The 72,089-nt window shown below is 38.1% G+C and overlaps 1 protein-coding gene across 1 annotated transcript; it reads left to right on the top strand.

Annotated features, from left to right (window-relative positions):
- Nucleotides 1-23,642: 23,642 nt before the first annotated feature.
- On the top strand, nt 23,643-48,028 carry Hapln1 (hyaluronan and proteoglycan link protein 1). The gene is made up of 4 exons (XM_052159903.1): nt 23,643-23,742; nt 40,734-41,105; nt 44,448-44,750; nt 47,739-48,028. The coding sequence occupies exons 1-4, from the start codon at nt 23,643-23,645 to the stop codon at nt 48,026-48,028; spliced, it is 1,065 nt and encodes a 354-aa protein (XP_052015863.1).
- The last annotated feature ends 24,061 nt before the right edge of the window (nt 48,029-72,089 follow it).

The raw sequence follows: 72,089 nt of genomic DNA, 5'->3' as shown, positions 1-72,089 counted from the left end.
CATTTTTTTTTTGGACAATTTACATTTAATGTATGCATTGAAAGTGCTAGTAGTGAATCCTCTACGCTGCTATTCTTTACGCACCATCAGGTTCCTCCCCTATTTACCCAGATAGCTCCAGTCTTCCTTTGGAATAATCTTAGCACCATTTAAATGTGATATTCCTTTTAATGTATTATTTTGTTATTTTTCCATATTGTGGCTAGTTATGTTTGGTTTTACAACATATAACGCACAGTTAGTTGGCTTCCAGACAATACAATGCTTTTTCATGTAAACTGTATGAATCTTAAAATCAGAAGGGTTTGCTTGGCCTGGGTGCATGCATCAATGTGAGATTTAGCTTTAAATGCATTATAAACACCACTATGCCTTGATAATTTGTGGGTGTACATCAATTATTATTTTAAATATTTGCACAGGGTGGTAAAAGGCTTCACCCACATAGTTTCTATATTGAGTTTTCACATAACTTCTGTCAGTTCAGGTTACAGTAGTACTATTTCCCTTAGACAATGACCATTTCAAAACGCCTGTTGAACTGTCAGCCTTTGAGTAGTTGATTTGCATCTCTGTCAGCATCATAATGTGGTCTTCATTTTGGATGGGTTGTTTATGTGCCTGAGGAAGAACTGGAGATTGACAATTCTTTTCTTTTGCTGGTTTAAAAAAACTTGCTTTCATCTTACCTGTTTTGTTTCAAGTAAGAACTCTGCCTTCATCTCTACTGCTTTATAAAATTATGTCATCGCTATTGCTTCCTTCATATTCTCTCTTCAGATTTTTTTTTAAGTTTCAATTAGTATGTCCTGTGGTTAAATTTTCTTAGTATTTCCTAAGCTCCTTGAATACATGTGTTTATATTTTTCCTCAGTGATGGATTGTTTTTATTTATGTTATATTTTAATCCAGAATTCCTCTTGCCCCCTTAGCTTTTTTCCTTTGAGATAATAATTATATATTTATCACACCACTTAGTGTCTCAGAGCAGAGTTCTCCATTTCCCTTGGATTGCTCACTCCAGTTTCAGTGTCTTAGGTCATTTCAGATGTAAAGTTGCACTTCATTAGTCTTTTACCCTGAGTTGTTTAACCTGCAATTAATCTCAGGAAAATTTTCATCTCAGAAAATATAATTCACTTATTTAAATATTTTATAGAGATCCTTTGTAAATGTCTAGTCTGTGCTTCTTTATAACATGTTCAATAATTTCTTTACTGTCTACATTTGTAATATAGACATAATACGATTTTAATGATCTTATCTACTATTTCTGTATCACTTCTGAAACAGTCTTTTGATTTGCTTCCCGTAATTTTGCCCATTTTCCTAATTATTCACTTAGAAACATTCTACTCATTGCCATAAATTGTGAATCTTGACTTTTTTAGTTCTGGGTCTTTACTAATGCAAAAAATCCTGATAATGTTCAAAGACTTAAAAGTTAGATTTTGTGGGTCTCTTTTCAGCTCATGGTAGGTAGCACCAGAGCTACATTTAACTGTAGTGTTTCTGTTGTCCTGTGTGTAAGAAGAACACTGCAGACACTACAATGAGTGTGTGACTGCTGAAAGCTGGTTCTGAGCAGCCAAGGTTTCCAGGACATGGGGTAAATGGCTCATATACAGCACCATTTTGTCCCCATCGGAGCATCCTAGGGCGACATCCTTCCCTCTGGGTACCACTCTTCTACCCCGTTAATCTCTACTGCTGCTCTATCATCAGTAGCATCCTTATATTTCTGGCATCATCCACTACACTCTAATCTGTCCTGGCTCTGGGCTGGTTTCCCTCCCTCCTCTGTATGGTGACCCTGACTGGACAGCCACATTGATCATCATTGGCTTTGCCTCCCTTGTCACAAGTCAGTTAGAATGCAGTTTTTCTTTTTCTTTTCTTTTCTATTCTTTTCTTTTCTTTCTTTTTTTTTGATACTAAATTTCTTAAGAGCCACTGTTAAAAAGAAATCCATTTTTTCAGAAGCTATTTTGAGCAGTAGGATAAGTCTTGTTTGCCAGGCTTCATCAGAGGTAGTGAACACACGATTCTATTTTCTTAGTTTTATTGTTCTTCATTCAATTTTTCTGATGAATTGTATATGTATGTAACACAATTGTGATAATTAAAACATGTTGCAATTTAATAATACAGTCTTGATACTATCTGATAATATCCGATAATAATTAATAATGTTATGTATCTAAGTATATCTCATAAATTCTTGCAAAAATAGTTTCCAGCTTCATTACCAACAATTATACCCCAATTACAACATTCTTTTCTCTAAAGAATAGGTAATTGGGAATAGACAATATCATAAATCAGGAGACAAAAATGGCCTTTTGTGAAAAGTATATCACTTTCTATACAGAAAAACTTATATTAATAAACCTTAAAATGCTACAATAAAACATACAAGCCCAAAATTAAAAGGCTGTCAATATAAATTACTTGGCTTTCTACTGACTCTACTGTCCAATGTGTTCCTCAATCATTTTTAACAGACTTTCACTTGCTCTTGACAGATGTTTATCCCATGAAAACAGTTGATGAAAATTCCCCTGCTTGCATATTCGACTTTGAGCAACATTTACTCTTCATCCACTTTGAGCAATATTTACTCTTCATAACCTAGAAATGCACCACACTACAAAAGTCCTGCTTCTACACCTGTGGATCCCCGGTGTCTGTGATCTCCGTGGGTGGCTCATTTCCCCCCTTTGGAGTTTTCAAAGCTTGGATTATGAAACAAAACTTGTGGGGAAAAAATGTATCTAGAGATTCTAGATGGTTTTCCCCTTAGGGTATCATATGGACAAAACAAAGAAAAGAGCAGACTATTTTGAGAATTAAAAAAACTATGTTCACTTAACATCCAATGCAAAGTGGTAGGAAAGTGTGTGGAACCTAGGACCAAGTCCCACTGAGATTTCCTACTTCAGTAAGCCGGAACTGCCTCCCCAGCGAGTTACATTCTGGGTGGTCTTTGGAAAAAATCTCTCTTTGAAGGCAACAGTCATAATAGTACTGTAAATGTGAATAACACTTATGTTTTTAATCTTGAAGCTAAGAATGGCTATCAATTAATCACTTTCATTTGTGTAGAATTTCTTACCTCAAATGTTTTTTTTTTAATTTTTTCATCTCAAAATACTTTAATACAAGTTGCTTAAAGTCTTTTGTGGGTGTGTTAGCATGTGTGTGTCAGGTGTGTGTGTGTGTATTTCTGTGAGCAAACATGTATTCATGAGCATGGGGAAACTTGACAATAAGCCTAGATATCAATCTTCTGAAGGTATTTACCATGGTTTTAGAGAAAGAGTCTTCCTTGGCCTGGCACTCACCAAGCAGCCTTAGGTGGCTGGCCAGAGAGTCCCCTGGGATTACATGGTTTCACCTCCCAAATGCTGAGATTGCAAACCAGTTCTCTCTGTCCTCACCTCTACATGGGTTCTAATAATCAAATACACCCCCTTGTGCTTGATAGGCAAGTGTTTTCTTGTCTGAACTATCTTCCCCACTCCACAGACATATTATTTTATTTTTTTAATTAAGTATATTCTTCATTTACATTTCAAATGTTGTCCCCTTTCCTGTCCCGCCCCCCCCTGAAAATCCCTTAAGCCATCTCCCCTTCCCCAATCAACCCACATCCTCTTCCCTGTCCTGGTATTCCTCAAATTTTAAAGATAAATTTTTCGCTCATGTGTATAGGTGAATGCAAAATGTGTGTAGGGATTCCTTGGGAGGCCAGCAGAGGGGGTTGGATCCCTCAGAACTGGTGTTCCAGGCAATAGCAAGCTGCCTCACTGAGTACCAGAAATGAAGCCCAGGCCTTCCAGAAAGGCCACAAGCGTCCTTAACGACTTAGTCGGCACTCTAGCCCATACCCATTTAGGAGGGAACATTTCCCAAATATGTATATAAAATAAATGAGTATAAAATTCCTTATCAAAACCTAATGGGATATAAGGAATCTGGCTCAGCAGTTAAGAACACCAACTGCCCTTCCGAAGGTCCTGAGTTCAAAGCCCAGCAACCCCATGGTGACTCACAAGCATCCGTAACAAGATCTGACGCCCTCTTCTGGTGTGTTTGAAAACAGCTACAGTGTACTTACATATAATAAATAAATCTTTCAGAAAAAAAAAGAATCTAAAAACCTAATGGGGAAAAAAAATAGAAGTGTATGTATTTAGTCTTAAGACTAACTTCTTTAATGAGCTGTGTGTGAATTACTGGTCAGCTTCACATTATAACAACAAAGTATCTGAAGCTATTAATTCATTGAGTTTTTTAGGTGCTGGAGAGAAGGCTCAGTGATTAGAAGGATTGGCTGCTCTTGCGGAGGACCTCAGTCCAGTTCACAGTGTTCACATAGTGTCTCACAGCCATCGCTAACTCTGCTTCTAGGGGATATATATGACATCTTCTGACCGCCAGTGGCAGCACCGCAAATGCAAATGCTACACACACACACACACACACACACACACACACACACAGAGAGAGAGAGAGGGGGGGAGGGAGAGAGAGAGAGAGAGAGAGGCAGAACACCCTTACACTATAGACTTGAACTATGTCTATTTTTCACAATCTTCCCAATCTTGATGGGACATGATGGGACATGAGGGTTTTTTACTTTAAGTTACAAAATAACTGTTCCCATGCATCCCGAGGCTTAAGAATTTTAGTACAGTGCTCCTAAGAAATTATTTTGTTTATAAAATTATTTTATAAACATTTCTACACACAATTTTCATAATTTACAAGCAATTAAAATATTTAAAAGTTTACAATTTTAAAACTTTCTTACCTTATGCTCTAGGATTTCCAGTCTGAAACATGGGAACAGAGTGACTCCAGACCTTCTGTGAGACAACAGATAGAAATGGAGCCAGTATTGGATCTCACATTCATATCCTAAACCAAAAACCAGGGACAGAATAAGATATAACTAGAGTTCCACACTCCCCTCCTAGAGCAAGCATCAGGAGACTTCCACTGGGGGATGGCGAGTTGGGCCAGCAGACAAATGCAGTAGCCACCAACCCTGATATCCTGAGTTCCATCTGGAGATCCTCAAAGCAGAAAGACAGTACTCACTTCTGCAAGGTTTCCTTTCACCTTTTCACATGCACTCATCATATCACACACACATGCACATTCACAACACACATACACACACGTTCATACCACACACATGCACACACTTCAGATACACACATATATAGCACACAAATACACATCACATACCTCATTACACACACATACATACATACACATATACCACATACTTATGCATATATCACACATACATCATATACAAACACCACATATGTATACACAAAACCACATCACATATATATACACACACAGACCACACATACACACCACAGACACACACATGAACCATACACATATACACATAAACATATACTAATACTACACATAAACACACCACATACATAAATACACACCACACATATACACATATTACTACACACACGTACACAACACACACATACATACACACACACACGCACACTCATTAACATATACCAAGCTGGGTGTGATGGCACATTCCTTGAATCCTAGCACTCAGGAGACAGAAACAGGCAGATTCTTGAGTTTGAGTCTACCCTGGTCTACAGAATTTCAGGACTGCCAGGTCTACACAGAGTAAACCTTGTCTTGAAAAGCAATACAACAAAGTAGTAGTAGTAGTAGTAGTAGTAGCAGCAGCAGCAGCAGCAGCAGCAGCAGCAGCAGTAAATATTTAAGCCTCCCATATTCCCCAAGGGTCCACAGCATCTCCTCATACCCCAGCCTGGGGAGACTCTTAGCACATGGGTCTTTGGGAGACACTGTAGAGAAATCAAAATTGAATCTTCTAATACGTTTCTGCTCATGTGTTAATCAGTGTGTGCTCTCCCTACCTTCAGTATTAAACTCACTGCAGGGCTAGCAATAAATGCAGTTCTGGCATTAGAGAACAGACTAATGTGTGTGCATGAGGCCATGGCTTTAATCGCCATGCATGGAATAGTGCATACAGTAAATTCATATCTGGTGATAGGAAATGAATTAACCTTTTGAAAAGGTTTGCTATTATTCAACCTTGTCATCACTTTTGATTTCATTTTCAAGTATGAAATCACAAACTGTTTTCTTGATATTAAAAATCCATTGCAATTTACAGACCACAAAATATTAAGGCATTAAAATTTGGTTTTGTACAGTCTCTATTTCCTTCTTTAAAACCCTGTATTTCTTTTATTTTCTTTATTTAGCAGTAAAAATATAGATTTCAATTCAAGTAGGATTCTGAAAAAATGTGTACACAGTCAATTTTCCACTCCAGGAAAACACTGGACAAGTTAGCAATGTTATTACTCTTCACTATTCACATGACTGTACTCATGATTTTAATTACCACATGGCTCTGTGTGTTGGCATGTGGGCATGTGTGCCTGTGTGAGAGGGTATATTTGCCTGTGTGTATGTCTGTGTGTGTGTATGTGTCTGCTCCTGTGTACAAGTATGTGTGTATGGGTATGTATGTGCATGTGTTCATTGTGTGTGTGTGTGTGTTGTGTGTGCTCCAGTATAAAAGTGCATGTGTGGGGGTATGTGCGTGTGTTCATTGTTTATGTGTATGTGTGTGTGCTCCCAATTTTGTACTAAAGCATATGTACTTGTACGTGAGTCTGTGTGGGTGTGTTCAGTGCATGTGCACAATGCACACACCCCACCTTCAGGGCACTTACACTGTTTACATTGTACCTTAGTTAACTGTACTCAACCCTCCTGCCTAAGAATTGGAAGTGGTTAACTGATAGAATTATCTGACTTACATGAAGTACACTAGGAACTGATAGAATTATCTGACTTACAAATCCCCTAGCAAATCATTCCGGCAAGCTTGTTCTAAACTTGTCTGAGGCTGTGCAAACACAATGACTGTATTTATAAATGTGCGAAAGTGTGGACACCAAACACTGGATTTCAGTTCCGTGCTATGCTGCCCAGATTCCACGCTGTGAGCCAAACTGGGTATTGGTTGGCGGAAGAATACTGCAGGGTCTTGGCCTGGTGTTCTTTCTTTGTTGCTTTATTAGAGGAGATAGTTGAAGATGAAAATGACAGTAGGAAGCTCTTCCTTTTGTTCGAAATTGCCCTTCCTGCATCAGGTTCCAGCATCATAAGTGTCTCACCCGTGAATGTCTCATATTTAAATAGCTTTCCTCAGATATCTATTCTGAAAGAAAAAAGGGGGGAAACATACCCAAAGCTACATTGGCAAATCCTAGCCCAGGAAATTACTCAGAATTGTGGGTTCCCACAAAAGAGGTCAGCATCCACATACTTTTCACGTGCATTTAGTTGCTGGAAAGATTTTGATTGGGCAATTATGTTCGTATTTTGAAGCAAGTTCATTTGCCTCTTAAGAATGAGGCCTTCTTAAAGTGGGGATAGTGCCAGTGCTCTCTGCCAGAGCCATTGTAGGCATTGAAAACTTCAGCTTGGGAAGAAAAGTAAGTAGCGAAGGCAGATCTTGCCCTGCGGTGGAGAAAGCAGATATCTAGAGCGCGAAAGGAAGCAGCCATGGTGAATGCTGCGGTATGTGGTCGCTGCAGGACTCCTGGGCAAAATAACCCTTAATGTGTCCATTAAGACCACAGGGCTTTACATCAAGGCCATATGGAGAAGCCAGAGAAGAGCTGAAGACCAAGTCTGAGAAGTGGGATTTTAATGGGAATGAGTAGCAAGGAGCCAACATTTGACCAGCCTGTTTGCAAAGGCTCTGTAAGCGCAAATGGTTCAGAGCTAAAATGTGTCAAATCCCAAAGTATTTCAAAAGACAAATAGAGTGAAAATTTTCAGAAAGACAGCTAGGGATGGACAGAAAACCAAGTTACTTTATCCCTTTGGTCCATTTTGTGATGTAGGATTTCTTGTTCAGCCTACCTCTGTGAGAAACCAACCTTTTGATCTTCCAGAACAGCAACAACCAGGGACATTTTATAAAAAAAATGCCCATCAAAATTTCAAATATTATAACACTAATAGTAAGAAATGAGCCAACCAATCATCTTCATGCTTGTTTACTTTTTTCATAATAGGGATTAATAGGTGTGATGTACAGAAATATTAAATGTAATGCAACACAGTGAAAGTATTTCAGAGACATCTGCACTAAAGGAGATAGATCAACAGCATAACTGGAATTACTCTGATTAGACCACTTCCATTCTTGGAGCACAGGTGGACATAGATCCAGAGCTTTATGACACCTGGATTCCTCTGAGATTTAACAAGGTCCTTCCTCTTATGGATTGAATTTCACAATGGTGAAAGGTATTTTGGGACTTAGACTCCATTTTATTTACTTGATCCCATGTTGAATCAGTGATTTGCCTACGATGCCAGGCAATGGTTATTTCTTCTCTTTTTAGATGCTACTGAATGGAAATCGGTGCTCTTGCTGAGAGAGCTATTTTTTAAAAGGCCTTAATACACTGTCACTAGGAAATGCAAATTGTGGTCAAGAGGGTCCTGAGTTCCATGATGTTCTCTGCGAGCTGGGTGGCAGGTGCACACTAAGGCCACTCACTGCATCTGGAGAGAATATTTGGCATTTCTTGCAGTTTTTCAAAATGCATGTTGACTAAGCAGGCCTGGCAGCCGAGGGCAGGATGGGAAGCCCTTTCCCTCCTGTATGTTTTTCCATCTGTATGGCTGGTTGCTCACAATTCACAGTTTTAAGCTCGTTTCCTTCTGATTTACAATCCTATTACCCTGTCACAAAGACTGCCAACTTTACCTGTGAATTTATTCCTTTGAGATGTTTTTCTTTAAACACTTGGAATTTAGAGAATGAAACTCTTCCCTTGAAATTCAGGAATGCAAATAAAGACGCTATTCCAGATGTGAATTCTATCCTGTCTTGACCTCACTGAAACTCAAATTTGTTTTTGTTTTGTTTTCTCTCACTTTGATCCCTGCCTGCTCTATTGTAGGGCCCCCATCTCCTGATTTAGTAGTTTAGATAACTTTACTGAGTTTTCCTAAACTCAGTAGTTCTCTATCACGAAAACAGCAGCCCATGTGTGTGTAGACCGGGGAACAGGCATGTGCCTGTGTTGGTACTGAACATGAAATATTATAAATTTAGTCCATGCTGGCACAAGAAGGAGGCAGCTTGCTTGCTCCTTCTCATCGATAGAATTTGCAATATAAAGACAATTAAAAATCCTTCTGAAATAAGAATTAAAATATGCAGATCCCACTGTTTGTGGCTCAGGTGAACTAAAGTAGCAGAAATCTGCCCAACTTCAGAGTGCTTCAGGAGGCGTGATCATGTTTGCCAGACCTATCTTATTACCATGTCTACTCTGTCTCCATTTGGAATAGCTGATTCTTTGCTTTATATATCACATCTTTCTTTTTTTTAAATCATAGAATAAATAAATAAATATATTAAAACACCCAAATTGATAAAAGGGCACACAGTTTAAAGTGAATCTTCACCTCAAGGAGAGGAATTATGAAGTAGAGAATGGGAATGGATGAGACTGGGGATGGAAGAGATGAGGTTCAGGATGGGAGAGGATGAGGGTGTGGATGGGAAGGGATAGGACTGAGAATGGGAGGAGCTGAGGCGGAGGATGGGAAGAGAAGCCGTTGGTAAGATCCTTTCAAGTCTTGCCTTTTCTTTGCCTTTTCTTCCATACCCCTCACCCATTCCTTTTTGACTTCATTTTTTTCTTTCTTTTTTTTTTCCAAGACAGGGTTTCTCTGTGTAGCTCTCTCTGACTGTCCTGGAACTCACTCTGTAGACCAGGCTGGCCTCAACTCAGTAATCTGCCTGCCTCTGCCTCCCAAGTGCTGGGATTAAAGGAGTGTGCCACCACCGCCCGGCTTGTTTTTTAACTCTGATTTTATTTTAGCTCAGTCCTTAATGGTGGTAGAACAATTTCCTATAATCTCCACTTTTCAAGAGTAGAAAAATGAACGAAAATGCTCATATCGGGCTTTTCTATATTAAAGACTGGACATCCTCTCATGAGAGTGAGACTATTGGCAAAGGAGGGAAGGGGCAGAGATAAAGTGTAGGAGACCATAGTAACACACACACACACACACACACACACATGCGTGCGCAGAGAGCAAGAGAGACAGGAAGAGGGAGAGAGAGCGAGAGAGAGAAAAATATATTTTTAACCAATAAACTTTAAAAACTTTTATAGAAATATTTCCAAGAATGTAAACTAGTCATGTGCTCTTAACAGACTTGCCATCATTATTCAGTCTGGAATCAACATTTTGCACTTTATTTTCCATGCCATCCACGTCTCCAGTGTTCCCAGAGACTTTGTAGTAGTATGCAAGTGCAGCTGATTCTCAAGTGTGCAGCTATTGCCAACCTCTGACACTGTTGACCAACAGCTGCTTATAGTAGCTATTCTGTCCTAGTTTAGTTTCTGTTGCTGTGATAAAAAAAAAATCTCCAAACTCATTCTGCAAGGAGAAGGGTCTGTCTGGTTCACAGGTTATAGCCCATCAACCGGGAACGGGTACAATATAGTAATTCAAGTAGGAGGCATGAGGCAGAAAGTGAAGCAGAGACCATGAAAGAATGCCGCTTGCTTGCTACTCCCTTTGACTGACTCAGCTACCGTCCTTACACAGCGCAGGCCCACCAGTCTAGATAGGACACTGCCAACACAGTTAAAATATGTATGTATTTAATATATGCATGTATTAGTCTTGTCATTAATTCAAAGTTAAGTAGCTGTCTAGTGGAGGCAATTTCTCTACTAAAAATACCTCTTCCTAGGAGACTTTGCAATTGCCAAGTTGGCAGTAACTAGCCAGGGTTAGTTAAGTGTAGTTCCTGTTGTCAATACCTTTGCTTTCAGACATTGTGTTCTCATAATTACATTTCCTCTTTTAGATATAAGGAATATATATAAATATATATATGTATATACACATATACATATATATGTATATATATACATATATTTGCTTAATTTAATAATGTAAGAGGAAAGGTGTTTAAAGGTGATCACTAGGCACAAGTGTTGTCTGCCCAGCATTGATGAGAACACGGTTCTTCAGTAGAAGTGCTTATGGAACAACTACCATATTCTATAACAAGTATAGAAAACTAAAACTTGTGCTTGTCCATTGTTCTGTTTTTGTGTCATTCATCTGAATTTTTGGCTATTCATTTATTTTTAATGTGGTGAGCACTCAACTAGAAACCCTCTAACTCCCCCATTATTCCTATTAGCATAGCCATGAGACTTTCCATACAGTCCTCAGGACTATGGCCAATAAACAATGGGAACTATGTAGTGATATATCTAATGATGAGATTGTGAAAGTGAGTTTTGAAGAGATGAGGTTTTTGATGGAGTGTTAGAATAGTAGAAAAAAATGCTCTACATGTTTTTAAGAAAATATTGCCATATTTTATGTAAAACAATTATCATTATAATTATAAAGCTACTTAACTTTGAATTAATGACAAGACTAATACATACATATAATAAATACATATTTTAACTGTGTACAAACATGAAAGTTTATTGTTTATAAAATATGAATGCAACTTATATGGATTTTTTTGCAGTCTACATAGTGATTTTATCTAAGTTGGTTAAATGATTTTACTTGCTTAAAAATTTGGTATTTCATGGAAATCTCTGAAAATTCTTTCAGAGTTAAGAAATCCTCTTAGATATCACTGTAATTTAAAAATCAGGGATCTGAAGAAATGGCTCAGTATGTGACATGGCTGTTGTCTGAGCATGAAGACATGAGTACAGATCTTCAGGGGCCATGGCAAAAGCCCAGGCATGGTAACACATGTCTACAGGGGGATTGTTCTGTTTTAGTTCTGTTCATTTGGATTTGTGGCTTTCCTAGCTCTATGGAGCAAAGACAGGCAAATACTGAGGACTTAGCAGCCAGCAGTCCTACCCAAAACTGCAACCACCATCCCCCAACACTAAGTTGGATAAGCAATTGATGAAGACATCCTAGGGTCGGATTCTGGCTTCCATAGGTACGCACACATGCACAACACAGACATATGAAACTACGACATAAAATTTAAGAATCATCAAGGTGAATTTTCACATCGTATTTTGCATCACACAACGTCCAGCAGTCACTAGGTCTCTTTTAATCGAGCTTTTTTGTAACTAGTGTATTTTCCTGGGCCCCATGCTTTCTGGATACCATCAGAAGCTGCAGCAGGCTATGTTGCTCAGAGACTAATAGAGTGAACTGTGATCAAACTGTGCTGTACCGGGCAATGCTGAGCGGTAGCAGACCAGCATCAAGTCTTTGAAGATGTCTATAATGTGGCAATGAAAAGATGGAGATGGGACAAAGTGGAGAGGGGAGAGTAGTCCCTGCTACCAGAGAACTTTACTAGAGCTTTGTGTTTCACCACTAAGCATAACCAGGCCCTCAGCAAGTCACTGATTGTTTATGTTTTAACTACTCGTCGGAAGGAATAAAAATAGTGCAATCAGAAGGTGCTTCAAGTCTTTCTCCACCTAGCCATGACTGGGTCCCTGCTTAACGTAGATGTGACTTGTCTGGTCATGCTATGTGTCAGCTCATCCTGAATTCCTGCAGAAAGCAACAGTGAGCTCATTGTCAGTTCTGCACTAGGACCATGTAAGCAATGTGTTTCTGTCACATCTGAAATGGCAGCACAGCTTCCAACAGATGATCTGCAGTTGTATTTTCAGAGTCTGTGTAATCACAGTGTTTAAGTGACAGCTGTTTACATTTTGAGCTTTAAGAGATGTTAACACTGCAAATGAAATGGAGTCTTCTAGTTTTGTTACTTGTCAGAAACACTTTCCAAAGGAATTTAGTTTAAGTGGTGTTACACTCAATTTTCCTATTCACATATATCCTACTTCTAAAAGTGTAACAATTGTGACTCAAATTATAAAACCTGTAATGAAGAGGTTTATGTCCATTTTTTGTATGCATGTATATCTTGTGTGGAACTCATTGTTATACAGCGTACATTTTAAAGAATCCTAAAACACCTCAATTGTTATCATATTTTTATACTATAAGGGGATACGTATTTCCCATTTTAAAAAGTAATATAAAAAATAATTAATAAAGGAAGTTGCTCTGTTTTACCTGTTTTTTATTTTGTAAAATCTAAGCTCGTTGTTTCTTTTTATTTTCAGATTTATTTATTTATTTTATCTATGTAAGTGCACTATTGCTCCCTTAAATCATACTAGAAGAGGACATTGGATCCCATTACAGATGGTTGTGAGCCACCATGTGATTTCTGGGAATTGAACTCAGAAGTTCTGCAGGAGCAGTCAATGCTCTTAACTGCTGAGCTGTCTCTCCAGTCCCAGCTCTTAGTTTCTTTAGAATTAAAATAAATGTTTACATTATTGACTAAAGGGACCTCACAATGCATTTTAAATGCTTCCAATATTTCTTCAAATTGTAATTTACTAGCCTGGATGTCATACTCAGTGCTTCCCTATGGCCCAGCTCCTGCCCAGCACAGTGTAGGATAAGAGCAGTCAAACTCTCTGATGTCCATCCACCTCCCCAAGTAGCCATACACAGTGGTGAAGCAGGTGCATATATTACATATATTTAAACTATATATGTATAGTTTAAATTTAAATTTATTTAAATGTAACAAAAATATAAATTTATATTCAATTTAAATTTATAGTTTAAATTCAAACTATGTATAGTATACATAAATATAATATATAAAATAATATACATATATACATAAATTATTTACATACTGACTTATATGCATTATAGGTATTTTAAGCAATCTATAGTATAATCCTTTAAGACTTTTCAGACATACGGAGTGTTATTTATCTTACTCTCTCCTCCTGTATTTATCTCCATCCCCTTCCCTAACTGGAGCCCCTTCATTTGTTCCATTCAGGTCACTCACTGCTGCATTCTCCCTCCCTCCCTCCCTCCCTCCCTCCCTCCCTCCTTCTTGCGCCTCCACCACCCCATCTCCACAATGAACCCTTTTTGCTTTGTTTCTGTACTGCTCTCATCTGAAAGGCTGGAGATAGAAAGCTAAGAGTGAATATGTGATGTTTGTCTTTCTTGGTCTGGGTTGTCACTCAATATGGTTTTTTCTAGTCCATACATTTATCTGCAAAGTTTGTGATTCCAGTTTTCTTCATGGCTGCATAGTATTCCATAGTATAAACGTACCACATTTTCATTATCCATTTCTTGGTTAAATGGCATTTAGGGATAGCTGGAGAATATGGTAGATTTATCTTTAGTTTTTTGAGGATTCTCTACATTGATTTCTGTGTTGCTGAACCAGTTTGCAGTGGCACCAACATTGAAATTGAGGGTTTTCTTTTTCCACACCCACTACAGAATTTGTTAATGGTTGTTTTGGTGATCACAAAATTGTTGAAATTGAGGAACTGTTGAAATGTTTGAAATTGATAAAATCTCAAAATTGTTTTGATCCATTCTTTCCCACTGTTAAGGAAGAACAGTTTTTGTTTTGTTTTGGTTTGGTTTGGTTTTGTTGTATGGTTTTATTTTAGCATAGGAACATGTTTTGTTGGATATTTTATTTATTTACATTTCAAATATTATGCCCTTTCCCAGTCCCCTGACCCCAAGAAACCCCCTCTCCTATACGCCCTTTTAAGAAGAACCAAAGCACCCACACTTTGTTCTGCCTACTTCTTGAGTTTCATGTGGTCTGTGAATTGTATCTTGGCTATCCCAAGCTTTTGGGCTAATATCCACTCCTCAGTGAGTTACCTCACTCAGGATGATATTTTCTAGTTCCATCTACTTGCCTAAGAATTTTATGAATTCATATTTTTAATAGATGAGTAGTACTCCATTGTGTAAATGTACCACATTTTCTGTATCCATTCCTCTGTTAAAGGACATCTGGATTGTTTCCAGCTTCTGGCTATTATAAATAAGGCTGCTATAAACATGGGAGAGTATGTGTCCTTCTTACATGTTGGAACATCTTCTGGATATATGCCCAGGAGTGTGGCTTCTTTCCTGGAAGATTGAAAGTGGGAGCTAGGAAAGTAGGGTGAAGTCTGAGAGAAACTGCCTGAGGTACTGTCTTGAAGGGCCTTTACTTTGGGATATCACTTTCTGAATTCCAACAACTTAAATTGAACCATAAATAAATAAATAAATAAATAAGCAAAAATCTAGGCTTTTCCATCTTCAGCTACCTTGTTTTAAAAAATTTGAATGTCTTACATGTCAAGTAATATTCAAAACTGTGTGAATCTAGTTACTTAAATGCAAAGAAGAAAATACATTAAATCTACAATCAGTACAAGAAAAAAAAAATGAATGCCCAGGGCTGGAAAGATGGCTCCATGGTTAAGAGCACTGACTGGTCTTCCAGAGGTCCTGAGTTCAATTCCCAGCAATCCCATGGTGACTCACAACTATCTGTAATGAGATCCAATACCCAGCGGGGCGTGGTGGCACACGCCTGTAATCCCAGCACTTGGGAGGCAGAGGCAGGCAGATTTCTGAGTTCAAGGCCAGCCTGGTCTACAGAGTGAGTTCCAGGACAGCCAGGGCTACACAGAGAAACCCTGTCTCAGAAAACAAAAACAAAGAGAGAGAGAGAGAGAGAGAGAGAGAGAGAGAGAGAGAGAGAGAGAGAGTGAAGAGAGAGAGAGAGAGATCTGACACCCTCTTCTGATATCTGAAGACAGCTACAGAGTGTACTTAGATATAATAAATTAATAAATCTTTAAAGAAAAAAAAGAGAGAGATCTAATACCCACTTCTGGTATGTCTGAAGAGAGTGATAGTGTACTCACATACATTAAATAAATAAATAAATCTTTTTTTATGAAAAGCAATGCTTATCTTTAAATAAAAATAAAAATTAAAAAAAAAAAAGCCCATTTTTACTTTCATTCCAACAACTTCCTTATTCGATTTGCCCACAGTTTCAGACTTATATTCCAGGTTGAAAACCTCAGAATATATTGAGAATACATAGTTTATTCTACTCCCTCCCTTCACAGTCATCAAATTGCTTAAATAGATACAAAACAGTACACTACACAACATTGTCTTCAGCATAGCTATAAACCCTATCTAAAATCTGAAAGTCATGAAACAAGTCAAAGAATAAAACGCTGACTGATGGTGATGTGAAGATCAGTATTGAAAGCCTTTGAGGATCACTTTAGAAAGAGCTGAAATTTTAAGAGTTTATACCATGTATTAAAATTATATTATATATTATTATATGTGCATTGTATTATATATGTCTATTATCAATTTACTCACATAGCTGTCTAAAAGTTTCAGTTACCCATAGACAGCAAAAGTGTTTCCTTTATTTCTCTGTGTATAGTCATACTGCTGTTCCCACACAAGAGATGAATATGGAAGTAACTATGTTTATGATTATGAATATAAACATCATATTCAGCTCATACTTTTAGTCAGATGCACCTTACTATATTTCTATCAGAGTCATGTATCAGCTACCAGAAAGTCATTCAGGAGTCTGGTTTGTTGAGAAGTATGTCCCTCCAGTCCAACAATTTCCTAAGGCTTGGATGGGCCAATGACCATTTGATTAGAGGTTCCTGAGTTTGGAAAAACTGTCAATATTTTCCAAGAGAGGGCTAGCAACCAGCCAGGCAAGAGTAAAGAAGAATTGCCACTTAAGCATTATTGATACCTTTCCTTCAAAAAAATGCAATTAGATGCTTAGATGGGCAGTCCTAAACTGCAGTGTAAGGAAGAAGAGACTAGAACACAAGCCTCAATGAAGAACAAGGAAGAGGAGGAGGAGGAAAGTTGGCGTAATAGTAATGAGGGAAGGGAAGGGAAATATCTACCTAGAATGTTCTCCTTTCCATTTTTTGCCATCCTTACCAAAGGTTAATAATAATAATAATAATAATAATAGTTGAATTGCTAATGTATAACTTTGGCATTGACATTAACTGTTTCAACTGAACAAAAATAAATGTGACCATGAGCTGATGAGATGTTAAGAGGCTTCTTCCTGGAACATTCAACTAGAACACGCCTGACCAAGGAGTGAAAATTAGTTTTGCCTGTTCCTGATTACACTCATTATATTTTCCTATCTGCCCAAGACAGCTTCAGCTTACAGGCTGCAGTTACATGAAGTTCTTTGTGCTCGGTGGCTTGATTTGGATAATAAATAATCCTGTGATCCATGGTTAGTGGATAGTTCATGGAACACATGCAGCGAAGAAAAGACATAGAGTCAGAAAAGATGAGTAAAAAGTAAGGTGATAAATAGAGAAATACAAGCATAAAAACACACCAATGGACAGAAAACATATGAGAAAAACGTAGAAGTAAACTGATTTCAAAACATGGAAAAGAAAAGGAAAATATTATTCAATGCTCTATAAATAATAGGTTTTTAAGTCACAAGGCTCGTGCGTCCTACTGCTTGTATTTGATTGACATAATTAACTGAGATTTCTGACATTATAAACCAGAGACGAAACCCCATTATGGAAACATGTAGAAAGAAATGACAAAAACTAAGCAATTTCTTTTTACGCATAAGATATGCTTATACATTGTTTAGCAAAAACAGCACAAACTGAGAATCCCTGTAAATACTACATTTAACAGAAGCCACCCCACTAAAGTCTCACCAAGGTGACTGCTCAAATGTGCGCTGAACAGTGATGATAATGGCGGACATGATAGACTGGAGGGGAGATGTCCACAAGTCTAGAGAAAGAGCACAAGCAACTGGGAACAGCTGGGAGCGAGCTGGAGAGATCATCTACCCAGAAAACCACTCGTGGGCATATACCCAGAGGATTCCCCACCATGTAATAAGGATACATGCTCTACTATGTTCATAGCAGCCCTATTTATAATTGCCAGATGCTGGAAAGAACCCAGGTATCCCTCAACAGAAGAGTGGATGCAAAAAATGTGGTATATCTACACAATGGAGTACTATCCAGCCATTAGAAACAATGAATTCATGAAATTCTTAGGCAAATGGATGGAGCTAGAGAACATCATACTAAGTGAGGTAACCCAGACTCAAAAGGTGAATCATGGTATGCACTCACTAATAAGTGGTTATTAACCTAGAAAACTGGAATACCCAAGACATCATCCACACATCAAATGAGGTACAAGAAGAAAGGAGGAGTGGCCCCTTGTTCTGGAAAGACTCAGTGAAGCAGTATTCGGCAAAACCAGAACGGGGAAGTGGGAAGGGGTGGGTGGGAGGACAGGGGGAGAGAAGGGGGCTTACGGGACTTTCGGGGAGTGGGGGCTAGAAAAGGGGAAATCATTTGAAATGTAAATAAATTATATCGAATTAAAAAAATAAAAAGAAAAAAAAGAATATGAGAAAGGAAAGACTACCTTGGTAATTGGAAAGTGACTATTTAATGACATAGTTAAGTATAACTGACATTTTAGAAAAAAAGGAGTAGATAACAGGGGAGAAAGATTATAGTCATTGTTTTCAGACCTCTATTCTATCTCATGTCTGATCCATGATGTTTATGTAAGCACATATCCCATTTTATATAAGGAAAGAACTTTACCTTAGAAGGGGTAACCTTGCTTCCCAATAGTGTTTAATTATCACCAAAACCAAACTGTAAAATTACATGCTTAGCACCTATTTTTTCTATTTTTTACATTTATTCACAAATTTATTATTTGGGGGTTTGTTAGGGGCACATGTACATAAAATGGAGGTCAGGTGACCACTCCCAGAAGTCAGTTCTCTTCTGCTACCACCAGGGGCTAGTAATTGCTCTCAGGTCATCAGGCTTGGCTGCAAATACCATCACCCAATGAGATATCTGCTTGAACATATTTTTAAAGCAATGTTTTTATTAAATGTTTGAGAATTTCATACAATACATTTTGATCATACTCAATACCAGCTCCTCCATAACCTATTGCTCCAATCTCCATTCTCTTGCAATGTTGTGTTTTCACCTTTTTAAAACCAATAAGGTCTAACCGTGCTGTTCAATTACTTTTGAGAGTAGGGCCTTCCTTGGAGTGTGGCCAGTCTACCAGAACTGACACCACTCAAGCAAACTGACTCTTCTTCTCCCAGAATAATAGTATTAGTTTCTCTCCAAGAGCTTGGGCTCTGACTCCTGAAAGAGGCCTTAGTTCCTGCTTTCCTAACCTCTGAGGGTATTCTCAATGAAGCATTCACAAAAGATTCAAAGTCAGCGTATGAGAAAAAAATCTGATGTTTTTCTCTGAGACTGGACTACCTCACTTAAGATAATAATTTCCAGTTTCATCTATTTACTTGTGAATTCATAATTTTATTTTTAGTAGCTGAATAATATTCCATTGTATAACTGTGCCACAGTTTTATTACCCATTCATTGGATATTTAGGATATTTTAGGACATTTAGGATATTTTAGAGCAGCAAGAAACATGGAAGAGCATTACCTTTGTAATAAGACTTCAAGAAAAGTGTTCAACATCATTAAACATCCAGGAAATGTAAATTAATGATACTTATTTACATTTAATTATACCTCAATCACAATAGCCAAGGACTAAAAATAATGACAGTAGATGCTTGCTTGGCTGTGGGTAAAGAGAATGAATATTAGCTGCTGATAGGCATATAAAATGGTACAACCACTAAAGAAATCAGCATGGAAGTTCTTCAAAAACTAGATGTAGATATAACACATGACCCAGCTCTAACACTCTGTGGCATGTGCCCAAGGGACTATATTTTACAACAGAGATACCTGAACAACATTTTTTTTTATTATAACCTTGACTATTTCAATCTGAACTCGTTTGGATACTGGCTACAACATTATATAGTAGAAAGGCTTAGGAGACTTAGTGACAATCGACGTTGGTAAGATGACTCTCCTGATAAAATACTTGTCATGGAATTAGAATGTCCTGAGTTCAGACCCCAGTTAACCATGGCCGAAGTCAAGCAAGACAACACATGTCTGTAATCCCAGCCGTGGGAGGCAGAAAAAGGGAGGACCCTTGAAATAACAGCCTAGCATCTTAATCAGTTCCAGGGTCAGTAGGGAACCCTGTCTCTTGGATGTTAGGCTTTGACTTCCACACATTCTCTGATACACACACACACACACACACACACACACACACGTGCACACGCACACGCACATGCACACATGAATATACATGACACATACAAATACAGAGACATAAAAAATCAAGCATGCTTTTTTATATATAAGATTTATTTATTTTACTTATATGAGTACATTGTAGTTGTCTTCAGACATACCAGAAGAGAGCATCAGATCCCATTACAGATGGCTGTGAGCCACCATGCGGTTGCTGGGAATAGAACTCAGGACCACTAGAAGAGCCGTCAGTGCACTTAGTCACTGAGCCATCTCTCTCCTCAAGCATACTTTTTAAAAAGTCTGTCAACGTGTGAGTTTTGTGGTGAAGTATGTGAGTGCTAAGTCAGGAGCTGTTAATAACAGCTGGGTACCTAAAAGTATCTTTAATATTCTGATGATTTTACTCACACTAAGAATTGGAAATTTCACTTAACATACACTAATATTTAGAGTTGTCATTCAAAACACGAATCAGATTCATTCATTCACTCGTATGACTACCAGTGTCTGAGTTGACTTCATCTGTTAAGGGACCAGCATGCAGACCCTTGGTATAGCACATAGGCTCACAGGGCTCAGTAGGGTATACAGAGCTCTCTCTGTTTGCAATTTGTTATAGTTCTTGAAAACTGTGCCCCTGGAGTTTCCTGATTTCCTGATTAAAATGGTGGTTTTTCTGCTATTGGTTAATATATATATATATATATATATATATATATATATATATATATATATATATATATTGTACATATATAAATATATTATATATATTTATTTTTATAACTTTAAACATGTTTATTTATTTATAGATTCCCATGAACTAAACTATATGTGATCACAGTGATACAAAAATTAATCAAATTTCATTCATTGTGTTTGCTAATTTTACCCTTTTCCTAGAATGTTTCATTTTTAGTTGTTGAAATTGCATTCATTTTGTTAGTGTCTATTTACTTTACAATGCACACTTTTATCTTTCATGACATCTAGGGAAAACAGAGAGCACAGCATTCCTTGGATAATGTATGGCTTTCACTTCATATTTGCATATATACATATATACATATATACATATATATATAATATAAATATAAATATAAAACTTCTTTGCTGTTCCTATTTGAATTGAGTTAATGCCAGTGTAGACACTCTAGAGACCTCCTTTGTGATTGCCACTGTATTATTCAGAACTCACTACATATGAGTCTTTGCTTGGCTCTTTCAAAGATGGTATATATGCCTATGTATGTCTCCTACACACAGAGAGGCACATTCTAATAATAATAGCATTTCAGAACTGGGCTATGAGGAATCTTAGCTCATTTGGAAGACACCTTTACTCATATGTTTGAATACTGAGTCATGGAATTAAAGAACCTACATTCATCCCTATCTATCCGTCTCTCTATCATCTATCAATCTATCCAGCTGTTTCTCTATCTCTAGCTTCTATGTAACTACATCCCTATATATCTATCTAAATCTTACATATATGAATGATTTTTAGATAAGATAATTCAAGGCAACCATGTAATTGAATTAGTAAAATCACACAACTTTAAACATGTTTATTTATTTATAGATTCCCATGAACTAAACTATATGTGATCACAGTGATATAAAAATTAATCAAATTTCAATCATTGTGTTTGCTAATTTTACCCTTTTCCTAGAATGTTTCATTTTTAGTTGTTGAAATTGCATTCATTTTGTTAGTGTCTATTTATTTTACAATGCACACTCTTGCCTTTCATGACACCTAGGGAAAACAGACAGCACAGCATGCCTTGGATAATGTACTTTCACTTCATATTTGTATATTAATCCCGATAATATTAAAAATTACAAAATTGCCTCTCTTCTAATTGCTTGCCTATAGCAAAATCTGGGTTGGAAATATGCAATATCTGTTAGCTGTGGTGTGGAAAAAGTCATTGGTGCAAAAATACATTTCACAAAACCCTCAGAACAAAGCTCTGAAAATAAGATTAATAAATTAAGTAGAATTTCGAAGGGACCATACTTGTTTTCCAAAACAAATGAGCCATGCATTCACCATCTTCTTCCTGGGATATAATGAAGGTACAAACTGCCAGCAGACATGAAAGATTACAGCCATCGAATGGAGACAATGACAGAGTCTCTAAGCAAGAACTGTAGAAAGGTGTGCTTTCAGTCCCCAAGAGATCTGGGGAAGTCCTGGGCAGCTGGTCCTCCCTCAAGGACCTCCAGGAACAGACAGTAAACTCATTAATATAAGTATTCCAGAGAGCCAGGCATTCCTGGAAAAAAACAAATTAGTGTGAGAAGCCAGAACTCTGCAACTTCAGCTTTAAAAATAGCCAGTATTGTTAAGGCGGCTATGTGCATGGGAACAAAAGAAGGTCTGCCTTGATGTTTGCCTCTGTTTTTAGATTAAAACAGAAAGTATACCGAAATTCTAACCTGCAAATACTGCAAAGAATGGGAGGTTTGCATTGCTCCAAATTACCTTTTGGTCCTTCCAATCACAAAGTTTTAGGAGGTACGTTGTTCTGTCCTTTCCTATCAAATCAGTCGAGGATAAAAGACAGGCAAAGGATGGCTCTGCCTCTATCCCTTAGGATCAGAGCTATGCCTCTCTTTCTATTTCAGCTCTTCATTTGCCTAATTGCCCTGTGAGCCTGGCAGGGACATTCCCTGCAGGGCTCTGCTGACTGCAGAGACCCTACCTGACACTCAGTGTTGATGTGTCAGCACTTTAGCTTGGAATGAATGAAAAATCAATCAGTTTGACTGCAGTGGAGTGTCATGCACAATTCTATTATACTTTGTCCAAATTTTCAACTCTTCCTCATAGACCCCAGCAGTGTTTACAATGGTAAGTGTATCTGTAGCAAATGCACTGCTTCTGCTTCATGTTTTATCCTCTTTTCTATTTAAAACAAGCAAATCTAAGTTGCTTAGGAAGCCACATGTGCAATGAACAATGATGCCAAGGCTCATGCAAATACGCCTTATTTGCTCTGGTCTAAAATGCAGTTCCTAATGAGGCTGACTGGATAAACAGATGTGCCAAACTGCTCTTTTGTTAACTTATACTCCCAACTCAAGGGTTAATATTTTAAAAGAGTTTTTGCCCCCTCATTAAAGCTCTGTTTGACTCTGTAAGTCTTCATACCAAAAGCACAGTGTTTTAAATTTTCAGATTTACAGTTCTGCAAAGACAGAGTTAAACACTGTTTGGACTCTGGCTGCCTCTGAGAAAGTGAAATTTTTCAAAGCTCGGCTGTCAGCTCTCAAAGGCTCCTACAGTAACTTTCTGAACAGATTGGGTTAAATATTTTTAGAGACCCATTCCACGATGATAAGGCGGTAATAATTTGTGCAGTGCAACACTCGGAAGGGTTCCAAATTTCTCAAGCCTCTGTGTATGTGATCCTTACAGAAGAGAAGAGCCTGAGCTACAAGGATGAGAAGCTTACTTTTCCTGGTGCTGATTTCAGTCTGCTGGGCTGACCACCTTTCAGACAGCTACACTCCAGATCCAGACAGAGTTATTCACATCCAAGGTAAGTGAACACAAGTTCTCAAATGAGCATCAGATGAGTTTCCAGTTACTTACAGTTGTGATGCTTGGTGACTGTTAATTTCTCGTCTGTTGCAAGAACTTTTTCCTTCTCCTGCTTATGAGTAAGCATGTGTGTGGTGCATGGATGCTAATACATGAGGGAGATATTAGAACTTGGAAACAATCGAAGTTGAACATCTTAAGAACCTCCAACTGCAGCGAATTGGTGTCATTAACTCCAAGCTGCTCAGTGCTGTTGGTATCTTCAAGTAGAATGGGGTGCATGAAGTTGATTTCGATGCAAAGTGAAGGGGAGAGCTAAAAGCACAGCAGAACTTAGGATGTGAGGACATTCTGTCACAATAGTGGCTTTAAGATTGAGAAAAGCAATGCCAATACGAGAACGAGCAAGCCGAGTATGGCTGGGAAATAGCAGCTTACTCTGTTACAGTGTAAAGATTTCGTTCCTATGGCCAGTCCACTAGCCCTGCATGTTTCTGTTGAGCTCAGCTGATCCTCAGCCGAAGAGCTGTAGCAAGGCTAGAGGCTGCAGTATAATGCAGCTCTTTCGTCAGGCTAAGCTTCTGCTGAGGGACATCCTGCAATAAGAAAGCTAGAAGACTTATGCAATAAGGAAAGGCAGTCCAAAGAGCAATAGAAAAAGTGTCTGACACCTGCCCGTGGATGCTACATCACTAAACTGAGGATTACAGAATGTAATGCATTGCATGTATAATATTAGTAATTTTAGATAAGTTCAACTTGGGGGTCAGAGACATTATAAGTTTGATCAAAGACATTAAACATCAAGTTATAATTTCAAGGTCAAAAGTGTAGTCCCAGAAAACTACATTCACTGTTTGAAAGAAAGGTTTGTGAAGGTCGTCTGAGAGTGTAAATCTGGTAGAAATATTGTCCCGTAAATATTTTGGCAGTCAAGAGTAGAATTTCTAATTAATCTGTCTGTGGGTATTTTTAGGCACATCCTTTTCAGTTTTGTTTGCTTCCTGCAGCTTTAATATTTTACTGCTGAAACATGGAAAGAAATTATATAATTGTAAATTTTCCTCAGGAAGCTGCTAGGTCAGCTTTTTCCCTAATGTATGTATTAGAATCAAAGCTGCTACCCAAGGCTGTAATGTATTTCCATGCTGCCATTACTGATGAAGAACAATAAATACCTTCTAACTTCTAGTTACAGGATTCATTTCAACATAAATGGCAATCCTGAATCATTAGCAATAGCAACTTCAATCTAATATAAAATATTATTTATACAACTATGCTTTTAATTTACAAGATCTACTCAAGTTGTAGTATAAATGATGTGGTCCAGTTAGTCTATGCAAAATGCAATTAATGAAAATATTATTTTAAAGGATATACTAACATTTGCAAACTTCATGTTAGAGTAAAGTTATTTGAACAAGAAAAACTACTGTGGCCCAGCCTTCAAAATCCCATGTGTCCTATTGAAATTCAGTTAAAACGGACTGTAGCCCAAGGTACCCAAGTTATTCAAATGATTTCATACACTGTTGGATTCTTTCCAAATGCCTTGATCATCCACTTCATTTCAATTGTAAATTCATATTCTTAGAAAGTATAGTCTTCCCTAGAGGAGGAGTTACTTAAGGATTTCAGGAGATTCAACTACCAAGCATATATTTGCTGGTAGAAACTAATACAGAAATGTGGTTAGGTCATAGCAATGTGAGGTTATCTTCATAAATCAAAACTTATTGTAAAGTTGTTCAAGGAACCCTTCCCACTATCCCCCCTCTTCTCTCTTCCTTAGAGCACTACCATTCATATTGTAGCTTCAAGGAATAGAATTCTGAGAATCCATGTTCAACTGGCATGCTGTAGTTTCAATTGTCTATTATAATACAAATATAAACCTCACAACACAGTATGGAAGGAAGAAGGCAGGAGGCCTTTGTTACACTCTTGAAACACTAGACTCATTTCTCATATTTAAACTTTATTTGTAATAACCCAGAGGAATTTAAAAACTTGAAACCCTCACAAAATGTTTTGAGCCATTTGCACTCTAGTGATTAAATTGGCTGTCTGAATTGCAGATTGCTGCGTTGTTCTGAGAAGCAGTATAGTTTCAAAGAGGTAGAAAAATATTTAGAATCCATAGAGTTATGAAAATATACTTTATGTCCCATATTCATCATTAAAGTTCTATTTTAAACTCAAAAGCCCCTAAGCAAAACTTAATGGCTGAATTAATCATTACATATAATCTGTAAATTCTCTTTAGATACTATGGAATAAATGCCTGGCATTTTATTGATTTGTCTTTGAGCTTCGAGCATCAGTGTTACCTAAGTACATTTCTGGTAGCATCATTACAACTTTGTTGTAGTTTTTTTTTTTTAGAAACATAGGCATCTTCCCAGATGTTTAATCTGGCAGGAAGGGAGGAAAGGAAGGAGGGATGAAGAAAAAGAAAGAAGGGAGAGAAGAAATGAAGGAGGGGAGAGGAAAAATAGGAAATAAAATCCGAGCAGAGTATAGATCTCAGTTGGTACAGTGAGCACTGTAGCTGCATGAGGAACTGATTCTGAATTCTCCATTACCCAAATAAAAAGCTGTATGTGGTAGCACTTCTGCAACCCCAGTACTGTGGGGGGAGAGGGGACTCAAGGACAAAAGGGGTCCTGGACCTCTTTGACTAGCCAGCCTACCCTAGTCAATGAGCTCCAGAGAGTCCCTGACTCAAAAACATAAAACCTTAAACAGCAACAAATAAAAAACAGCAAGGAAGGTGAAAGTTCAAGGAGGACAACTGACATCAATTTCTGCCCTCCACAGGCATACACACAAGGACGCATGCAAATGTACTCCCTTACACACATAAATAGACCACACATCACTTGTGTACACATAAATATGCATGTGCATGTACACCCTTCACACATAAATATATCACACATCACTTGTGTACATACAAGTGTGCGTGCACATGTACACCTTTGCACACAGAAATATACCACACATCACATATATTCACACAAATATGCATGCATATGTACACCCTTACACACATAAATATACCACACAGCACATGTGTACCCACAAGTGAATATGTGCATACACACCTTTACACACATAAATATACCAGACATCACATGTGTACCCTCAAGTGAATATGTGCATACACACCTTTGCACACATAAATATACAACACATCACATGTATACCCCTAAGTGTGCATGCACATGTACACTTTTGCACACAAAAATATACCACACATCACATGTATACACACAAATATACCTGTACATGTACACCCTTACACACATAAATATAGCACACGTGTACACACAAAAGGACATGTGCATATACACCTTTGCACACATAAATATACCACATATCACAGGTGTACACACAAGTGGGCATGTGCATGTACACCCTGTATACATAAATATAGCACATATCACATAAATACAGACAAATATGCCTGCGCATATACATCCTTATACTCATAATAAATATACTACACATGCAATAACACAGCAGACTCCAACGCACACAGAAGACTACTGATTATACATGAATATACATTTGAATACCACACTAACTTTGTCATGATATATGATTTCTGGTTCATAATTTTATATATATAAACATAATTTTAAGCAATATGTTTCAAAACTCTAGACACCGGTAATACTGTTGAAGGACAGATGATCTTCTCAGCACACTAACACTACCATGAGGGCCACAGATGTGATACAGGACAAGAAAATAAGGACTAAATAAGGGATATATATATAGAAAAAGTAGTTAGTCACAAAAGGGTCTCATCTAGAACAATGTATCTAAATTCATTGAAGTTTTGAATACTTAGCATTTTTAGCCCATAAAAGTATAGCTTGTGGATTTTATGATACTCTGCTAACAATCAATTAAAACCGTGTAGTTTTATACTTCTAGGTATAAAACTTTCCTTTCAGGTGGCAACAAATTTATATTAGATATACATAGCATTTTATGATCTTTTCCTGGATGATAAAATTGAGAAACCATGAAAGAAATCAAATTATTAGAAAATACATATCTAAAACAAAATGGTTAATTAGTAAAGCCTCTCATCCTGATCAAAAATCTAGAGAATAAGTGCTGTCTCAACTAAAGCACTCACCTTAATCTTTACAGCAAGCTAATTTTTATCTTACCTCATAATGAAAATATTTACAATTCCTTATTGTCTCAGCCCTTTACTTACAGTGAAAATCTGTTTAATCAAATCATTTGGAATATAAACACTATCAAATTCTAAGAAATTAAAACACTCAAGGCTTACAACAGTAATAGTGTCTAGGAAAAACAAAGTCATTATTTTGGAGAAATTATTTCAAAATAAAGACATTGAAAAAATAACTACAATACCATAAAACTACTTCAAGAATTTTATTTGACCATAGTGAAGTACTGTTTACTGCTCTAGAGCCAGTGGGAACTGGGAAGGTGGACCTGATCAGTGAGCTAGACGACAGTCTCATGCAATAGCCAACTTTTTACAAAGCGTCAGATAATTTATACTCTGTGCATTAAAAGGAGTCACATGAGTAAAGTGCACAATCGCAAGGGCAAACGGCATGTGGTAGACAAGCATGCAGCAAAATCACGGGGTTTTTCCCCAATAGCGGCATATAAACAAGTAGCAATAGCCAACTGTAATGAACAATATGAAGTAAAGCCACCCCTATCTCCTACACCTTGGAGAGGCTGAAAGCACATTCCAAGAACAATTCCATGTTTTTGATGAAAATGAGGCCAAAAGATTCGTCTTTTGTTGGAGTTTTCTCACATACATTCAGAAATCTCCTCACATGACTGGATTCTTGCACTGTGCTCTCACACAGTACCGTGAGACACATGTACTATCAGAAACCATGATCCAGAGATCAGTACAAAAGGTAACCATTTTTGACAGGTTTATTTATACTTGTTGGCTAGTTGGCTTCCCTGGATAAACAGTTATTAATCACCACCTGTACATACTCTCTGTGGTATATCACTTTATGTTCAAAGACCCTCCTATTAGGTACATTGAACCAAATACATTAAGAATTCCCTCTGGGCATATATCCAGAGTATTCTTCAGCATGCAATAAGGACACATGCTCCACTATGTTCATAGCAGCCCTATTTGTAGTAGCCAGAAGCTGGAAAGAACCTAGGTGTCCTTCAACGGAGGAATGGATACAAAAAATGTGGTATATTCACACAATGGAGTACTATTCAGCCATTAGAAACAATGAATACATGAAATTCTTAGACAAATGGATGGAGCTGGAGAACATCATACTAAGTGAGGTAACCCAGTCTCAAAAGATCAATCATGGTATGCGCTCACTGATAAGTGGATATTAGCTTAGAAAATTGAAATACCCAGGACATAATCCACAAATTAAATGATGTCCAAAAAGAATGGAGGAGTGGCCCCTGGTTCTGGAAAGACTCAGTACAGCAGTATAGGGGAATTCCAGAACAGGGAAGTGGGAAGGGGTGGATGGAAGAATAAGGGGACGGAAGAGGGCTTATGGGACTTGCGGGGAGTGGGGACCCAGAAAAGGGGAAATCATTTGCAATGTAAAATAAATAAATAAATAAATAAATAAATAAATAAATAAATAAAAAAGAATTCCTGCTACCTTTTCTACTCTTCACCCAAAAGGCACATAGATATCCTGAGAAAAATAAACCCCCAAAGCCATAATGCATCGTGTATGAAACCTACTAGAGCAAGGATCGTGTATTGCCATCAAATGTGTAAACTGTGTGAACAGCATATGGAAGAGAGCCTTCACTGTGTTTTTCTAAAGCATTTGAATGTTTTCAATGAACAAGGTACGATGCAAAACGAGACTGGAGGAGTAAACTGAAACCAGACTATCCCAGTGTGTTGTCATCCAGGCTTGCATTTTACATTTAACCATTTCAAATGTTAAGTCTGAAGCAAAGATATACTCTAATATGGCAGCCCTTATGTGGATAACCCACTACAATGAATGGTCCACAAGTCAATGTGAGGTAAACCTTCAGGAGTGTGCTGCTTAGTTTGTGTCAGCTGGACAAACTAGAATCATCTAAGCAGAGGCAGCCCGTGTTGAAGAATTGCCTCCAGCAGATTTTCTTTAGTTTGTAGGGCATTTTTGATCAATAATTTAGGGAGAGGGTACAGCTGACTGTGAACATTGCCACCCCTGACCAAGTGATCCTGAGTTGGAAAACAACATAAGATGCACAGGCCACAAAGCAAGCCAGTAAGAAACATTCTATTTCCTGCAGTGGTTTCCCCAGATGATGAACTATAACATGTAAACCAAATAAATCATTTATGAGTTGCTTTTGTTTAGTGTTTTATGACAACAACAGAATGTAACCAAGGTATGAAGGGTGGGTCTTAGGTAGCGAGAAATTATGTCACAAGTCTAGATGGATTGTTTTGCTTTACTGGATGTAGACATACCAGAGATTACTGATAGAATAGATATAGAGGTATTTTAAAACTCAGCCTACAGATTTTATGATGAGTGAATGAATGGGTGGTGAAGGCAAGGTCTACACTGATAGAAACAGAGAAGATGGGTTAGCATAAGTGGAGAAAATATATTAGCAACACCATATATGATCAGAAGGTATGTGAATTTGCTAATTTACAGAGTTTCCTATACATGTGATATTTATAAACTAAATTATACAGGTCCACTGATTTTGGGACTAGACAGGCTAGCCTGTGTGGGTAGACTATGCTGGCAGAGGCAAGAGAATACATTTGGAGATACATCTTACTTTATTTTCCAATTTCACTACCAACAACTTGAATAAGAGAGTATGAAAAAGGCATATATTGACTTCTAAAGGGTCTAAATCCTGATATATAATGCTTATAAAAATGTTTTCTCATCACTTTGTGCTAAATTTACATGACAGTATATGTCCCAGACTCATTTAGAAAATGAGTCAAAAATCATGTTCCAAACTAGCCTGAATATACAGAGGGGGCAAAAAAATCTGTTAAAACCTAAAATACACACAAAGGATTAGAAGTACAAAATTTAATATTAAATATCATCATTAGCAATTGTTTTCTGGTTCTGAGCCTGTATCTCCTAGTATGACCTTGGAAGGACCAGTATCTACTGCCCCTTTGGAATGGGATGTATGCCCCCAGACTGGCTATCGTGCGTTTGAGCACATCGTTCTACTATTCTAGCTATTCTTGTCATTTCTAACCCTTCATCATCCAAAGTATTTATGTTTGACTTGTGCTGGGGTCAGGTGTTATGACAGGCAGAGAAATAAACCACAAGGTGTAATACAATCCCCAGTACACAAGGAAGCATAATTACATTGAAACTAAAGTCAGAAGTACAAGTGATTTCTTCTAAGAAGATGAATTCTGAGAAAAGTTACCTATATTAGCTGAAGGGCCTAAGGAAGGATCTAGTCTGGTCTCAGTCATACAGGCAACATAGAGGTCATTTGGACTATTAATCACCACTGGTCCTGGTTGTGAGAGCTTGGGGAAACAGGTGGTTAGTTATACAGATAATGTAAGGATAATTTATACTATTGGGTGTCTCTAGTCCTGGTTGTGAACATTTGATAAGGCTTGGCCCAGCAGATGATGCAATTCACCAGGCTGTTAATCACCAGGCTGTTAATTGCCTTCAGTTCCCAGTGTTCTGTATGGAGGAACAGGTTTGGGTCCTTTCTTTAGAGAGGACAGTCCTGCATGCTTAATATCCCTCATATCCCTGGAGATCTGTGGTTTCAAGGGCCTTCACAAATCCAACAGACTTGTATTTTATTTTCTTTAGCACTAAATTCAATACCTGATCCATTGAAGGTTTAATAATTCTTAATTGTTTTCAAAACAATAATGAAAAGTTCCCTAAATATTTTCTTAGTGTTTTTTTGTATTGCTATTCTGTCTTTCCCATTTTGTAATGGTGTTAATCTTATCAGTACACACTATTAAATGCCCTTTCTGAAAATGACAAATCTTTTGACCTTTTACTTCCTTCCAGGATAGACATGTTGTACATGGAAACAAACTTTAGTTCTGCTCCTTTACCCCATAGTAGAAGAGTTTCAACAATTACGAAGTATGTGAATAATCACAGATATTAAATAAAATACCATACATTATCATTCCAGTTTCTCTATAAACTTTGCAACAAACCCTGATAGTCACCATTTTGGAAAGTATATTTATCTTTATTTCTCATTTTTATTAATTCTTTGAGAATGTCATTCAGTATGTTCTGATCATATCCATTCCCTCCCCAACTCTTGGCAGATCACCTTCCCTACCCACTGATATTGGTACCCCCTTTGTTTTGTAAAATCTATTAAATACAGTTTGTGTTACCCATATACTCTTGGATGCCTTGTCTCTACTGGGACATGGTAAACCACCAGGGCCCTCACCCTTAAAAACCTGACTCTCCCTCTCCAAGCATTTATCATCTTCCAAGAGCTCCCTCCCCAGGGGAGGATGTCCTGGCCCCTCCCCTCTCATACTGGGATTTTGTATGGCCCAAGCCTGCACAAGGCTTGTACATCCTGTCACAAATGCTCTAAGAGCATATGCGCAACTGCATTGCTCTGCACAGAAAACACTGTTTCCTTGAAGTCATCCACGGCCTCGGCTTTTAAAATCTTTCCACTCCCTTTGCTTCAGCGATCCCCAAACATTGAGAAAAATGAGAATGCAATAACTATCCCATTTATCTTGAAAATGTCATTCCACACAGTGTTAGAATATCCTAATTCAATCTTTTCCCCGTTTTCCTTAGTCCTTCTATAATATCTTGATTTATTTTTTTCTCAGTTTAAGTTAATAAAAATTTAATGCTAGATTTCACCTGTTATCTACTGGTAAAATCAATACATTTAATTTCTGAAGATTATTAATGAGAGGACTCAAGTCAACACAAATACTGACACCATCTCTTGCTCTGAAACAAGTAGCAGACATCATGGTAGAGGCTAATGCATCTGTGTTGACATTTACAATCAGCCTCATGTAGGCAGCCTGAGGGAAGCCCTATCATCCCATTCCACCCTCCCCAACAATAGTAAGATGCTGGTGAGTCACACTAAGCAGTGAGCTATTGAAGCTGAGATTCACCCTTGAGCAGTTTGCCTCTCCTGAGTACTGAACGCTCACGTGAGCTCATAGACTCCATGCAAACTTCCTCACTCTTTGGGAAGTACTTTTTGAGGGCAGGATTAGGTGAAAAATAGTTAATATTTTATTCCAGTCAATGCTGTTCCAAATGGTTAAAACAGTGTTCTGAATGAAACGAATCACTATGAAAAGTTTAGTCTTGATCCTTGCTAGAAATGCACCTCCAGGCTGCTCTGGTGATTTTACTAGGAGTCAAGATCAAGATGAAAGTGAGAGCGGTGGTGGAAACATCCCAATAATCTACAAAGAAATTGTGAAGGATCAGAAAGAAATGGTATTATATGGAAATAAAGATGGGGGAGCCTATTGATTGACATTTTCTAATTTATATAATCAATGTCAGGCATTTTCACATCTCCCCTTCCCCTTTCTCATCCTCTTTCTCCCACTGAAACCTTTCTTCAGATAAGTTCTCCCCTACACCACTGTTTTTTTGTGTGTGCAACTCACTAAGTTTAATTAAAATTTTCAGCCTGAACAAGACAGGGAGCCTATTTACTGGAGCAAGGGCAACTTATGACAGGCTACACCAGTAAAGAAAATGAGACTTCATAGCCCATCAGCTGTTTTTTTTTGTTTGTTTGTTTGTTTGTTTGTTTTTTACTTTTTCTATTTTTTTTAATTTTTTTATTCAATATAATTTATTTACTTTTCAAATGATTTCCCCTTTTCTAGCCCCCCACTCCCCGAAAGCCCCCTTCTCTTCCCCTGTCCTCCCACCCATCCCTTCCCACTTCCCCGTTCGGGTTTTGCTGAATACTGCTTCCCTGAGTCTTTCCAGAACAAGGGGCCACTCCTCCTTTCTTCTTGTACCTCATTTGATGTGTGGATTATGTTTTGGGTATTCCAGTTTTCTAGGTTAATATCCACTTATTAGTGAGTGCATACCATGATTCACCTTTTGAGTGTGGGTTACCTCACTTAGTATGATGTTCTCTAGCTCCATCCATTTGCCTAAGAATTTCATGAATTCATTGTTTCTAATGGCTGAATAGTACTCCATTGTGTAGATATACCACATTTTTTTGCATCCACTCTTCTGTTGAGGGATACCTGGGTTCTTTCCAGCATCTGGCAATTATAAATAGGGCTGCTATGAACATAGTAGAGCATGTATCCTTATTACATGGTGGGGAATCCTCTGGGTATATGCCCAGGAGTGGTATAGCAGGATCTTCTGGAAGTGAGGTGCCCAGTTTTCGGAGGAACCGCCAGACTGGTTCCAGAGTGGTTGTACCAATTTGCAACCCCACCAGCAGTGGAGGAGTGTTCCTCTTTCTCCACACCCTCTCCAACACCTGCTGTCTCCTGAATTTTTAATCTTAGCCATTCTGACTGGTGTAAGATGAAATCTCAGGGTTGTTTTGATTTGCATTTCCCTAATGACTAATGAAGTTGAGCATTTTTTAAGATGCTTCTCTGCCATCAGAAGTTCTTCAGGTGAGAATTCTTTGTTTAACTCTGGCCCATCAGCTGTTAACTGCCAGGGGGCCAGAAGAGCAGCGTAGAACCTCGTAGGGGTTGATGGTCCTCACGCGCAGTCCTATCTGGAATCAGCACTTCAGAACAGTCAATGAGGCGCTGATGAGGTGCAGGGTTTTAACAACTGACTGATTCTAGCAGCTGTTTTTTGAGCCTGGTAAGGTGCAAGATGAGCTATTAAACACATTCAACCCATCCTGAACAGTCAGTGAGCATTTCTTAGCACAAGTAACTGTAACTGGACACTCGTCGGTTGGGTATTAACAAAGTTGTTGTGTGTGTCGAGTTTAAATAAATACTCATAAGAACCCTTGCATGAAGTTGTTTTGTGCTCTTTTACTGAAAAAACTGAGAGTCAGAGGGATTAGGCAGAAGAGTCACGCTTAGACCAGGTGCTTAACTTATGTCTTTACTAGTGAAAAGTGAAGATATAATTCGTAGGAGAGAAAGAGCTCACATGGAATCCTAGTGGAAAAATGGAGATAAACCACCCCCACTTCTATGTCTTCCTATTCCAAAATATGGAGAAAATGTAGTAATAAAGGCAGAGTTATCAGTATATTAACACAGGTTAAGGTATACAACTCAGAGTTGAGACTTTTAAAAGTGTTTTTGCATTTGATCCCATAGAGTTCCTTTGGGCTTCTTGATCCCTAGTTCAAGCAGACAGTTTTTCCTTTAGCGTCAAGAATATTTTCAATGTTGCCGTAAATACACCTTCAGGACTTAAAACAGTGATGGCACAGGTCTTTACTTTTCAATGTAAAGTTGGCAATAACAATCACATAACACACATTCATGATCATAATTGCCCCACACAATACTATCATTCAGTGTTGAATGATTTCCTACCATAGTCAACTTAGCCAGGAGGGAAGGGAAGAAGGCAACGTGCTATTAAGAGGGCACTTGCTCCAGAGTACATCAAACCAGAAAATGCAGGTCTCAAAGGAAAAATACATGCTGCCTGAGAATACTGAGAAATATATTGTTCTAGATAGACTGGTAGATTCATGAGAAGGAATTGGTCGCAAAGACAGACAGAATTGGTGTTAGAGATCTGCCAGCATGGGGTGGAGGTAAACTGGATGATCTTGCAGCTTGTGAGAATTAAAGGCAGCATTGCTAAAAGCAGAAAAACAGCAGCAATCACTGGCTGAAAGGGTGACCTTCATTACCCTACTGGGGCTTTCATTTGTAATTCAAAATCAGACACCATCAGGTTTCTTAGAAACACTGCCTTTAAGGACTATGGAAAGTGAAATAAAGCATCTTTAAAATCTTGCTTAGAGATATCAGTTTTATTTATAGACCATCAAACTTTATGTAAAAAAATATGTAATACTTTATTCATGAAAATACACTACAACCACCCCTGGTGACTTCTTGTATTTCTTTCCTGAGGAACCATAGACAAGCATTTGATGTTTTCAATTGGCTATTTATTTATTTAGGAATTCTTTAAATTTTAATCTATTTTTCATTTCATTGAGCATAAGTAATACATACACAAAGTTCAGAGGTTTTAGAACATAGAAGTATTCCCCACAAACAGACAAACACCCCCAGCACACACACACACACACACACACACACACACATTTTTTTCAACTCTTCCAGGAGTTATTTTTAAAACTTTGTTCGAGGTCTTTTGAGTACCTGTCCTGGGGATTACAGCTACATCATTGTGCATGAGTTGAGGATACAAGCAAAATAAGCTTTCTTTTCTGTGTGATAAATAATTCTGAAAAAGAGACAGTGGATGGCTGCATGCTACAGTGCAAGTAAGTAGTGGCTCTGCACTCACATACTATGGGGTGTAAATATATATATGTTATATTGAATATGCAAGCATATGTGCAAGTATATATATATATATCCCTTATAAACTTTATAGCACACCAAAAACAAAACAAAACAAAACAAAATAAAAAGCAAAGCAACACAAAAAGTAACAAAGTTTTACTTTGTTGTTTTTCTTGTAGAGGTGTGAATTTTTTAATTCCCCTAAGTAACTATCAGAAATAAGTCACTACATTTATTTTTCAATTGATTTAAGAAATCTAAAATTCTGGAACCTGCTTCCTTCCATACACCATGGATGCAAGTAACCTAACAAGACCTCTTATCTTGCATGACTTTTCTTGCTTTGGGGGGATAAGCTTTGATTCACAGTACCTTTTCCCTCATGCAGGGTTTCTCCCTGAATATCAACTTCAAAAACCTTACACGTCTAATAGAAATAAGAGGTATAGTTGCAAAGCTATGTTTCTAGTATTTTTTGTACAATCTCTTTTGACCTACAGTTTAAAGAGTTCCTCTAAAATATGTGGCAGTCAGAAGGTCACTCTTTTCTCCTCCAGATTGCACAGCAGTCTGTAAACTAATAAGAGGGTGCCAGCGGTCCAGCACATCCCTGGTTGGCATTCTCACCATGCCCTGCTGTTTCCCTTGGAGGAAGCACTGTGCTTGGAAGGGCATCAAGTCCCTGCAGTTACCATCACTCACCATTTCTGATAGAAACAAGTAATTTTCTACTTAAAAGATGCTCTTCCGAAAGGCTCTGTGCCCCACTGAGCATCTTTAATTTCTCAAAATAGCTTTATGTTTTGAGTAAATAGCCTCATTTAAGGACAAGGTCTTCGGTCTACCTAATTGTTCACATGAGCCCACCGTGGATGATAAGAAGCCAACCAGCACACTTACACAGCTTTGCTTTGTTTATCCTTTCATTTTGTTAGGAAGAAAAACAAGAAGTACTGATTCTGATGATCAAGGCTTAATTTTATAGTGTATTTGTATGGCTGTGAGACCACCCTGTCAATCAAAGAGCTTTGATGGAAGCATGAATATATAGGGCTAAGCCAGGATTTAAAATGCCATGATTTTACGCTCTAGGCAGCACTGTGCATCCTGTGTTGAGCGATCTTGGCTCCTTTTCTGATGCTGTTGTCATTTCCTTTTCGGTTCCTTGCTTGGTGCATTTCCTGGTTGGTCCATGTGATAAAAGCCCGTGACACAGAGCCTGGTAACAAGAACTAAGTGTTCTCCTGAGGTAGACATGGTGGGGCTGAGCTGTACTAGGGCTTTGACAGAACTTTGAAAGCTTCTGTCATGCTACCCATGTTTCATTCTTCCATATATTCTGTATGGTAATAGACCTCCATCTCCAGCCACGCTTAATGCTATATAACCTACAATATTCATCTAAATGCAAACCAAAGCCATCAGCAGGGCCATGCTGAGATGTGAGTTAGTGAACATTGATGGTCATTCATTAAGAAATGTGCTAGGCACCCTTCCAAGACTTATTTGAACTTCAGGTAACTCACCATTTCCATTTAAAAAAAAAGATCTATAGACTATCATACACACTGGAAAACATATTAAATCCTGAAATATGTAAGTCAGCCTCTGTCCACCATGAAATACTGTAAAAGAGTTAACAGCTAAAAAGCAGAGAACATCAGAAGTCTCATCCTTTATACATGAGTTTTGTTCTTTGCTCCGGTTCAATAATATATGAAATTACTTGCGTTCATCCTGAACCATCTTGAAGCTGCACTAAACCTCACAAATGCCCAAGTCCCTTCCCTTAATAAATAGGTGGCATTGGATACATTATTTAGATTTTGACCTGTTTGACTCAAAAACGTTACAAGTCGTTGATACTGAAAATCTATAAATGTGAAACTTTTGCTTACCACTAGGCAGTGCTCCAGTATTCTGAGACCTACAGAGTGCAAGCTACACAAGAGAAACTAGGCCGTTAGTGTCGTGTGCTACTGTCTGATGCTGTTCTAAGTGTTTCATGTGTACAAGGTCTACTATACGACAGCTTTATCATCCCTAATTTATCTGTGAATAAAAGGAGCTTGCTCCAGTGAAAGAATTATCTATTGATGCAGTAAGCTTAGATTAGGTTATCTATCATATGAAAATCCCTGTTCCCATCTGCTGCTGTGACTTTTCTCTTCATAGTTGAGTATTGGTTTCTACTTTAAACTGAAAATTTGAACAAATCATAAAACAGAAACCTCTTGTAGAAATGTGTAGTGTTTCTATTTATACTCAAAGCCCAGCATGGCACAAAGCCCAGGTGTGTTCCTCAAATATCAAGCATCAATGTTCCCTATGGTTATTGGTGAGTGCCTTAGTTAGGGTTTTATTACTGTGAAGAGACACTCTGACCTCAGCAATTCTTATAAAGGAAAATATGTAACTGGGGCTGGCTTACAATTTCAGAGGCTTAATCCATTAATGTTATGATGAGAAGCATGACAACATGCAAGCAGACAAGGTGCTGCAAAAGTTGCTGAGTGTTCTGCAGTTTGCTCTGCAGGCAGCAGAGGAGACTGTAACACTGGACCTAGCTTAACATATGAGAACTTAAAGCCCACCTCCAGAGGGACACGTGTCCTCCACATGACCACACCTACTCAATAGACACAACTTCTAATAGTGTCGCTTCCTAGGGAGAAAGCATTGAGATCCATGAGTCTATGAGATCCAATCCTATTCAAAAAAGCAAACTGAGCATGGTTACTCAGCAGCATATCCTACCACCACCCCTCCCCTCCCAGAGAAACATGACTAGAGATGCTTAGGTAGATCTTACATACAGACATTGGAGGATTAGTTGGGGAAATTATATGAAAGGTAGGTTAAAAAAAGGAGATTTATTTTTCTCCTCTTCAGATTCTCTTATACTACATAAGAAGAGAAGGATTGGAAATATATACAAATGTTTCATGAGCCTTGCTTGTGATTCATTTTAATTAGCTACATTATGAAGTCATATTCTTTATTTTCATTATCTATGGGAAATGGGAACACTGATGATTTTGCTATACTTTTCTGCTTTTCAGGATTGGGACTCTCATAAATGCAATGATATGCTGTTTTGAATATAAAATTCTGATCACAATGGCATCCAAAGCATCTGATTTTAGATATTTTTTACTTTGAATCAGAATCTGGTGTCTATGTGTCATTAAATATTTTTTGAGCTCTATCTCAAGGAAAATGGTTACTTCTCAACCTTTTGGTTGTGACGCCTGTGGCAAGCCTCTATCTCCAAAAAAAGTTTGCATTATGGTTCATAATGGTGACAAAATTATAATTATGATGTAGCAATGAAAATAATTTTATGGTTGGAGATCACTACAACACAAGGAAGTGTATTAAAGGGTTGCAGCATTAAGAAGGTTGAGAAACACTGTCCTTGTGATCTATGCATCTTAAAAGATTCAGGGCCAAGGATTGTTCAAAAGCAATTCTTCTAAGGATACAAAGGCTGCCAAGCTATATACAAGGCACTTTTTATGGTTTGGAAACTGTGCCAAGTTTCCATAGACAAGAGGTATGCTTGTCCTAGAGTCCTTACACTTTTTCCTTTGCATATCTCAAACATCCTCAATAGAATGTGTCAAGGTCAAAACCATAAAGCTCTAACTAGGGGAAACCCCAGGGAAAGCCTAGCTCTGAAAATAAGAGCTGGCTTCCTAAAAGAGACTGCTGACTCGACAACTTACATTATTGCAGTGCTCTTTCGAAAGCTCTGCAGTCCTTGGAGGGTGACGGCTGCAGGAAACCAAAGGGCAAGAACAATAAGGATGAAGTTTTCAGTGTAAAACAAGAGGAGAAGGAAGAGAAAGGAACAGAGGCCACCTAAAGGGAATTGAGACAGAAAGAGTTACTGTGTTACAAAATAAGTGTGATTTTTTAACACACTAAGCTTTCCCATTTTGAAGGATGTATCTCAGAACATACTGTAGTCTATCACCAGCATTAAGACGACTTTCTGATGCCCTGTCTCAGTTGAAATGGAATGTATGGTTGTTGCTTGAAGTACTCTAGAAGTGCATGTAGATGGAAGCCATACATATATGACCATATATGACCATAATGATAAGGCACAAGTGAATTGTGTTTCTTTAAAGTTTTTCTATAAGTGTATTTCAGACATTAACAGTAGAAAATGTGACCAATCTTACTTTACCTTGAAAGATTTGAGGTTCATATTGAAGGGAATCCAAACAGTATTTAGAATGTATTACAAAGTCATTAATACTGCTTGAATCCCATAATTTATAATGACGACTGTGCACATCATTCCCAGTTTTATAGTGGCTTGCAGACACCTCTTGGCTAATAGAGATATCTTAATGTATATTTCAAAGCAACCATGTAGAGAATGGGCCAGATAGCCTCTTTCATTATATAAAAGGGTCTGAAAACCCATGAAATTATTTTCTGTTTCTCCATCTTTCCCCTTCTCATTATAGCCGAAAATGGCCCCCGTCTACTTGTGGAAGCAGAACAAGCCAAGGTGTTCTCTCACAGAGGAGGCAACGTGACACTGCCATGTAAATTTTATCGAGACCCTACAGCATTTGGCTCAGGAATCCACAAAATCCGCATCAAGTGGACCAAGCTAACTTCAGATTACCTCAGGGAAGTGGATGTCTTTGTTTCCATGGGATATCACAAGAAGACCTATGGAGGCTATCAAGGTCGAGTGTTTCTGAAGGGAGGCAGTGATAATGATGCCTCCCTGGTCATCACAGATCTCACTCTGGAGGATTATGGGAGATATAAGTGTGAAGTGATTGAAGGACTAGAAGATGATACTGCTGTGGTGGCATTGGAGTTACAAGGTAGGTATTCATAAAGCATGTTAAACTTTAAAGGAAGCATGAGTCTATTTCACTATAATAGTGTGAAATAGACTGTAGCAATAATGGAAGAACCCATAAGTCTTTGCCTAGCAAGTTTTTCTTCTTTTCTGTTTTGCCATCTGCATATGATTTAAGCTTCCAGCTTTGAAATGCATGTATAATACTCATGTGCAAACTTGAAGCTGTTCACAACAAGGAGAAATGTGCAATGCAACTGAATTAATAATATTTGGAAACAGCCTTATGCTATTCAAAACTTAAATCCCATTATGTGCTTATTGAGAAATTCAAATTAGATTCTTTTTTATGGTGCTTCTAAAATTATCTCTGTTTCCAACTAATGGTAAGATTTGTAAAGGACATCTGCAGTGCAATACATGTAATTGTATTCTGTAAGATGACTGCAGAAGTTAATTTAGCAGAAAAAAGTAACCTCTGGATTTACTTAAATATTCTTGCAAAGAAGTAATACTTTTAATGGCCCAGGGTCTTTAAGAAATCAAATATCAAATAATCCAAGTACTTCAGGAGGTTTTCTATATCTTTACTATATAACACATTCAATAGATTTAAAAGTCAACAAATACAAAGCTATACAAGTAGAAGTGTCCTTACTTTCAACTCACTTCTAGTCATCACTCTAGAAAAGTGCTAAGAGTTCATTCTATATAGTTCAAATTGTCTTATTTTCATGAGTTTCGCCCATGTTTAACACTGAAGAATGAAACTGACTACATTGGTAGGATGGTTTCATTCACAAAAATTACAGGTCTATATTTGCTGGAACCTTTTATCCCATCCCAGGAAAAAGGTTTTGTGTCTTTTGAAAATGATAACCCTGACCACTGGCTCTCCTGAATCCCACAAGATTCTGTCAGGCATATAGAAGTTTGTCAGCTTTATCTCCCTGATAAAATCCAGTCCAAATCTCCATGGCTTCAGAACATGAGTTCTAGCTGTATAGTTCAACAAGACATATAGATTGTGGGTCTAGTTAATCCTACTATATAATTCATTTTGCTTTCAAAGTTTTTTTATAACAAAAATAATTATCTTTTAAAGAAAATATTAAAATGTTTTAAAAGTTACAAAAGTCTTATGATTTTATAAAAGGATTGAGTGATATGATTTTAAAATTGAGAGCAACTCAAATATAAATACATTTATTCACATTTATATTTGTATATTGTATTTGAAACTAACTCCATCATATTTGAGTTAATCAGGGACAAATGGATACTGTTCTACTGCCCATGAGAAGCAGCACCATGGCACAGGATAGTGAATTGATATCTGAAAATTTTTTTTTGGTCTTTAAAGTTATTACACATTAGAGAATCCTGTATTTTCCACTGTTTCCGCCATGAACAATTTGGAAAAGAAAAGGTGGCACAAACATTTTCATCTTCTGATAAAGATGCTGGAGTCGTTCTGCCCCTTGAGCTCTGGCTACCAAGAGAATCATTGCTCGACAGTTTTCCTTCTCAGGGGCACATCCAGGATTGCTGAGAAAAGGGAACAAATGTCACAGGGTGCAGAGAGAGCCTACTAGTACGCAGACAGCACTGTAGCACTTCCATTCTGGGGTACACTCTGATCCTAGTTGGGCAGGGCAGTGTCCTGAGAACCATCTCTAGGTTCTTCCTCCCCCTTACCACAGGCAGTAGCAACCCAGAGTATTTCCTTCTTCTTGTGTCTCTTTTCCAACTGATAGATCCATCAGCCAAGAACCTGAGGAAGCAGAAGGAGATCAGAAAGCCTTCTTGGACCTTCTGCTGTGATCTCTGCCAGCTGGACTGGTCTAGAGGGACAAGGGGAAAGACTTGATTTAAAACCTCAAGTCCTCTCATAGAAGTGTCTAGGATATTTTCGAAAAGAATGTACAGCCCGTGATTGGTTATTCGAGAATTGATTGTACATGATCTTGAGTAGGTTCTGCTGTCTTATTGCATATAACTTAAAGCTGTACAATAACTGGGCCAGTGGGACAAGAAGCCTGTGTGCCATGATCTAAGATATTAATTTGTTGTAATCACATCTCTAAGAATGCTTGCTCTGAATATCTTTTACTAACAATAGAGGACACATGTTGTCAGATGTCTCCCTTAATATACAGTCAGTGACACGATTTTGAATATATAACTTGGGAATCAATCCTAAAGAAACTATGGAGGACGTGAGAAAGCTCAATTTCTCCCAATAATTATTTGAGCAATAAGGAATGCTTTCAGAAGGCCGTTGCCTCTTCCCAGACAAAGTCAAATGCCAATTCATGTTCTTTGTATTTCCTAAGGGATTGTTCTGTGAAAAACAGTCAGTTAATGGATGTTTTCTCTGTACTCATCTTTCATAGGACAAGCTTAGAGAAGCAATGATTTTGTTCTATTTATATGGAAATCATTTTCAAAACCTTGGTTTTTGTTAGGAATATAATACATTAATAGAACAAAATGAAAATGCTAAAAGCAAACCCATTCTAGGTCCCTTCTATGCAGTGCCTCTCTACTGCTCAGAGATGTGACTTTATTTTTCAATAGCTCTTTTTTGCCTGGCCTTTAAATTAAAAAAAAATGAGAATTTTTAAAGTAAAATCCCCTGTTTTAGCTGTTTCAAGGGCAGGAAACCAGAGTTAGGAATACATGAAATGTTAAAGCAAAAAGTTATTATGCTTTGCAGAGGGGGTACTTCTCTAGAATAGAATTATCATATTAACATGAGACTCACAAGATGTTTGTTAGATATGCAAATTTAGCTTAAGTTTCTCCAAATGATAATCCTGAAGAGACAGTGACTTACTTGGATGGTTTCAGCAGCATACATAAAAGTAGATGCACTTTTGAAACATTCAACATATTTCTTTATATTAGTATCAAAGATTATATGAAACTAATGCTAACTTCACAGCATCTTCCAAAAACATTGTGAATTTTTGAAAACACTGTCTGCCTAAGTATTACATCCCCTATAACTCTTAGTATTTCTCTTGCCTTTTGTCTTCCCATAAAGTCTCAGCAGCTGTATGTTCTGGGGTTAGTAACCAATAACAGTATTGAGATCCTGTAACACATGGCTGAATCTCTCTCAGAAAGGAGACATTTTTAGCATAAGTTAAGCTCTTTGGCAGTGGAGGCAAATCACTAAACTCATTCCAGGTAATAGCTCCTTTTGTAACTTACCGCCAAAATGTGTGAAGTAGAAAGGGGCCATGAGAAATCACTCAATCTGGAGATTGCACTGCCCACCCCAACCCCACACACCCACCTGTACATGGACATGCTCAGGGCTATCACTAACGACCTTTCCTGTCTCTCCTTTGAACAGGTGTGGTGTTCCCTTACTTTCCACGACTGGGACGCTACAATCTTAACTTCCATGAGGCACGCCAGGCTTGTCTGGACCAGGATGCTGTGATTGCTTCCTTCGACCAGCTGTACGATGCCTGGCGGGGCGGGCTGGACTGGTGCAATGCCGGCTGGCTCAGTGACGGATCTGTGCAATACCCCATCACCAAACCACGAGAACCCTGCGGGGGCCAAAACACAGTGCCTGGAGTCAGGAACTACGGGTTTTGGGACAAGGATAAAAGCAGATACGATGTTTTCTGTTTTACATCCAACTTCAACGGTAAGATAGCAGCTGCTTCACTTCACCTCTATCTGGGGCAACAAGTTGTCCTAAAACAGTTAGAATTTTGATATTGTCTTCTAAAAACACAACAAACAAGCAAACAAAAAACAAGCCAAGGAAAAAACAAACAACAAAAAGCAATTCTTTAAGGTATTACTATATTTTTAAAAAGAGGCAAATGTTCTTGAATCTTGAATGTCAGAATTTTTAAAATATCTACAAGAATCCCGCAAAAGCTACATACTTCCTGTTTTGCTACAGTTTAACCATTTTTAATGAAGTAGTCGACGCTGTCTCTTGCGAATGCTTCGGGTTGTCAGTGTGCTGTCCCTGCACTACTGCTCTCTGTGACGAGGAAGGAGCTTCCCGGCCCTATGCACCCTCTCTCCCAGTCATAGGATCGTGACTAAGAAAGTTCAAGGCAAGTTGGGAACCGACTGAGACAAATGCAGCACAATTAGCCTGGAAGAGAAAGGCAGGGAAGGTTTCCACACAGACTCACTCCTAGACCTTTCACTAGACCATCCTGAACATGATCTTGGGGACCTATTACAAAATGAAAATGTAGGGCCTTTGTTCAAAATTGATTAGGAGTTTGAAGCTATATTGTGATAAAAGCCGATGATCCTACTGTTCAGTAGACTGAGGAGGGAGGATTATAAATTCAAGGCTAGCCTTAGCTATACAATGATACTGTCAGAAACTAACAAGCAAAGGCAAACTTCAGAGCATTAAAAAAACATAGAGTGTAACTGCCTGCAGTTACTTTGAACGGGTTCCCTGGAAAGGAAGCAGGGAATGGATAGGAAGGTGGCGAGAAAGGAAGGAGACCAGGACAACAGATTGCTGATCAAGGTCCCAATTTTAATGGATGACTGAGAATTTAAGGTTGGGGTGAGACCCTTCCCCCCAAGGTTTGAGAGTCTGCTCAGCCAGTGTTGGCTCTACTGCTCCACTGCTTGGTGGGGTAGCCTGTTTAATTCAGGAAATTGTAGATCTGGAAGAACAATGGACTTCACCTTGGTCTGAACACTCCACCCTAGGTGGGGGAGATTGTGGTTAGCACTGAGGTCTGGAAATTCCACCACTCAGAAGACTGAAGACGGGAGGGCACAATTGAGGAGCCAGAGTAACTACATAAGTCACATCCCTATGAATCAAGGGCTATGCCGATGGTTTTAAATTTAAGGTCCCTGGAAATAGACTCATGAGTAAACAAAAAGGGTAACAACTTAAGACTTAAAAGTTTTACCCAACAGATCTTCGAATGATGTAGCTCTAGCTGTCCACACTGCTGGAGTCATTCGTAGTATTGAATAGAAGGATGCGTATCTCAAACAAATTTCATTTTCAAATATGTAGAGGTAAGATTTGAACTCATGTCCTATAGTTTGCTATTCTGTATAGATGGCAGATCTAGTTAATGAATGTTGCAATGACTCCTACCCTTACTTCAAATCTCACTAGGTTAGAGAAGAAAGAACTGGCAGCATTAGTTTATACTCCGGCAGCCTGTTTAGGGATAGGAAGACATCTCAGGCATAAAGAGCTTACCTCACAAACATGAAGAGTTGTGTTCAGTCTAAAGGACTCATGCCAAAATGCCAGACGTGGTGAAGTGCACTTAAAGTCCCAGCAATAGTGAGGCACAAACAGGAGGATCCCTGGGTGTCACTGGTCAGCTAGGCCAATTTAATGGGAGGCCCCATATCAAAAGATGTAAAGATCAGTTCTGAGTGTAACGCCAAGGTTTGTGCCTCTAGCTGGAAGCACGCAGTCAAAACCATCACCAACTGAACAAAAACCACATTCAGATAACACACACACACACACACACACACACACACATACATATACACACACATACACACATACACACACATACACACATACACACATATACACACATACACACACATACACACACATATACATATACACACACATACACACACACATACACACACATACACATATACACATACACATATACACACATACATACACATACACACATACACACATACACACACATACACACACATATATACACATACATACACATACACACATACATACACACACACACACACACACACAAGAGCGCCATTCTTAGTGAGGGCCATAAGATAATACGCTATATAATGTGTCTGACTGGAAAATGTGATGATACTTTACTTAAAACTAAGATGATGGAGAAAATATTCAGTGTATGCCAGTTCTGTGGATCGCTGATACATTTGTACATGCTGTATTTCATCATGTTAATGGGATCTCAGTCATTTATCCTGCAGTAAGCGGTCAAAAGTAACAGCGTTTCCACGCAATCGAGAAAGAGCAAAATGTCAGGCTTCAAAAGATGGAAGTTTTAAAGCATTAACAAACTCCTCTTCTAGTAAAGGCGTGCACAGAGGGCTTAAATTCAGCGAGGGAATCACTGATGGCAAATGACTTCCTGTGTTTGACGAATTTTTATGCTGTCGCTTTGGTGGAGAATAAGGTCTTATTGATACCTGTAATGAAAAGAGCTTGGGGTCTTTGAGTTTTTTAAATGGACTTTCATGTGAAGAATGTGTTTTGATCCTTTCACATTCAAATTTTGCCTCTCTAGAAACTTGTACTGGGGTTCAGTCCTGCTACAAGTAGAATTTAAATAGCCCTCCTTTCAACGTGGAATTCTGTCTTCCCTAGAACCACAGAAGGCCTTTTAGTCTCTAATTAGCTAACAGAAGCTGCATCTGCCAACACCCTTTTCTTTTTAATGCTATACAAGGGCATGTGTCAGCATGCGCCAAGAAGCAAGACTAAAGCAAATTTATTTAATCTAGAGTGGCCTGTTAATATGGCATTTACATGGCAATTCTATGTTCTCCAAATTTCAGACATTACTCTGCCTCTCCCTTCAATGAAAATGACTTTGCTTTTGTCTCCTTCCATGTCCTTGGTTCCATCTCAGGCCGGCTAACTCTCTCCTTCTCCCCACAGGCCGATTTTACTACCTGATCCACCCCACCAAGCTCACCTATGACGAAGCGGTGCAAGCTTGTCTCAATGACGGTGCTCAGATTGCGAAAGTGGGCCAGATATTTGCTGCCTGGAAGCTTCTGGGCTATGACCGCTGCGATGCCGGCTGGCTGGCCGATGGTAGTGTCCGCTACCCGATTTCTCGGCCAAGAAGGCGCTGCAGTCCTACTGAGGCTGCAGTGCGCTTTGTGGGTTTCCCAGATAAGAAACATAAGCTATACGGGGTCTATTGCTTCAGAGCATACAACTGAGCATGCCCTAGAAAGAGTGAGTTCTCGAGTTAGTGAAAGTTTTGTTTGTTTTTGTTATTAATATGAACTCATGCAAGTTACCAAAACTGTGATAATCCCTTTTCACTTACTGTAAAGAGTCGTTTCATAAAGGCCAATTCATTCATTTGTTTTGTAAAGCTATCAGTCGATATATATTATAAAGCAATCTAAGCATAAGGGAAGCTAAAAGAAAAAAAAAAAACGGGCTTTAGAGCCTAACTGGTTTATGCTACGTCATCCCAAAAAGATGCATTTCACGAATGGGATATGCTGTAGGCTGAGAATCACCAGGATTATATTAAGAAAAAGTAATGCTACTTGCCGTAGTAACCTCCACAAGCACAAATTTTACATATTTCTACAATTTTGAAATGCACTTCACTAAACAAATTAGAACAACAAATTTGAAATACAGGCTTCGTTACATAAACCAGGATTCTGGGAGGTGCAAAAACACAATCTCATAAGGGAACAACGGAGACTTTTTCTAAAACTAATACTTCAGGTCTCCAGTACACAGAATAGTTTACTCTTTAAAATCCTACCTTTTGACCAAAAAATTCATATAGACTCAGATACAGAATAATAAAACTACAGTTAGAACTCCTAGGTCAACTCATTTATATAAAGTATTCACTTAAGTACACTGATAATTCTTTACCAATGAAAGAGACCTATCTTCTAATTACAATTACCTATCTGAGAAGATTTGTTTTATTATTTTGAGTAGTTTTACTGAATCATATTTAAATTCTAGGAACCTTCGTTAAGCAGTATTTAGAATCTACTCAGGGCAGTTAAAACAATAAACTGCTGGACAGAAAATGTGTAAAATGTAGCTTGATTTTATGTTAGCTTATGAAACATTATTGTCCTATAAAAATAATTTTAATCTATTTAATATTTCCTATTTACATTACATGACAAAAACCATCAAATGAATGAATAACTCTACATTTGCCTAAGAAATAAAGACTCAACTTCCAAAATTGTTCTTGTTTGTATCCATAATACAGTGGCCAAATAAGACCTGTATACAAGAAAGGGAATAATACATTTCTAAATAGTTTCTCAAATAGGAAATACAGTCACTGTCAGTTTTCTTTCTGGTTAGAATTTGGCAAAAATAAAATACTGGCATGGCCATAGCAGACTTTACATCTTCAGGCTTTAAGTGAAAAGTTAAGCCCAGACTCAGAAAAGTGACTTCCCGTATCAGCAACTCCAGTCTTAAATTGAAATTTCTTTGTATGACTGCTGAGACCCCAAAGGGACCAATATTTGTATTCAAGAATACTCTGGTTTCCCATTATTTCACAGTGAATTCTCGTGAGTGGGCCTTAGTACAATAACACAAGTACAACATATCTGGTATGCTGTCATCAATGTTTTTATGTAGATTTCCTCCATGAACATAAATAAATCTGCTTCCTGAATTGACCGTGGTTGCATTTAAAGCTCTGTAATAACTATAATAAAAATGCCCTATAAATATAGAGTTATGTGTATGGAAGGTATAGAGCAGTTGGAAGTCCATGAAACCATAACTATCATGATATGTTATCTAGATAAAATATTGTAAGTAAAAATAGAACCTTTCGTTCAGATGCTTAAACCATGATGATGCATGCAGTTGTAAGTTAGGATACACAAAGCACACAAAGTATACATTTCAAGGAAGATGTGGGGCTTCACTCAAACAGTGCTGATATAAACTCAGACTTCTAAGCTAAACACAAATTAAAGAGACTGAGTGATCTATAATATAATGAAAATATTGCTTAAGGAGGAGACTCCAAACTAGCTCCTCAAACACCTTACGGATGGGCTAAGCTCCTTGGAGGAAGATCATACTTGAACAATCATTACCTATATTGTAAGAATTTTCTCTGCAATGCAAGTAGAAAAATTTTATACTGAAGTAGGTACATTCCTTTCAGTTACTGTCATAGAACTCCACATTACAGTGCAGTAGCATTTCTTAACTTTTGAATACTTAGTATAGGAAACGGTGCTGATTAAAATCTCCAAAGTGACTGTTAGCTGACGCATGTCTATACCAATTGTGTACCATTTGTCCATTCTTGACAACATCCTAGAACAAACGCTGCTGGGCAGAGTTTTTAACTTCTAATTTCACACAAAGGTCCCGAATCCTCATGCCCTTTGAACTCCTAATTGAAAGGGGTCTTTTAATGTTCTAATCTTGCTGTTTCACTCCACCAAATAATCTATTTTCCTACTTCATATCTCATTATGAATGTCTTCAAAAGAAAAAAAGCTGTTTTAGCACAATTCCTAGCAGAAAGTTGACATAACACTGTCTAATTCAGAAATCACTTTGTAGACTTCAAGTTTCCCAGAAGATAAAGGTGAAGAAAGGACAGATAGACTACATAACAATGAAAATATTTTATAGTATGGCCCATATAAAAAGAACAGAATAGATTTATAAATTTTATTGAAATGCCTTGATTTGAGATCTCTAAGCAAAAAGAACCAATGCATTTAAAAATACATATAGTGATGAAGATAATTTGTCATACTAACACTGGAAGCCATCTTTTAATGTCTGCTGCCATATTCTGTCACAGCAACTATTAACCAAATATAGTATTTGTAAATTTAAATTTCCTTTCATATAAAGAGGGCCGGTACCTGTTAAAGTGCTATTTTATGCAGTAAGATGGTCGCTTGTTATTTTGGCAATTAGTAGACTCACAAAAGATATCAATTTGGTTGCTGGCAGCCATACTGGATTTCTTGATTTCAGTACTCCTAAAAACATGCTGGTATCATGGAGTAGCTGACCACTAAAAATAGGAGGATTAGAAGGGAATCAGTTGTCAGGTTTGATTTAGTCTTAGTTTTTTGTTTTGCTTTGTCTTTTGCTTTTTTTCCATTTTGTTTCATTTTGGTTTTGCACAGAATGCTTAGAGAAAAATCAATTGATAGCTGACAACATTTTTGAGAAGTATGTCACTGCTCAAGACTGCCAACACAGTGTACAGCAAAAGCTAGCTATGAATAATACAGAAGGCAGTGAGCCACACGATTAGAAGAAGGTCAATATTTAAATGCATTTAATAACTACTAAGTACAAGTTTGAGAAGAACCAATGTGTATTACAAAAAGAATGTTTTCATTTTCTGTAAGATACAATGAACTGATGAACAAATATTAAAAGTCAATTTTGCTTTACTACAGTATCTTTTGATTCTTCTGACTTGTAGAATCAGTCATTTTTCCTTGGGTCAAACTTGATAAATACATCGTGCATTCTTCTGTTGCTAGTGCAATGCTTTGAATGAAAACACAACCAAATGAGTTAGAGCTTTGACATTCAAACAAGAAAGAATACTTCAAATGTTCCCATACTTATTTGGAATAAATTAAGCAGCCTTGAAGAAAAAAAAAAAACTCCCACTAGTGAGATCAATTAAATTTTCTTTTAGTGTGTAAACTCTTTCAAAATAAGGGATATCATATTCATTTTGTCATTGTTTTTCATATATTTTTATTCTTGTCATACAGAGTCTATGAGGCAGGGTAAAAGATTCTATGGAGGTTCTTAGTCCCCAAATAAAAGTAATGAAGCCATTCAAGTGTGATGTGTTGCTTCCTTACCAAGAAAATGCCTTAATACTACAATTGTTGATTAGAATGGACCTTGTGTTTGAGCATTAGGTCTGCCAGATGTAAAAGGATAAAAATAACAGGAAGGTATTAGCAAGTGGTGTGTAGCCTACTGACAGGCTGTTGGTTTCTATTTCAATTCCTTGGTCTCTCCATTTATGATGTTTAAAGGCTCTGCAGCCATACTTTTTAGTAGCATAGATAGATACCGTGTGTGTGCGCGTGCGTGCGTGCGTGTGTGTGTGTGTGTGTGTGTGTGTGTGTGTGTGTGTGTGATAGATATTGTGTGTGTTTGTTACTCATGTTCCACACTTAAGTGAAAATTGTAATTGTACATGTTATTTCGCCACAGGAAGCAAACTTCACATATGCTTCAATATATTTTTATATCTCCTTCAGACAAGAAAGTTTACCTTATAGCTAGTCACTGTCAGAACATGTTGGCAGGCTGGGTAAAGTCAATGGCTTATGAAATCAAGTAGCTTTCTTTCCTGTGGTCTCTCTCTTCTAATTTTGCCCTCTGAAGTTATCCACACCTCTAAAGCATCAGCTATTAAAAGTAACCTTTCTCATGCAGTAGTTATCTGATTACATGACCACTGTTGATATGGACATATCTCCAAGGTGAAGACAAAGTTTAAATTCTCCTCTATTTAGTAACTAAAATATTGGATGAGTATAGATTTCTGACAATATTAATCCCAATGCTTTTTTTATCCAAAGAAGGAACCTAGCAACTGTCTTCATTTCACTGGAAACTTTCTTGCTTAAAAAAGTCCCTTGGATTTTCAGTTAATGAAAATTCGTTTGCCAAAATTCATGTATTTAGAGAACAGAAAAATAGGTTTAAGGCAAATGAGTTTCATGATTTCCAGATTACTATAGTCTGGACTTTGAAGATGCTGAGAATCTTGTTAATGAATCTAAAAGTGAATGTAGAAAACTCATTATTTGTCATTCGTTATTCTGATAAATAGACATACCTGCACACAGTCCTTGGCAACCTCCTCTATGCTTGATTTCTGCCAAGGGGAACATTGTTATTCCATTGGTAGAAGCTTGTTTCTGTGATGAGAACCAATTTCAAGTGACTTAATCCTGGGTTCTTCTCTTTTAATGTATTCAAACAGTCTTTCTTTCTTTGATGGATATATATTTCAGTGGTATACAAGATCCTGGAATGTCTGAGGTCCTATATTAAATACTCAGTGCCACTAAATAAACTAAAAATAATGTTTAGTTCAATGTATATGAAAATTCAGAAATCTGTTAAAATAGGTATATTCAGCATTTAAAAATCACATGTGTTCTTAACTGAAGGCGATGGTCATTGAAAGTAAGCTGTAAATAGGATTTTCTTAACTCGCCAAATCATCAAATCTTTTTCTTATTTAACTATTTATTTATTTATTTATTTATTTATTTATTTTTCTTTACACTCCAGATTTTTTCCCCTCCTGGTCTACCCTCTGACTGTACCACATCCCAGACTCCCTCCCCACGCCCCTATCTCCACCAAAATGTTCCCACCCCTGACCTAACAAGACCTCTAAACTCCCTGAAGCCTCCAGTCTCTTGAGAGTTAGGTACATCTTCTCTAACTCAACCCAGACCCAGCAGTCCTCTGCTGTATATGTGTTGGTGGCCTCATATCAGCTGGTGTTGTTGTCCAGTGTTTGAGAGATCTTGGGTATCCAGATTAATTGAGACTGCTGGTGCTCCTACAGGGTCTCCCTCCTCCTCAGCTTCTTCCAGCTTTTCCATATTTCAACCACAGGACTCAGCAGTTTCTGTCCATTGGTTGGGTGCAAATATCTGAGTCTGACACTTTCAGCTGCTTGTTGGGTGTTTCAGAGGGCAGTAATGATAGGTCCCTTTTGTGAGCACTCCATAGCCCCAGTAATAGTGTCAGGCCTTGGGGCAGCCCCTTGAGCTGGATCCCACTTTGGGCCTGTCCCTGGACCTTCTTTTCCTCAGGATCCTCTCCATTTCCATCCCTGCAGTTCTTTCAGAAAGCAATGATTATGGATCAGAGATTTGACTGTGAGGTGGCAACCCTATCCCTCATTTGATGTCCTGACTTTAGCTGAAGGGCCCAAGTGAGGATACCTCAGTCCCACTTGGGAGGGAGAAGAAAGCAATCACAAGGGGGTAGGGAGGGAACTGGGAGGGAAAGTACATGGTGTGTGTGTGTGGGGGGTCTGATCTGGTATTGGGTGAGGGAAAAGGAGTGAAGCCCTGAGGGCCAGCAGAAAGAATGGAAAGATGCAACCTCCAGAGGTAGGAGGTGGTGCCAGAATGCATCAGAGACCTGGGAGGTGAGAGACTCTCAGGACTCTAAGGGAGGGCTTAGATGAAGTGCCCTACAGTGGGGAGAGGGAATGTATAGAGTCCAAATCACCCTCTCTTAACTCTTAAATCACCGAATATATGCACCCCCGTTGCTGATAATAAAATTCTGGGGCGTGCAGAAAATATTTACATTCCTTCTTTAGGCAAATCACAAAACAGCAATTCAAAATGTATTTTGTCTTCATGAAGAAATCAAATCAGTATGTTCAGAGAATTAACATTTCACTTTTTCTAAGGTTTCCACAACAAAAAAAAAATCCATTATAAAATAATTATTTAAGGAATTTTAGTGATGATTTGGATAAAAATGGCCCCATAAGCTCATATATTTGAATGGTTAGTCATCGGGGAGTGACACTATTTAAAAGGATTAGAAGAATTAGAGGTCTGGCTTTGGGAGGAAGTGTCACTCACTGCAGGTCTTTTCAAAGGTATGTGGCAGACTGGTCTCTCTATTACTTTAATATCAAGATATAGAGCTCTCATTTAAATCTTCAGCTATACCGTGTAATTTTAAAATCCATACATGCTCTGGTGAGGCTCTGTGATCAGCAGTCACTCACTGCCATCTAGTCAGCCTCCAGGGCTAGCTAAGGCTTTCTGAGATCCCAGCTCTGAGAACAGCCCCTGTCTGTATTCCTGAGAGCACACCGCCTATTCCTCCTTGCCTAGTGCTGGCATTGGCCATGTCGCCCAGCTAGCTACCTTTAGCCCCGAAGAAGGAAAACACTAGAGACTTTTATATTTGACAACCGACCACATAACTCAACGGCATGGCGAAGAGTATCCTGCCCATCCACCTAACCTCCACAGCTGTCTGCGGAGGCTACAGACTCGGGTCCCCACGAGAAACAATACTACAGTCTGCAGCTTCCTATCTGTTCTACCGCCTGGTCCGGAATTCCCAATCTTTTCCCCTTCCTTCCCTGCCCAGCCCCAAATCCTCCTTATCCTTCGCCCAAAGATTAGCTTCTGCCATCTTTATTAACCCAATCAAGAAGCAACTGGGGAACCTCCAACTATATCCAGCACTATGACTTCCCGGTGCCTTTCCTTGTTTCCGGCTATGATAATAACGTATTAAAGCTCTGAAACTGTAAGCAACCTTCCAATACTTTCTCTTACAAAGGTTGTCTTGGTCATGGTGTCTCTTCTTTACAATAAAACAGTGAATATGATATTTAATCATCAAGGTATAACAGAAACCAGTACTGGAGGCATATAATGAACATTCTTTAGTGTGCCATCAAAAAAGTTTCACACAATAAAGAATCCCCTCCGCAATACAGTGTTAGTCAGCAGAAAACTAAGCATTTCCTGTCAAGTAACCCAAATCTGAACTTTTGTAATGCTCATACTCCTATTGAGAAAAAAACATTCTGTTCCTGACAGGGTACTTTTCAAACCGTTATCAAAATTCTTCATAAATGTATATATTAACAACATTCATTAAGTTGTAAAACCAAATACAATGTATTCATGACTCATAAATTCATTTAAAAGTGTTGTGAATTAGGAAGACTAGTTCAAGTTTCTTTGTTTGATTGTTTAAATTTATTCTCTCATCTATTACTTCCTGACAGGTTTCCCTTCCTCCTCTGCTTTTAGCCCCTCCTCTCATTCCCTGTTCCTCCCCTCCCCTCCTCCCATCCCCCCACTCACTTCTTTGTTTCCCTGTCAGAGAAAGTCTGGCTTCCCCTGGATGGGATGTCAACCAAAGGCCCCATGGCAAGTTGCAATTAAGGCTAGACACTCCGCTCATATTGCTGCTGGACAAGGCAACTCAGTAGGAGGAAAAGGGTCCCCAAAGCGGGCAAATGCAAGAAGCCCCCGCGCCTTCTGTTAGGAGTCCTACAAAAACATCAAGCTACACAACTATAACATACACGCTGAGGGCCTCGGTTAGACTAGTGAAGGCTTCTTGATTGTAGGCACAGTCTCAGTAAGCCCCTGTGAGTCCAGGTTTGCTGATTCCGCGGGTTTTCTTGTATCCGTGACCCTCTGGCTTCTACAATCTTCTTCCCCTTCTTGACGATTCACTGAGTTCTGCCCTAGTGTTATACTTTAAGAAACTTCAACTTTTGGGAGGATGCATACTTTAAGTTTCTTAAAACATGAGATCAATGGCACATGAACCAGCTCCAGGTTTAGCAAATCTCTCAGTGGCCAGTGAAAACTTCCCTACTGTTCAGAGAGCTTCTCTCTTGTCTTCAAAATTAGATTAACTATCTTAAATTTCCACATTGTCAGGCTTAAACTGGTAAAGTTATAGAATTGGGATTTGGTCTTGGTTTTAAAACATAGTTTCAAACGCATTTAGTACTAGTTGTCAAGGAACAACTCTATAGACAAGGATGGGTCTATAGACTGAGTTTAGTGACCCACCTGCCTCTGCTTCCAAGTGCTGCAACTAAAGACAGGCACCACCAGACTTTGCAGCTAGCACTGTCTTCGAGTGATTCTATCACATAGCCTGGGGTCTGCTTTGATGTACCTTAGTAAATGTAAATACTGTTTTATTTAATTATGAAATTAATTTAATTATGAAATCTACATTTACTTATTTACTTATTCATGCTTTTAGCAAGATCTGAATTTGTTATCAGCCAAATTCTTATAAACTGAGACTGAGGGTCAATTATGTTCTGACGTAGGAACTGGTCACTTGTGTTCTGATGCATGACATAGAAACACTGCAAGTCTCTGAAATACGTGCTGCCCAACATTATTCAACAGAATAATAGCAGAATGCATAAATGGTGCTTTCTGTGGGATATGAATAGAGTTCTACCAAAGTTAGCTATGTTGCATTATTCTCAGAGTGAGATAAAATATATTTTACAGATATGGTTTAGTGTTAATGGAACAGTGTTCAGTCAGTTATCAACATTTATTTGCATTCTTCTATTTCTACTTCCTCAGGGATAAGAAAATATCACGGAACATAAGCCCAAAGATATCTATTAGTCCTTGCTAAGTATCTCTGAATACTGTGTTACCATATTTTATGTCCCAATTTAAAAGTCATTCAAGTTCAAAGTCTTTTCAGTTATAAATATGTTCAAGATCCCTGGGGAGTTTGTTACTGAACCAGATGGCTAGCAAATATGAAGTGTTTCACCTAATCTACCTCTTCATCTTAAAATAATTGAATGTTTCCTCTTCTCATAGCCTTCAGTGGTAAGCAAGCAATGTAAGAGAAAATGTTTCTAGTGTTTTATCCTGTGGTTTTATGTAATTCAACCTTGATCAATATGGGAGGAAATCATGGATTACAAGACTCCCACGTGTGTTAGTGACCTCCGTCATGCTAAGAAAGTCTGTGAAGTGTACAACCTGTTCTAGTGGAAATACTGAGAGCTCACAAAATTTAAAAGCTGCCAAATCTCCAGGATTTGCTGACACATTTTTGATTAGTCTTGCAAGGTGATGATACATTTTTCTCAAGTTCTCAAACTATTTTCTACCATTTACACACAAACAAAACAATAGATTCATGATGTAGTGCAACAATAGTGTGAAGTGTGTATTTGTCTTTCCTATCAAACACAGCCTTTATTAATCCACACTTTGTCAAATTATTCTCTCCCTCATAAATACAAGGGCAGAATCAAACCATATAAAGCCTAAAAGGAAGCTAATAGACACAACTTTCCCGCAGGCTCATAGTATGAGGGTGTGAGATACATGATTCCAAAAGGGAACTGCTGCTCTCCAAAACCAGAAAAATAATACAGGAGGTCAAGGCCATGATAAGGACAGGAAATGAGAAAAAATGAGAGAGTTCATGCAAGTGGAAGCCATCTGTGCATAGCAATGTGTTGGTGTTGAGCAGGCACAGAATTTATGTCCTGCCTGAAACAGCAGGGGTGAGCATCTTACCACTTGCCTGTCTATCCATCCCCACTGATCTATACCTTGAGATTCTTCTAATCTTGTTACCTGGTCTGTCCAGAATGGAAAAGATGTATAGTTATTGAAGAGGGAAAGTCCCTTCTCTAGAAAAGTAATAGAGAATCAGAAATAGGAGGGACCATAGACCTTCCTTAAATTCTCTTTTTCATTGTAACATTGTAACATTCTATTAGCAAAAAAAGAAAAAAAGAAAAGAAGAAGAAGAAGAAGAAGAAGAAGAAGAAGAAGAAGAAGAAGAAGAAGAAGAATAGTAGCTGCCTACCAATAGGAAGACTCAGAATCTAATAGAATTATTGATTGAAAATCATATATACTTTGAAATTTATATAATATAGCAAAAGCATTTGGTTTGGATTTTCACTACAAATACAGTAAAATACAACCAAACCTGATAAGCATGTGAGTGGGTAACTACTATATGCTAAGTATTAAAGATATTATGGTTGTAATACCCTGGGTATAAAACCACTCAACCCCACACCCCCAACATCACTGTGGATGAACTACTTCACCATGAAGTACTTTCAAAGCTTAGTGCTTCCTCAAAGTTCTGTGCCATCAGAAATAGGGTGCTAGAGAACGGTTCCTTGATGGTTTCACTTCTCGCTGGAACCAGATGGATAACTAGTTCTACCAGAGTGCAGTTCCAATTCAAAAGCACAGGATTCATTGTCACTATTGCTTGGCCTCCAATCATGTGATATCAGCCAGATTAAAAGCGAGGAAAGAATACTGACATTGTGGTGCCCATTCATAACACATAGTTATGCCACTATTGCTTCCTAGTTTAGTTCTCTCAGGTTTGAGAGATGAGAGTACTAGCTGAAAAATCCTAAATAGCCTAACAAGGACGAGCCATCTTATCTACCTTACTGTTAACATCCCTCTTGCCATGAGTTGACTTTGGTGAGAGTTCCATGTGTCATTCCTAAGAAGTACATTTCATAACCAAACAGCTTAGCTAAGCACATTTTAGAATGTTAAACAAGGAGTAAAGAAAGGACACACTGGCCACAGGAGGCCTAAAAAAGCCCTGCCACTGAACCATGCTAGGCATGGGAGGCTTAGAAGAGCCCAGTCACTCAGCCATAAGGCAGGTTAAAAATAAGGTGTGTGTGTGTGTGTGTCCTTTATTCAGAGGATCCAGGGGATCCAGGATAGTGGCTGGTAGCACAGTCTGCCCAGAGCTTAAGCAGGGTAGTAAAGGAAACTACAGGCTATATTTTTGGTTGGAACCCAGCCTTTAACAGCTGAGCCATAATAGCCAGAAGCTGGAAAGCACCCAGATGTCTGTCAGCAGAGGAATGGACACAGAAAATGTGGTACATTTACACAATGGAGTACTACTCACCTATTAAAGACAATGAATTCATGAAATTTGCAGGCAAATGGAACTAGAGAATATGATCCTGAGTAAGGTAACCCAATCACAAAAGAAAACACATGGTATGCACTCACTAAGAAGTGGATATTAGCCCAGAAGTTCAGAATACCCATGATACAATTCATAGACCGCATGAAGCTCAAGAAGGAAGACCAAAATGTGGATGCTTCAGTTCTTCTTAGAAGGGGGAACAAAATACTCAAGTGAGGAAATACAGAGACAAAGTGTGGAGTAGAGACTGCCCCACCTGGGGAACCATCCCATATACAGTCACCAACCCAGACACTATTGTGGATGCCAACAAGTGTTCTCTGGCAGGAGCCTGATATAGCTGTCTTCTGAGAAGTTCTGCTAGAGCCTGACAAATAGAGAGAAGGATGCTTGCAACCAACCATTGGACTGAGCACAGGGTCCCCAATGGAGGAGTGAATGAACTGAAGGGATTTGCAACCCCATAGGAAGAACAATAATATCAACAAACCAGCCCCCTCCCCAGAGCTTCCAGGACTAAACCACCATCCAAAGAGTACACATGGAGGGACCCATGGCTCCAGCCGCATACTTAGCAGAGAATGGCCTTATCAGGTATCAATGGGAGGAGTAGCCCTTGGACCTGGGAAAGCTCAATACCCCAGTGTAGGGAATACCAGGGCAGGGAGGTGGGAGTGGGTGGGTGAGTGGGGAAATACCTTCATAGAAGCAGAGAGAGGGGGATCAGATAGGGGGCTTTCTGGGGTGGGTGGGTCAGATAGGGGGCTTTCTGGGGTGAAGGGCATAACATTTGAAATATAAATGAAGAAAATATCCAATAAAAAAAGAGAAAAAAGAAACTACAGGCTACAATAATTCTTCTCCCACTGTATTATGGATGTTTAGTCTTTGACCCTCTAGCCTAGTGCACAGCACCTATCCATAATACACTGTGTATCTTCATGTCTAGTGACGGTACCTTACAAATTAAGGTGATACCAAATATACAGAAGATAGTAATTTCTACTTTAGAGAAAAATTTCACTTTCTTAATTATTGAGAACACTTCTTAATGAGGTTACAATGATATTACTGTCCACTTCTTTCTGTTTTGGGCATTATTATCCACAAAACACAAATATTTTCTTCCCTAGTAAATTGGTCACAGCTGTTGATTAATGTCTAATGAGAGTGTGCTCCCTCTATTGGCTGATTCATCCACATATATGCTTTCAGGACTTTCCCAGCTTAGTGTCTGAATTTAACCTTCCATGTGAGAGTGGCTTATTCCAAATCTGCGGTTTGATGAAGCAGAAACAACCAAACTCATAAAGAGCATCTAAGGGTACACAAGCAATTCACATCTGCTATTTATGTGATCATTTTCACCAGCACTTTCGAAGTTTATAGTCTATGCTTTGTTCATTAACGTGAATTAGAGATATATCCCAAACATTCTCCAATGTTGCTCCAATGTTGTCTCTTGCTGTGGTGGTTTGAATGAGAATGGTTCTCGTAGGCTCATATGAATGGTTGGCTCCCATGGTGGGTTGTTTAGAAAGAATTAGAAGGTGTGTCCTTGTTGGTGAAGGTATGTTACTGGGGTGGGCTTTGCGGGTTCAAAAGCCCAAGCCAGGCCCAGTATCTTCTCTTTCTCACTTTCTCTGTTTTTCTGTCTCTGTCTCTCTGTCTCTGTCTCTTTCTATGTATCTCTCTGTCTCTCTTTATGCCTCTCTGTTTCTCTCAATATACTCTGTCTCTGTCTCTCTGTCTCTCTGTCTCTCTGTCTCTCTGTCTCTCTGTCTCTCTGTCTCTCTCTCTCTCTCTCTCTCTCTCTTAGCTAATGCCCCAGCACCATGCCTACCTGTCTATGGTCAGACTCCTTATAATGGTAGTCATGGACAAACTCTCTGAATCTGTGAGCAAGCCTCCAATTCAATGCTTCCTTTGTACATTGTTTGGACATGGTGTCTCTTGATGGCAATATAACAGTAACTAAAACACTTTCTAAGTCTAAGAAATAGGAAATTATGAAAAATTCAAAGAGACTACATCTTTACATCATTTGAGCTCATCATGAAAACCAATGTTGTCCTGAGTAGATGACTTATATGCTTTGGTGCACTGAGTGATCAAAGTTTCAGCAAACTGAATTATGCCTTTAATTTGGATTCTTTAATGTCACCCTAACTAGTCCAATGGAGGTTTCCATTCTTTGTTAAATGAAGACAAACTATTTAAGTAAGCTCAGATTAAAATGAGTGCTTCTCAGATGCAGAGGAAGTCTATTTGAAATAGCTATCCTCTATATTTCCTTGTTTGACAAAGGTTCAAATGTTACACTATGACTTTATAAGAATAACAGAAGTCATTCATGAACTCCACAAGATGAGTTAAGTGATACAAGTGATATAATTGTATAAATCACCGTAAGTCCATCGCTCATACCTTACATCTCTTCTGTAACTTACAGTTGCTATGTTTCCTACCCTTCCATAAAGTACTTAAAATCCACACCAATCTCAGTACTTTGAGGATTTGGCTTTTTACCATTTGCACTTGCAATTCTAACATTTCAAATGTCCTCTGTAGATTTTCTTGAAGCTTCTAAGTGAGTATTAGTGCTATCTCCTATGTACTTGGAAGTATTAAGTTTTGTATCATCGGAGAATGCTCCCATATTGAAAAACCATTTCCTACTCAACTTTATGTTTTGATTCTTGTGAAAGCCCCTCATATTCTGATCCCCTGTATCATTTCTAAGTCCTGTTGGAACCTGTCGTTGAACTCGTACAGTTCAATACAGTTCATACGGTTCATACAGGAACAATACCTTTCTTTCTCAGGAAGCCGAGTACTTCTCTGTGCAGATTATCTTACAACTCAATTTTAGCCATTGATCTGACTTCTAATACCAGAGTCGGGCTTATATCTGGCCTTAGTCATCTTGAAAGGCAACATTAAAGTGGAAACTTACGGATTCTTTAAAAAGTCAGCTGTGTTGGATGGTGCTTTGCTAAAGCACCATCCTTTGTTGAAGGATCGTTTCAATAAAGCAGAAAGGATCTGTTGCTAAATCAAGCACATTGAAAGGACACATGACACACTAATTACACACAAGAATTGGCCCACCTTACACTGTGTAGCTGAGCTCCATGTGTCAGGACTCCGTAGAGAGAGACACAGAAAAACTTCTGGTGGTATGTCATGGTTTCTTGCTCTTTTCCTTGGACTTGGGCTGATTGGCAGAGTGATATCAACTGAGACAGACTCATGTGCTGAGGTAAAACCCATGGAGGACAAGTCATACTTGGAGGGGATATAAATAGGACCGATAGAGAGTGACAAAGGCTGAGCTGAGATCTTTGATCAGTGAGAGGGGCACAGCTGAGAACTTCTCCTGGCGTTCGGCTGGGTCCCTCCTGCTGACTCATGTTTAGGCTGAGGTCTGACTATCTCTGCTAGGTATTGCCACAGCTGCTGTCATGTTTACTAGCCTGACTCTATAGAACTGAACTGCTGATATATCTGTGAAGTGTTTACAAATGGATCAAGCTGCATTGACTGACTCCTGTGAACTGAACTGCTAATTTTCTGACAGCAGAGATAGGATTTGCTCCAAAGATCCATTTCTAACAGGTCCACTTCCCCTGTATCCTTTCTTTGCCACTACTTCTGCTGGATGATTGGCTAGAAGGGAAGTTAAAGCATTTAAAAACAATCATTAAAAGTAGGCCTTGAAAAAAATTAAAATTATACAACATTATCATTATCATCTGACAGAACATTAACCTCTTAACAAGGAAGGATAGATAAGGTCCTTGAAATATAGATGATTCCAAGATTTAAAGTCCTTCTGGACATTAAACTCTCCAGAGGTCCCATTATTTCACTATGGAAGAACAATGAAAAGATTCTCTGTAGATTTGTTACTTTTCTAATTAATTCCTATGCCATGTATTTCTGCCTTTGTTATTTTGTGGCTGTTACATAAGTGCAACCATATAGTAAGACTTTTTTCCCTGCAATTTTCTTATGGTAAAATAAACACAAAAAAATCATCATCTATCAGGTTTTTTTCTTGTTGCTATAATAAAGTATCCTGACAAAAGTAGCTTAAGAGAGAAAGGGATTATTTTAGCTCACAGTTCCAGTTAGAGTTTATCCTGGAAAAAAAAATCACAGCACCAGAAATCCATGGCAACTAGGCACACACATCATCCATCGGCAAGTGGCAGAGAGCCACCAGTACTTGAGATCAACTCCCTTGTCCTCAGTCCAGCACACAATTCATGGAAATGGTGCCTCCTACATTAAGGATAGGCCATCCCATCTTAATCGAAGCAATTAAAAATAAATGATCCACAGGTAGGTAGACAGGGCTACCTTATCTAAACAATCTACCAATGAGACTCCCTTTCCAGATGGTTCCAAATCCTGCCATGTTGACAACTAAGCATAACAATCACACCAATATAACCATTTTCAATGAACAGCTTAGATTATGCGAACCATCCTCATCTCTCTTGAGAAATCTTCATTTTGTAAAACTGTAACTTTATATATATTAAACAATGTTTTCTGCTTCTTCCCATTAACCAGTTTTATCTCTTTCCCTGGAGGGTTGGCCACTTACAGTGCTCCAGCTCACCTTGTCTCAGTATGTCCTCCTTAAAAGTGGGTTCTCCAAGCAATCCACAAGACAGAACAAGGAGTTAATCCATGGTATATGCCACCAGAGCCCAAGAAGATTCCAGAGAGAAGCAAGACAACTGAAGAATGAAACTAAACCTCAGTTTCTCTAGCCAGGGTCTAGAGGAAGAACACAACAGTGTCTGCTACCAAGGATCCCAGGGCTGGCAGCTCACAACTGGATGTGCAGCCTGCAAAGGTACTGGACACAAGAAGAACTGTGATGAATATGGACTTTGCTATCACTCTCCAGCCTGTATTACCACCACTCCATCTCTAACCTACCTCTCTACAGTTCTAGACTAGAACCTGATTCCTGCAGAGGGTACCTCTATGCCTTTTCCAGCATTTAGAAAACCCTTCCTCCACTGGCTTGATGAATTCGTATCCTCCAGCCCCAGCACAAGTTACATCTCCAGGAAGTGATTCACAAGTTCTCCAGCCAGTAAGTGCTTCTTCCCCACTTCTCTGAAGCCCTCTGTGGCTCACCCAGGCCCTCTCTGGTTTCTCCTCTTGAGATCTAAGGACTGTTCGATGGAGCGGCCCCTACTGCCAGACTACCAATTGTTATGGCTATGTCTAGTGAAAGCTGAAGCCTTTGGGTAGAAACGAAAGATACAGTCAGTGTTTTCCCTCTTTGGACGCTTCACCTTTTGTAGCCACAGTTCCCTGCTATGTACTGGGCTCAGGGTCGCAGGTGATTGAATAAAGTCATGTTGGAAGAAGAGGAAGAAGAAGAGGAGGAGGAGGAGGAGAAGGAGAAAGAGAAGGAGGAGGAGGAGGAAGAGGAAGAAAAGAAAGATGAAGAAGAAAAAAGAAGAAGAAGAAGAAGAAGAAGAAGAAGAAGAAGAAGAAGAAGAAGAAGAAGAAGAAGAAGAAGAAGAAGAAGAAGAAGAAGAAACACATAGTATTTGTTTCTTAATAACTGGACAGCTTACTCCATTTTATGTTTATAGAACACATTATCTGATACCAGAAAGTTTATAAAGAATGATTATATGCGTTTGTAATTGTAGAGATGGGAAAATAAAAAATCAAGGTATTAACAGTTTTGCTTCATAAATCCTGGCATCCACTTTCAAAATGATACCTTGAATACAACATCTTCTAGATAAAGGAAGTGCTGTTTCTCATGTGACACATACATGGAAAGAGGAAAATCAACCCCACAATATGTTTTTATTACGTTCTTCCACTCATAATGGAGATTTGGGAACCTAAAAATGTTCCCTTAAGCCTGACCACCCAATATTATTGAAAGACGCATTAAGTTTACAACATATGAGTGAAATATTGATTAGTAGGAGACAAGCAGACAGACCAGTGTTGACTCATTTCACTTAACATCATGTCTGAAAATGTGCAGTGCATGCCAGAATTTTCCTCTTTGTGAAGGATGTACCTTGTTTTGATTCAGTGCTTTAACTACTGGAATTCATATCAAATTGAAGAGAATGCATAACTATCACTTCAATATGGGTGCTTTGGACTTTTGCAAGTGACACACAGCAGTATCACTATATCAAATGGGTAATTCCCATTTAAAAATTTTCAGAATTACCCTACTATTTTCCAGGCCATTAATATTTCAAATACTCATCAACATTCCTAGGAGCTCCAATTTCTTTGTATCCTTACAAAACTCAGTTTTGGTAGGAGCCACTCCAATGAGTATGGACAGTATGTGCTCTTGGGGCTTCAATAGTAGGTGTTCAAATGAGTCCATCTCATTTACATGATCTCATATACTGTCCTTTCCTCACACATACTACCTACCCCTTGATTTCAGTTTCCTGGCCTCATAAACTGTTAAATCTCACAAATAATTTTCCCATTATGTGCCTCTCACATCACGCTTTTTCAGCTCTGGATTTGCTAAGACCTGACTCTAGTCACATGTATGCATAATATAATAATTTTAAAAAAAGTAACCTCTTTTTTGAATTTTTTATTATATGTTTTCTTGACTTTTTCAAATGTTATTCTCTTTTCTGGTTTCCCCTCTGACAACCTCTCACACAATCATAGTCAAAGACTTCAACCCCCTACTCTCAACAATGGACAGATCATGGAAACAGAAACTGCACAGAGACACATAATTATAACCGAAATTATGAATCAAATGGATTTAACAGATATCTACAGAACATTTCATCCTAAAACAAAAGAATATAACTTCTTCTCAGCACTTCATGGTACCTTCTCCAAAACTGACCATATAACTGGTCACAAAACCAGCCTCAACAGATATAAGAAGATTGAAATAATCCCATGCATCCCATCAGGTTACCAAAGAGTAAGGCTGGTCTTCAATAACAACAAAAATGACAGAAAGCCCATATACCTATGGAAGCTGAACAATGCTCTACTCAATGATGACTTGATCAAGGAAGAAATAAAGAAATTAAAACCTTTTTTAGAATTCAATGAAAATGAAGGAACAACATACCAAAACTTATGGGACACAATGAAAGCAGTGCTAAGAGGAAAACTGATAGCTCTAAGTGCCTCCAAAAGAAATTGGAGCGAGCATACATTAGCAGCTCACAGCACACCTGAAAGTTCTAGAACAAAAAGAATCAAATACATGGAAGAGGAGTAGACTGCAGGAAATAATCAAACTCAGGGCTGAAATCAACCCAGTAGAGAAAGAAAGAACTATACAAAGAATCAACAAAAGCAGGACCAAGTTCTTTGAGAAAACCAAAAGGATAGATAAACCCTTAGCCAGACTAACCACAGGGCACAGAGGTATTATCCAAATTAACAAAATCAGAAATTAAAAGGGAGACAACAACAGAAACCAAGGAAATGCCCCCAGCAAAAAGTCTATACTTAGCAAAACTGGAAAATGTTGATGAAATGGACAATTTTCCAAACAGATACCAGGTACCAAAGTTAATTCAGGATCAGATAAACCATTTAAACTGTTCCATAACCCCTAAAGAAATAGCTACAGTCATTAAAAGTCTTGCAAACAAAGATGGTACAACCACTATGGAAATCATTCTGGCGTTTCCTCAGAAAAGTGGACATGACACTTCCAAAGGACCCTGCTATACCTCTCCTGGTCATATACCCAGAGGATTCCCTGGCATGCAATAATGACACATGCTCCACTATGTTCATAGCAGCCTTATTTATAATAGCCAGAAGTTGGAAAGAACCCAGATGTCCCTCAATGGAGGAATGGATACAGAAAATGTGGTATATTTACACAATGGAATACTACTCAGCAATTAAAAACAATGAATTCATGAAATTTTTAGGCAAATGGTTGGAACTAGAAAATATCACCCTAAGTGAGGTAACCCAATCACAAAAGAATACACATGAAATGCAATCACTGATAAGTGGATATTAATTAGCCCAGAAGCTCTGAATACCCAAGACATAATTAGCATAACAAATGACTCCCATGAAGAAGTAAGGAGAGGAATTCCTTTCCTGATCCTGGAAAGGCTTGACCCAGCATTGTAGGGGAGTACCAGGACAGAGAAAAAGGAGGGAGGTGATTGGAGAATGGGTGGAGAGAAGAGGTATTATGGGACATATAGGGAGGGGGTAACCGGGAAAGGGGAAAGCATTTGGAATGTAAACAAAGAATTTAGAGAATAAAAAAAAAAGTCTTGCAATCAAAAGAAGCCTAGGACCAGATGGGTTTAGTGCAGAATTCTATCAGACCTTCAAAGATCTAATACTAACTCTTTAAACTATTTCACAAAACAGAAACAGGGACTTCTTTATATCCCCCTGCTCCTGACTTGGGACTACAACAACATAATGAAAATTAGCCAGAAAAAGAGAACAAACTTTTACTCAAAATTTCCCAACTATATAGGAGTTTTGAAAAAATGGAGAATCTAGAAAATGGGAGAAACAATAGGTTTTACTTAATGTTGATGAAGAATTGGTATCTGCGTAGAAGATTATTGTAGAAATGTGAAGGTTTTTAAAAGAAGAAGGTATCATTAATGATAATAAATTTGTGGAAAATTATTAAAGTCTAGTTCTGTTCATTTACTTAGATTTTCCCCCTGGGTAGTCTTCCTTCCATTCAGATATAAAACAGGACACCAAATGTTTCCATGGAAAGAGTAGGAGGTGATCAGACAGATCTTTCTGCAATCTGCTTATTTCCAGTTTCTTTCTGTTTACCATACTAGTATTCCAGGTTTCTGGGGAGGTTTTCCTGGGCTCCATTGCTTAGAAACAATGATAGAGAGTAGTGACAGGCTGGGAAGAGTCAATGTACCTTGCAGCATGAGCATCGCAGACCATTTGAAGTTTCTCGGCATGCCAAGCATATTTCTTGAGCGAAGAATGGGGCAGCTATGTTTCTGGCAAAGAGATCCTGTAGGGAGTGAGTTTGGAATATTCTGCATTATATGGATGTGTGCCAAAATTAACTGATTTGATTTTAATTGTAACTTCGGCTATTAGATTATTCTGATAAATTATATCATCTTAATGTAAAAAGCATTTAGGACTTGGGGGTTATACAGCACCTGCGTAATGGATCCTTTTCACTGGAAATGATGGGGTCTTTTGACTTTACAAGAAAGTATTTCTGTGCTTGCTGGTGGAGATTTTTTTTTTAATATACTAGGCAATAATTTTGCTAATGCTAAATTTGGTTAGTGGTGATGACAGTATTTCAAATGAATAATATCCTATCTTTTTTCTTGTAATTAGGCTTACATGTCACCCAAAATAATCTTGTTTCTAGACAAGTAATCCTCACAAATAAGAGTACAAGCTTTGATTTCATACTACTTAAATAAGATAAATTTTATATGAAATTAATTTGCTAACTAATAAATTTATTTTCAGCTATCAGAGTATGTATAAGGAGAATAAGAAAACTAGGAGTAAAGATATAGCACTTGTATCTGACTTAATTGGTTGTGACAAGACATAGAATTGGACTAATCACTTACTTCCTGAATAATGACTGTCTAAATGGTAAGAAAAAATACTTTAAATCACCATGTAAAATTATTTTTTAAATAATATGGCCCGCCAAAAAGAAATAAAACTAATTCAGACAGTCTATGCCTGTACTATGAAAAGTTTTTCCTGTAATTTCTTCTAGAAATTGCTTCAGAGTTTCAGATCTTATATTAATATCTTAAGTATATTTTGAATTTATTTTTGTATACAGTGTCTTAGTGTTTCCATGACCAAGGCAACTCTTATAAAAGACAACATTTAATTGGGGCTGGCCTACAGGTTCTTCTCTGTTTTACTCCATTGATCTGTATGTCATTTTCTGTGTTAGGACCATGCTGTTTGTTTTACTATGGTTCTATAATATAATTCTAAATAAAGTATTTTGATGCCTCTAGTATTGCTCTTTTTGCTTTCAGTTAATTAGGTTGTCTGGGATACTTGTGTGCATTAATGCAAATTGCAAAATTGTTTTTTTATTTCTGAAAAGAATGTAATTATATCACTGGTGAGATGTGTTGATCATTTTAGTATCATAATCATTTCTCAATATTAATCCTGAAGATTGTGAGCAGAGAAGTCCTTTTTACCTTCTAGTGCCTTTTTCAATTTTGAACTTCAGTGTCTTAAAAATTTACTCTATAGATGTCATTCCCTTATTTTAGTTTATTATACTGTAAGCAATTACAAAAGATATCATTTTCCTGAGTTCATACAAGGCCATGTATACATTCAAGTGTATAGCCCTTGAAGGGAATTAATGAGGATTACAGGTGTTGAAAAAACATTATTGGGAAGAGTGATAATGTTCAGTTTGTGTATTTCTTGGGTCTGGGGTGAGCATTAGGGTCATGGGACCTGATTTGGAAAAGTACATTAGAGTCTAGTGAACTATTACAGTTTAATGACATAATGGCAGAGCTCACCACTATATCACCAGTGCAGACACATTGGAGATATCAATTCCATTCCCATGGATCATAGGGGCATGTGTGTGTGTGTGTGTATGTGTGTGTGAGAGAGAGAGAGGGGGGGGAGGGAGAAGAGAGAGATTCTTCTTTAGAAAATATACATTAAACATATAGATGCCTTTTGCAATGAATCTCAAAAGATGTAGGAGATAAGAATTCATTGTGTGAGCAGAAAGACCTTTTGGGAACTGAAAAGTCCAGTATTAGAACTTTTGTTCCAAGACTAAATTGGAGATGGATAAAGGGAATTCCTTGAGTCCTAAGAAGAAACCTGAATATAACAGAAAAGAAAGAAGCTAAATTTGTGTCTACTTTTAATTTTAAATTAAATTATTTTAAATTTGTGTGTGTTTAGTTCCGTAGAAGTGATCCAAAATATTGATCTTTAAACATTTCATAGTTTGCTTATTAAAACTATATTCTTGTGACTAGAGAAATAGCTCAATGTTTAAAAGCACTGGCTGTTCTTCCAGAAGACTTAGGTTCGATTCCTAGTACCCACATGACAGCTCACAGCTGTCTGTAACTCCAGTTCCAGAGGATCTGACACCCTCACCCCAATGGATATAGAAATAAAATTAAATAAATTTTTAATTTTAAAATAAAATTTAAAATAAAATAAATTAAATAAAGCTAAACTCTTGGTTTACTGACAGAAAGATTATTAGAAGCCAGGTGTGGCAGTGCATGTCTTTGATCCCAAAACTTGAGAAGCTAAGAAAAAGCAGATTCTTCTGCTATAGAGACTACTGTGGTCTGTACAGCAAATTCAAAGATGATCAGGGATACATATTGACATCCTGACTCAAATTTTGTGTAGATTGCACATAGTTTATTATATTCAATTAATTTCCAAATGAAACTTCATTATTTATTGCTAATGGTCAACTACAAAATAGTTGTTTTTGAGACAGTAACTATAGCATAATTCCTTTGAATATTAACAAATATCTTGGTTTTATTACTTTTTTCCAAGCACATCTTTGCAGTGCTTGGGTAAAAAAGACAACATGGTAATTTTACTAATAAATGTAGGACTAAAGGCAGAGCCTACAGGCCCAAGAATGTAGGCCTAACAGTGAATGGAATTGCAGGTTATTGCACTTGGTAAAAGAACCAGACATTTGCCTAAGGCGTCAATGCATCAACTCTAATTCTGCTCCAATCCAGTTTGCCAGGACAGTTGTTCCTGGAAGCATCAAAGCCTTCTTTTGATTTTCAGCATCTAGAAACAGAGAAACATTGTTGCTGATTTGAAACTCCGACTAAGAAGGTGTCAGGTACTCATGATTGTATTCATTCCTCAGAGCTGTTCCATAAAGAGAGGTGCCCTCCTCACATTTGCACCTAAAAAACAAAGACAAACAAATAAAAAAGACACATTAAGGAATGTACTAACTTTCCCAATGTCAAACTGTTGATAAATGAAAAGTAAAGAGAAAAATGATAGGGTGATCTGTCTAAAATCATACACTACAAAGGCATGAAAGTCTTCTGTTTGGTGCAGATTCCAGTAACTATCAATGAGTGTTCCAAAGAAAGCCAGCAGACGCATATTGAGTACATAGAAATGATGTAAGGCAATAAAACATTTTATCTCAGGAATCTTCTGCTGAGGCTAGGAACAAATACAGTGTGACAGAAGCTAGGTGGCCCAAGAACATAGAGAGAAATATGTGTATATTAGCAAAAGAAATCTGAAAGGACAGTAATGTCTTGATATGCATCTTGCGTCTCTGGTGCAGTGTAATGCACCAGAAGTTAACTACGTCTGCAGACAGAAGACAACCAAGATTCACCTTCCCACACAGCAGCTGGAACCTGAAAAAGCCCCTCTGTGGCTCTCAACTGCATTTTGAGAAGTTCTTTCAATAATTCCTTTATTGTTAATTTTACTGTTATTCCCACAAATGTCTTCACTAACCTGGAAGTAATTCTTAGACCCTAACTGCTTAGCTCATTTAACTGATACATCCAATGTGGCCTGTAAAGTGGTTATTATTGCTGTTGTTTTGTTTGTTTTGTTCCTTTTTAAGATTCCCACAGAAAAAGAAATCAAAGCTCAGTAACCAAAATCATCTTCAAAGTAACTGTCTTCCCCAGATATTTTCTTCCCTGTCTCCTGCTGTTCTTGTATTCTCACACTCGTGGTGCTGAGGCCGTTCTTGTA

The sequence above is a fragment of the Apodemus sylvaticus genome, chromosome 16 (genome assembly GCF_947179515.1).
Source record: "Apodemus sylvaticus chromosome 16, mApoSyl1.1, whole genome shotgun sequence".
In the NCBI taxonomy this organism is placed as follows: Eukaryota; Metazoa; Chordata; class Mammalia; order Rodentia; family Muridae; genus Apodemus; species Apodemus sylvaticus.
Note: the sequence above shows the minus strand (reverse complement) of the source record. Positions and strands in the feature narration are given on the sequence as shown.

What these genes read in the sequence shown, in the direction of transcription:
- Hapln1 (XM_052159903.1), top strand. Translation starts at nt 23,643, where the DNA reads ATGAGAAGCTTACTTTTCCTGGTGCTGATTTCAGTCTGCTGGGCTGAC. An exon ending in CAGAGTTATTCACATCCAAG is followed by an intron (nt 23,743 to 40,733) that starts GTAAGTGAACAC and finishes TTCTCATTATAG; the next exon opens with CCGAAAATGGCCCCCGTCTA. An exon ending in GGTGGCATTGGAGTTACAAG is followed by an intron (nt 41,106 to 44,447) that starts GTAGGTATTCAT and finishes TCCTTTGAACAG; the next exon opens with GTGTGGTGTTCCCTTACTTT.